Here is a 72,089-nt window from a genome sequence, read left to right on the forward strand (position 1 = left end):
ATACCTCCACAGAGCTCCTGCCACCTGACTCCCGCAGAAATAAAGAAGGGGAAGAAAAAGACTGTTAACATATGAACATATATGATCAAGAGCTACATGTGTGTGAACTCTGATTTTGGAAATCCTAACCTCGACCCGAGACTGACTCACTTGTGGTTTCTGTTTCAAACTACGTCATAGAGCAACAGGAAGGAAGGTGAAACTGAACACCATTCAACTCCGGCTTGTACTTTTTTCTGATAACAGGCCCGTGCTCTAAATGTATGGATGCCTCTCATGTTTCTAAAAGCTCTCTGAGTGACGTGTCCCTGGCAGGCTGACTGTAATTTTCTGAACCATGGGTACAGTGGAGAATTATTAACAGGTAGGGATCTGGTTCCAAGGAAACTAATTATTGTAGACACAAAAGTCTTAAGATAGTAAGTTACATAAACAGCTGAAGTCCCACTACTATATTCAGAGTTTATCTATGCAAGCGTGTGTGTGTGTGTGTGTGTGTGTGTGTGTGTGTGTGTGTGTGTGTGTGTGTGTGTGTGTGTGTGTGTGTGTGTGTGTGTGTGTGTGTGTGTGTGAGTGAAACAAGATCGCCTGTCGCTGGTTTCTTTTTCAGTCTCTCAAAAGGAAAAGTAGTATTCACTAAGGGATATTTATTCGTTTTTTACACATAGGCAGCCTGTAGGTTACAAGCGGATAGAAAGTTCTTCTTTTCATCACAAGCTATGGTGTATCTTAAAGGTTTTTTTACAGCGTCTGTATTATAGGAAAATAAAATACTATTGAAATCTCTACAGGAAGTCACTCTTTATTTCCATTACAAACGCCGGTGCAGCTTAAGAAAGTAAAATTACATCCGCTCTGTCTCTCTATACATCACAGAATCATCTGCTGCATCACCGCTGTGCTTAGGGAACATGACGCAACAGGTCTGAAAATGACTAGACACTTCTGGAGTATTTCCGGTAGGGTCATAAGGTCCGGATCGAGGCCTTCCATAGTAAATATGCTGTATTTGAATATGTCATATTCAAAGCCTTCTTCTTTGGGAGAGCAGATCTCATCGGACACAGGAACGCTGCTGGGCTGCAGAAGGAAATCCATCTTGCGTCTGGGCCTTAGAAATTGTGACGGACTCCACCTCTCTGCTTTTTTATTCCCCTCCAACAGATGGCGCGCTTCCGGAGGTTTCCCCCTCCCTCTAAAAACTTTTTTTCCCAACAACAGATGACGCGCTTCCGGAGGTTTCCCCCCTCCCTCTAAAAACTTTTTTTTTCCCAACAACAGATGACGCGCTTCCGGGGTTCACCCCCCCCCCTTCTCAGGATGCAATTCGACACGGTTAGCAACAGATGGCGCGCTTCCGGGGTTCACCCCCCCTTCTCCGGATGCGATTCGTCACGCTCATTACACGCTTCCGGGGGGGAGGGGCGGGAGGTCAAAAGGTCGTGATTAGGGCCATCAATCACTTCGGATCAAATTTTGTCATAAGCTGTATGGGATTATCTCTCTTATATTGTTTATCATGACTCTGGTTTTACGTGGCCTATCAACACAGTTTATAAACTGGTATATATCACCTTGTTGCTTTGTCTTTAAGTGGTCATGTGATTGGCTTACCATGACTCCTTTATTCTTCCCCAGTCAAACAGCAGCACTCATGCGATTGTTTTGCCCCCTGAGCTCCAGGTGTTGTGCTAGACAGTGATCGTGATCACCGTCCGCGGGAGCGCGCAGCTGCTTAAAGCTGTAGCGTCCAGATTACTCACGTAGTCACAACTTCCGTGCAACTGATATAAGCTGCGGTAAGCTGAACACAGCTTCAACCGTCTGTTTGTTGAAAAATAGTAACCGCATTTTCTTGTTAGTAACTGTAACGGCGTTGTAACGATAGGAATAGTAATTAGTTACATTACTCGTTACTGAAAAAAGTAACGCCGTTATGGTTATGGGTTGTGTCCTTCTCCCATATACTTTTCCAGTATTGCTTTGTCTCCAGCTTTGGTGGGGCTGTTCTTATATTGTTGCCTTGCCACTGAAAGTATACCTTAGATCAGGGGTCCCGGACCAGGGGCCACTTGCAGCCCACGTCACCCCTACTTGCAGCCTTTATATTAACATGTAGAAATATAATGCAATTTGGCCCTTAAGGTTACTTTTTTGTTAGGGAGGATTTCTTTGTTGTTGTATAGTGTGATGTTAAAATAGGTTCTTTAAAAAAAACAAAAAAATATTTAATATGAAGGCAATATGAACAATTTTGCCATTTCTCCGCAACAGTTGCCCATAGTGGACCTCATCACAGCCACAGAATCTGCCATACGGATTAATGAATTAACACAGACAGAAGCAGAGCAAATCAGGATGAGAGTCTCGGCCACCCTCTCCAGTGCCAAAGTCCCTCCGTCTAACCTCACATTACAGAAGGCCGTCGCTTCCCTGAGCAAAGACCACAACATCACTATTTTACCAGCTGATAAGGGAAGGTGCACTGTGGTCCTAAACACAACAGATTACCATACAAAGATCACTACTCTCCTCAGTGACAACAATACCTACGAAGCCTTAAAGCGAGACCCCACAAGCAGCTACAAAAAGTAAGTTATAGCTTTCCTTCAAGACCTTGAAAGGGACAATATCAGAAAGAAAACGCAGCGTCAAAGGTGTGCGCATTTTTTGACGTCACACTGTGCGCCAGGTTATTGTTTCGGTGAAATGAATTTCTACAATGGCAGACTGACACAAAATACCATTACTGTTAATTTTCACACCGGGACACAGAGGAGGACAAGGTAAGAGAGGCAAGAACAGCCAGAGAGGAGGGCTGAGTCAAGCAGCACAGAGCTGAAAAGCTAAACCATAGAAATTGCCAGTCCCAGCCCCAAGGAAGAAGCTTCATGGCACCTCACCACTGTGGCTAACTGCTGCAATAACCCTTTCTTATCCGCTATCTCCGTCAAAGGTCCTAGTGGCTATCAACGCTGAACCCCGCTAACTGGGAGCAGCAAGAACATTGAGAAAGGAGTGCTGGAGCTGTGGGTAGCTGGGACTTGGCCACTTCCATTTCACCAGAGTGCATGTGCGTTATAATAGTTCTAGTGGATTATTCAACACAATATCAACACAAGTAGTGCAGCACAGGTGCTGTTTCAGGTCATTTCCCGAGTCAGCACCCTGAAAGACATACTGACTGACTCAGGCACATAAACCATGTCTTACACTGAACAGCTGCTCTGCATTTTTCAATTAAATGTTAACCTATTACTGAACTTTATTACCAGTAACTCATTAAAAGAGCTCTATGTGGGCTTTGAGAGCACGACCAGTGAAGCGGAGATTGGATTGTTAAACTGCAGAACATTAAAGCAGAGTTTTTCTGTAAGTCTCGTTCGGCAATTTTATCCAGTAATGGCATGAATAATTAAATGCTCTATATAAAAAAGGGAGATTACTGAATTCCATTAATAGATTACATTTTTACTCAAGTTTTGAACTAATAAAAACTTGAACTAATAAAAAAAATGAGAATTCGTCTTGTGATCTTTTCAGAGCTGTGGGTGCATGATAGCGCCTAACAGCTCCCCATTCCCGGGAATGCAAAATAAAGATCATTTTTTGAGTTAGACCACTTTGAGCCCAGTTTTTCCTCGCGGCCGAAAGAATGCAAAGAACCGAATTCAATAGTATATATTCGTATATATTGTTAGTAAATGTTAGTAAAAGTGTTAAATAAAAGGGCTGAAATGAGGTCATTTGCATTCTTTAAACTAATATTTTTGTTTTCCATTGTATCAGCAATAAATCACCACTGTATAACCATCTGCCTAATGTTGTTTAGGTCCCAAAATAGCTTAGTTCTGTGGACTGCGGAGTTTGACATTTATAGACTGGCCTTTTTCCAGCGCATTGCACAAATGTTTGATCAGCTCAGGAACAGATTAGGAGTTTGGAGATGTCATCAATGCCTTTGATTTTTTGTTGCTCATTGTGGTCCTGAGCAGTTTGTCTATAAAAAGTTTATTTGGAGCTTGTGTCAAAGCCAGATCACAAGTTTTCCATGAAAAATGTATTGTAATAGTCGCCCTGACTATTACAATAGTCAGGGACGGACTCAGGAGCAGACTGAGGAATACAGTTCTTTTTTAAACAACACCGGGTGAACTACATACAGGTGGTGGTGGTGGTGTGTGTGTGTGTGTGTGTGGTGGGGGTGGGAATGTGGGGGTGTTAGGGGTCGACAGCTCCTTGCTTGGAATTCCTTCCTTTCACACACACTCCACTTCAAGCTGCCAACACTCACGCTCAGGGGCTTAGCCATCCTAAATCCAAAGTTAACATTAATACCCGAGTAAGCACCAGGAGAAACACACGTTTGCAGAGCCGGGCGTTCACCAACACGAGTTACTCAATACTCCAGCGACGAGTAGTTCTCCTGCATTATGAATCAGCCAGCAGCGACTACACTGAACAAACATAAACTTTTAAACCTCTGCTCTCTGTAGAGAGAAGGTGAGAGACGGCAACATTTATAGATATAGCTGTAATTTCTAAATAGTTAACAAGTAAAGTAACAAATAGTTCCTTTTCTTAAACCCTTTGAATTAAAGCTGAAAGTCCACACATCAATCATATCTCTATCTTAACCTGACTAACACAGATTAATGACTAGAATATGTGTCCTAAAGTATAGACAGTGGATGCTAAAACATATTTAATATCAATATGATTATTGATTGGGTTGCTTAGTTGCACTTCAGCATGTGACAGTAATTAAATTATTACACTTTAGCTGTGGCTCATTGTCAAAGTAGCCGTTCATCTTACCTGAATCTTTAAATCTCTCCCCTCCTAATTATGCCCCTCCATCTATTTTCTTACCACATTAATTTCATCTACTTCATCTTCCTCACTTCTCCACAGCTGGTGCTAGTGGCAGCAGCCTCATGTGACTGCGAGGCCTAGTTACAAGCTGTTATTAGTTGTTGCTGGTACTACTGGTACCACTAATAGCTGATGTTGTCACAGCTACGAAGCGTGTGTGTTTAAGGAAAGGACCCAATACGCACAAATGGTTGAAAAACAAAGTAAGGCTAACAAAAGGCGAGCCATTATTACGGCTGGTAAGAAGAATACAAAAACAAAGCAAACAGGGGCGAAAACTAAAACTAGAACCTAAACTGGGGAAACGAAACTGTGATAACCATGACAACAGACATGGACATGATTCTGAACAGGAACGTGTGACAAACTATGATGAGGAAGAAACATAAACGTAAATCACGAAATACATGGAACATGACGTGGCGTGGTGGGAGGAAACACAGACGGCCAGACAAAGACTGAAAGAACACACAGACTAAATACACACAGGAGAAGAGGAAACACATGGGGAAACAGCTTAGTGAGGAACATAATGATGCCACAGGAGAAAAGTGAGACTAAACACAATCAACATAGAACACGTGACAATATGGAACACACAGACAAGAAATGCATGACAACTAACACAGAGGACGTGGGTCAAACATAACCTAGACTACAACTTGAGGCAATCTAACAATAATCAAAGAACTTAACATTATCTCAAAATATAACACAAGAAATCAAAAACGTAAACTGAAAACGCTGCACCTGTTGTTTCAATTCATTTAAGTTTAATTCGGTCTTAGAATTAGAATAGAATTATTCTATTCTCCATAGGGCACTATGGGCACTACACTATAAAATGAGTATAGAAACAGAGATACTGATAGATAAATATTAAGATAAATAGATAACAGGTATAAATACAAATATCAATATAAATATACAAGTAGCTGTGAAAATATATGTCGTGGAGTACGAAAGTGACAGGGTGCATTGAGATGTGATTAGTTCTGTTCCGCATGTGTGGATCTGACCCAAGTGGATGAATTAAAGAGTCTGATAGCAGCAGAAGGAACAACTTCCTCTAACATTTTCTCAGACAGCGACAGTGAAGGAACCTGTTGCCAAAACTGCTCTTCAGATTGTCCAGTGTGCTATGGAGCGGGTGGCAATCATTGTCAATGATTGCCAGAAGTCTTGCCAGCATTCTGTCCCTGATCACCTCCTCCAGGGTGGCAATGAGTGTGTTCAGTCTGTTTGCTTCCTTGCCTGCCATGCCTGCACCTCAGCATGACACAGCAAAGAAGGTGGTGCTTGCAACAACACACTGATAAAATGTTGTAAATTCTGACCGTTAATTCTTGCCATAGATCAGCGGTCCCCAACCCCCGGGCCTCGGACCGGTACCGGGCCGCGACAGTAGAGGCTCAGGTGTGAAATGTATAGTTTTCAGGGTTTTTACCGGTTTTCAGCGTTATTTTGTTATCGTTTTTATCGTTAACTCGGTTTTCCTGGGTCTTTTCACGTGTGTTATGAATAAATCTTCTTTTTTTTCGGTACCGGTACTAGTTTTATTTTGTTGTATTTATCTGCGACACCTTAAAGGCCGGTCCGTGAAAATATTGTCGGGCATAAACCGGTCCGTGGCGCAAAAAAGGTTGAGACCGCTGCCATAGATCACCAGCTGGATTCAGGTCAGGTGTTTGGCTGAGCCATTCTAACAGCTTTATTTTCTTTCTTTGAAACCACCTGAGAGTTTCCTCAGCTGTGTGTTTGAAATCACTGTCTTGCTAAAACATCTACCCTTGTTGTATCTTTATCAACCTGGTAGAGGACGGCGAATTTCTATCAGAATGTCTTGGTATCTTTTTCCATTCATGTTTCCTTCAGTTATATAACGCATGTCAGTGCCCTGTGCTGAAAAACAGCCCCACATCATGATGTTCTCTAAACTTCACTGTTGGCATGGTGAGGTAATATGCAGTGCCCTTTGACCACCAAATATCATGTTTATGGCATCCAAAAACAGACTATATTCTCCCAGTATTTCACAGGCTGGTCTAAATGTTGCTCAACATTCTTCTTTCATGGAGTCTCGCTGGTGGTGAGAGTGCATGCAGTCCATTGTGGTTGAATGCATGACTCATTGCTTACTTTGACACAATTGTACCTGCTGATTTCAGGTCTCTCTGGCTCTCCACAATTAGCCAGTCTGTATCAAGCATGTACATGTCTCTATCAGTCTGATTTCGTACTACATTTAACCAGCTGTTTTGCCAACGCTTCACCTTCATTTTCCATTCATATTTCAAACCCCCTGTAGGTTATTATCCATGTCACATACAGCTCAATGCTTTTAATTCAGCTGTTTTTTTTTAAATTAATGTGTTTTAATATATTTATGATAGTTCTGCTTCTCAGCTTGTGAACAATTGTCTTTTTGGTTTGTTTGTTTTATCATAGCTACGTGGTCCTCACAGGACAGCCACCGCAAACATATGCTTGGATGCTGGACATTAAACAGAATATAAGTATTTAAAATGAGCTCAAGCAGTATTAATTCATTTTTATTTTTGGTATTTTAAGCAGAATTTTCATTAATACAGTTTTATGTGTTAACTTTTGTGTGTACTGTTGTACTGTACTAAAGGAATGCTTTGAAAAAGTCTTTCACCACTTGTCATTGTCAGCTAATCTTTGGTAATCCAGTAGATATTTATTTAACAAATGAAGTAATAATATGTTACAGTTCTTCAGTCAGGAAGAAACGCAGGAAGGTAAATTTACCATGTAGAGTGCAGATGGGCAGTATAAATAGTATGTTTTAATCTGGTCCTATTTATTTTGAACTGATAAATCATGGAGGAAGCTGTTTTGTTGACGCTGTGTGTGTATGAGTTTATGGGGTGATGGCATCTCTGCTTGTCTTTCTGTAAAAGTCATTTGGACCTGTATTATTTTGGATTTTACAGTCTACTGGTGCTTTTTGATAGTCTCTTTTTAGAACTCTTTTTACAGTGCAACAAGGGGAAGTCTGTGGTGCAGGTAGGCTGTACATTACACCTTAGCACCGAGGGTATTTGATAGAGGTGTGCAGGCAGGTAGGAAAGACACTCCCCCAAGGGGTTTGTCGTCTGTCTTCAAACAAGTGTTGCTCGACATTTAACATGTTTGGATTTGCTTTTCCCCATACATGATTGAAATTACCTTTGGTCAGGCTTGGAGAATCAAACATGAAGCCACACCCTGCTGCCATTGGGAAAGGTCTGTATTAATTCTGTATCTTTCACAAGGCGGAAGTTTGTCATAGTGGAGAACCGTATTCACGCTTTAACTATAAAGGCTATTTGACTGAGGTGCGCATGCAGGTGGCAACAGGACTCCCCTCAGGCTCTGTCTTAAAATAAGTATTAGTGGATATTTGACATATCTGGATTTTGTTTTTTGAAAGACAAACGCTGCTGCTTTTCAGGAAAGCTGTGTATTATAAGCCAACTTTTACTTTACTGGGAAGAAATTGGTGCTAAAGTTTATCTCCGCAATCACATTACCTCATTGTAGTGGCTGAACATGAGGTACTGTTAAGGTTCAAAATTGAGGAGGGAGAGTACAAACCACCCATGGTCCAGAAGGTCTTGGTCAAACAATGATTTTAATGAACACACGTGTGGGAAGATACTCTGTACGCCGACAGCAAGTGATCTCCGACTTAATCAAAGCATAAACAGATATTTTATAGCATCAGGGTTTGATTTACTGACGCCCCTTCATGCGTCACAGATACATTTTATACATAGATCAGATCAACACCACAATAGCTTTTCACCCAGAAGATCATCTTCTATTTTCATGGCTGGTACTTTCCGTTCTTGTCTTAAAGTGAATTGTTCCTCTTTCTTGCCGAGACATGACTAATCTCTCCTCTAAATAAATCTAACTCATGTGTGTATGTGTTGACCTCACATGCTCTTTGTGTCACCTCTTCACCTACTGTCTGTGTCTCGTCCTCAAATGCTCTTTCTCAATTCACCTGTTGCACTTCTGACCTTTTACCAGACCAGAGGCTCACTGAGACTATATGTATGTCTTCTACTAAATAAATGTTTTAATCAAGAACCCCTACTAAAAGCTTAATATAAAATGATCTGATATATAAGTGTTTTGTAAGCATGTATTGCAATTCCTTCTATGTTCTAGTTTTCCCTCAGCATGGATCATCTAGACACTCTCACTAGATGAAGCTTAAGACCATTAATGAACCTGAACATCAACTCAAATAAGCACAGATATGCATTGTGTATAAAATAGTCATAACTGCTTAAGGCCTTCTTAAAGCTATCTGTTACATTGTTAAAGCCTCGTCTTAGCCTGCTGCTCAAAATAACTTCCACTTCTGCAAAACTCTCCAAGCCTGTTTCCTGTCCTGTTACTTTTAGCCTTTCTGAAAGACACACTGTTCAACCCCTGAATGCAATATAAACTCCAGATTATATTATTAATGCAATGGTAATGATGACAATTATTTAACAATAGCAGTAAAATAATTTCCCTGCTCCACACTCCCTCTCTCGACCTCTGGAACACCAGAGGTCGCAATACATTGTGTCCTCGCTCAGACCCTCTCTAGCCGTCCTCTGGCTCAACCAGCTCCCATTCGAGAACACTCCATGTGTAAGCTTTGGTTTTCTTGGTCCCTCTCTGGTGGTTCAGCAGGCCTCGAGATCTCCAGGATCCTCGCCCCTCCTGTGGTCGCCGAAATCGATCTTCTGCAAAGGAAACAAAACACCTTTTCCTGCCTCTCCCTAACTTATCCTTTTTGGGACTCTGTAATCAAAAGCATGATCCTAATTATGTTCTTAACTTATTGACTTGTATTTATATATATTCTTCAACGTCCTATGTGTTAACTTCATTTTAACCTCACATTTCCTATGTTATAACCCGTTTTGGTATAGCCTTTTTATTTCATTTTGCTCCTTTTAATGTAACAATACCTTCTAATTCTAGTTTATCAGACTTCACCAAAATATATGCTTTCCTTCCTCTTTGGTCCTTCTTTAAGTTCAGTTAAAAAGCTAAATGAATTTGAGGCCTTTTGCCTGGAATCAATACTGTCATGTGTGTTTCTTAACTCTGTGTCTGTAAGCGTGTGCAATCCTTCAATAACTTCAATAACTCATATCAAAAAATGCAATATGTATAAAAATCATTTCTATTTATAAGCTCTCCCCTTTATCCTAAACATACCACCTATGTAATATCTGTATGTGTAAGCCTACATTATAACCACTACTTCTAGAAATCAAAAAGAAATCAAAGCTGTTCTACTCCTTCAACCCTCACTAATTTTCCCTCTAAGAATTATTCACAGCTTTGAAAAACCGGCATTGTATCTTCTAAACAGGATTCAGTTCTGTCATGGTCCTGGGCCATGTTGGCCCAGTATTCTTGGTTCCTTGTATTTTCGCTCCTTATTTAGGCCAGGTTTTCTGAGGTGTCCTGTTGTGGTGTTCCCTAAGTGTTTTTCCCTTTGTGACTCTTACCCCCTTGTGCCCCTCTGTGTATTTATGAGCTCTCGTCTCTCTTTGTGTTTATTCCATGTTTCCCCCAGCCTGTTATGTCTGTGTTCTCCCCGTGCTTTCTCTCCTCCTGTCTGAACCTCTGTGTACTTCCTGTTTTACTTTGACAGTCTCTCGTCAGTATGCGTAATGTTGTGTTCACTCCTGCCCTGTCTCGTTATGTTTATCAGTGTCACCTGTGTTCCCCACCTGTGTGTAATCTCCCTGTGTTCTCTGGGTGTATTTAAGTTGTGTCTTCTGTTATGGTAGTTGCTGGTTCGTCTGTGTTGTTTCCCCTCGGTCTCCCTGCGTCTCTTGTGTATTTCCCCGGACCTCCCTGCATCCTCGTTTCTGGTTTGTGTTATTAGCTTACCCAGTTTAGGTTTCCGGTTTCTTGTTTTTCCACCAGTGCTATTTTGTGCCCACCGTTGTAAATAAATATTCACCTGCACCAGAGCTGCCGCCTTTTGGGTCCTTTTCTACAACTCCACACGGCTTGCCCCGCAAACCGTGACAAGTTCACTTTAATCCTTTAACCTTAACTTAAAAATAACAGTTTCAGTTTTACCATATCCAAATGATCAAAAACCCCAAAAGTCCTAAAATGATCCTAAATTATTAAACAATTAAATTAATACACCCTAAACCCCCCTTTATCTTGATACATTTCATGTGTCAAGATACTATACAAAACTTAAAAATGCTCAGTATTGCCCACTCATGTTCCAATCTATATCTTACAAATAAACTTAAAACAGAACAATTATCAGTCATGTGTTTCTACAATTAATGGTAACTGAGTTACATCAAAATGTTTCCCCTTTAACATTTGGCATTCTCCCAACAATATACTATAATCCCATAATCTAACCCCAGTCAACAAAACAAAACAGAAATTTTCTCTGGTAAAAGCAAATTTGTCTGTCCACATGTATTCATCCACACCTTCATCCAGTCACACATTCACATGCAGTCACACCATATATTTGCTAATAGTGGAGCGTCCCGCGCCAGATTCTCCACCCTCAGCAAAATGAGCTCAGTCATTTTTTATTTTCCATAGGAAAATATTTCTTTATGCTTTTGGACTGGATTGACTCGCATAAAATCCTTTTTACAGGGACTTACGACCTGAATAGTCCCCAGGTAGCTTTCTCCTCAGCCAATTGTAATCTGGAAAGCCCACCTTATATTTGCTCCTCCCGAGAATTTTCAGCGCCGTTATTCACTGTTGCAGGCCTCCTTAAAACAGAAATGAAAAAAAAATAGAGCTGATTGTTAGCTCATAAAAACAAAACAAAATCACCTGGCAGGTTTTCTTTAAGTGCACTGTTACAAAATAATGGGCCCAATTTTTAGACATGTCCATGTTTCCTAAAACTCCCTCTATTAAAAACAAAAACAACAACAACCCGAACCTTAAACACACAAAAGTTTTGCCACCACATAATTTCACCTCCTCAATACACCGAAAGTCTCATTAAAACCACACAATTTGCACACAAAAATCACCCCCTTTAACATACTTACATTCAGCATAAGACCCCCTTACAACAACATATCACTAAACTATAAATTTCCTACCCAACTCTGTACTTCTCTTGTCTGCCATGCTTCCTCTTCTGAAAGTCACTTCCTCAGTCACACACATACAGGAAGCTCCTACGTCACCACTCACTCCAGCTAATGTGCATACTGAGTCATCTCTCAAAAAGCTGTAACAACAGAAACATATGTTTAAACATTCCCAACTCATTAAATCATTTTATTTCTTTCTACAGTGATCACTGGTTTTGATCACTCAGTACGAGAGAGCACTCCTAAGTCACTCTTTTTAAAACTACTTTAATCACTTTTTGTTTACATAACTCATTCCCTTTGTCATATGGCTTCTTCTATTCCTCAATTACAAACTCAAATGCATTTAATTAAACATTCACACCATTGTATCATTCATACAAAATAGCAAGCTGTTCTTCATTGCATATGTTTGTGTTCTTAGCCAGGTTTAATCAGTGTCTATGCATTAAACTCCATGAGCTTGTCTTGTCTTTATAAGGTTAATGCATTTTCTGTTTGTGTGTGTAAATTTGCATATGTTGCTTTTGCAGTGTGTCAGACTCCTTCATAATTTTGCCTTTAAACAGTCAATTTTCTCCTCCCCAAATTTACTAACCCAAATTCTGATTTCCTACCTTAAATAGCAGCATTCCTTGTCCTCAGCCAGAAGGTAGGGCTCCACTTGCCACTTACCCCCTCTGCCTCAGCCCAGCGGCTTTACCCGTCAGGTCCCGTCTTCTTACTGAAGCCGAGTAATCGTGACTGTGCCTGCCTTAGGTTGTCCCAGGGTTTCGAGGTGGGATCTTACCCGTCATGGGCTATCCAGCCTTCCATACTCGCCTGATACGGGGCCCAAGTGGGCAGGGGAGGGAACACACTGGCTCTGGAAATTAAAGGAGTGTAAGCTGCTTCCTTCATTGCATCTTATATTAAACTATCTCACTTCTGACTCCTTCCTAGAATAATTTCACATATGGCACTTTGTGTATGTGTGTTTTCTATTCATTAATGTAATTGTCAGTTATTTTCTCTCTTCATTTTACTTTTTATCTGTTTGTTTGTAACGTTCTACTTTAATTCTACTAAATCTTGACGTAAAAACAATACTCCCTTATTTCGCGCACACACTCTGCATTTTGCCTACGCACACACTTCTCTCTCAGACTTCCTCTGTTCACACACCACCTTGCACTCACTCTACTATCAACTTTCATAGTGTTATTATTATTTAGTATTTTGTACACCTCACACAGAATCATTCAAATCGAGTACTCACAGCATTCACATCACAACCTTCAACTTTCACTTTCAATCCTGCAAGACGCAGAGATGGACATCTCCTTCACCTAACATAAAACTAAATTACCATATCAACATACAATTACTGAAATTCAAACTCAAATACACCGTCTGTTTTAATAAAGTCAAAGAGTAAACAGGTGTACCAAGTGTATGTACTTATGTGTTTTTAAACTGAAAGAAAAAGAAACTCAAACTCTTATAACATCACTCATGCCTCTCTCAAATTAAAAACACTTTCAAACTTTAAAACATCCTACTTTACATCACCAAAGAAATACCTCTCACACCTTTATTCATCATTTAAAACCTTCTAGTCACCGCATTCACACTTAAAGTGTGACCAGAGTTGAGGAATATAACTCAAAACACACTTTCCTAAGAGTATTTTAGACATGCTTGTCATAATCAAAAAGAGCAAGTAAAAAACAAACAAACAAAAAATTGAAACCTCCATTAATTCTCACCGCACACACAAGAAATTAAAAATAAAACACACCAGCAACTAATGCTGGAGAAAAGTTACTACTGAAAGTGATGTGTTAGTCTTAAGTATATACAGTGCACTCAATATATTTATATATCTACATCCAAACTCAGTCAATTACTATACATCCACTACGGCAACTCAAAACTTTATTTATAGTCCTCTAATAAACATAAATGGCATTTTAAACACACACTCTACAATGTTTGCAGCAGTATTTGTAAAACCAACTGTGGTTTAAACAGTTCACTGCTTACTCATTTGCATTTTCACACTCACACACACACCGTCTAAAAATAGCTCCAGCATTGCCTCAGCCTCCTTTCACACAGAGATCTCTTATTTTATATTACAAAGACATCTTATATTTACAACCACTGTCAGATCTGTCAGCTTTAGCGCCTACACAATTTAGACAAATTTAAAATAACCGCCCAGCGGATAAACTCCCTGAGTTTTTTGCGACCAATTAACCAGTATCAAGACTTTAACTGTTTCTGGCCTCATCTCTAAAATCCCTAACTCAATTTAAAAGCGTCAACCAACCCAAACTTTGCCTGAAGCTCTAATTTTGGCGTTTCACAGCCAAGGCTTACCCCAAAGTGTTAAGTTAAAGTTACACGCCCGAAGTCCAACTTCTCCTGTCCAAAAAAGCGCAGACTACCGTTCCAAACGGTAAGGAGACTCTAACTCCTAGTGATTCTGGAGTGCCCCAAACTCCACAGTGACCAACTGACTATCCCTCTTCGAGGACAATGCCTAAGCGTCCTTGGCATTGGCAAGCGTTACCTCTGAGCACTGCGCTTCCTAGAACCCCCACGGTTCCGTTCTAAAATAATTTATAATACTTTGAAACAACAATCAACACCCAAAACAAGTGTATAACTGAGGCAGATGCAACCTAGTGGTCAATGGAGACTCCAACTCACAAAATGACCGCTCAGGTCCACTCTTATGACCAAATTTGGACTCTAACCTACAAAATAACCAATTCCCTACCAAACTACTTGAGACTCTAACTCAATTTCTTTGGGACTTCAACCCAGTATTTAAACTTTTCTTATCAGACTCTTAACTGCTTTCATTTCTTCTTAGCAGAACTCTAACTGCTTCAACTCATGAGATTTTTCATCAAAATCAAAACAGACATCCACCAGTAACTTCAGTGAGTAGACTTAAATTTTATCATGTCCAATTTGGCACACTTTGGAAATAATTCAACAGGTAGTGCCTTACCTTTTGGATAAGCCGGCTTATGCCCACTCACTTCGACCACTGGAATTCATGTCTGCCCGTCAGACCACCTCAGAGACCACCAAATTTCTCCATCTAAACCTCCAATCCTCCCTCCTCAACCACCGGACGAAGCCCCCAAATGTTAAGGTTCAAAATTGAGGAGGGAGAGTACAAACCACCCATGGTCCAGAAGGTCTTGGTCAAACAATGATTTTAATGAACACACGTGTGGGAAGATACTCTGTACGCCGACAGCAAGTGATCTCCGACTTAATCAAAGCATAAACAGATATTTTATAGCATCAGGGTTTGATTTACTGACGCCCCTTCATGCGTCACAGATACATTTTATACATAGATCAGATCAACACCACAATAGCTTTTCACCCAGAAGATCATCTTCTATTTTCATGGCTGGTACTTTCCGTTCTTGTCTTAAAGTGAATTGTTCCTCTTTCTTGCCGAGACATGACTAATCTCTCCTCTAAATAAATCTAACTCATGTGTGTATGTGTTGACCTCACATGCTCTTTGTGTCACCTCTTCACCTACTGTCTGTGTCTCGTCCTCAAATGCTCTTTCTCAATTCACCTGTTGCACTTCTGACCTTTTACCAGACCAGAGGCTCACTGAGACTATATGTATGTCTTCTACTAAATAAATGTTTTAATCAAGAACCCCTACTAAAAGCTTAATATAAAATGATCTGATATATAAGTGTTTTGTAAGCATGTATTGCAATTCCTTCTATGTTCTAGTTTTCCCTCAGCATGGATCATCTAGACACTCTCACTAGATGAAGCTTAAGACCATTAATGAACCTGAACATCAACTCAAATAAGCACAGATATGCATTGTGTATAAAATAGTCATAACTGCTTAAGGCCTTCTTAAAGCTATCTGTTACATTGTTAAAGCCTCGTCTTAGCCTGCTGCTCAAAATAACTTCCACTTCTGCAAAACTCTCCAAGCCTGTTTCCTGTCCTGTTACTTTTAGCCTTTCTGAAAGACACACTGTTCAACCCCTGAATGCAATATAAACTCCAGATTATATTATTAATGCAATGGTAATGATGACAATTATTTAACAATAGCAGTAAAATAATTTCCCTGCTCCACAGTACTCTCGTAAGTCTTGTTGTGACAAGCACAAACACATTGTTTTCAATGTTTCTCAGGTTTCTGTTCCTCCATAACAGGCATTTTGTGAGTGAGAGAAGAGGCAGCTGCTAGTATGCATATTCTGATTTCGTGAAAAACATTCCTAATCTGTATATGATGAAACAAGAATAGTTTTATGTGTATTGACCTTGTAGTCAGAAATGGAAATAGTATTTGTTGACTGCTATTTTTTAGACAGTACCTCAACATGAGGCTTTGAGATTACGTTACATTGTCCATCCCCAGTGGAGAGGAATATGTTTGTTTGTCAATGTCTCATCATTGTTTTTAAATGAATTGTGTTGAATTCAATATTATATGATTTTTATATATCAGATTTTACATCCACACAATTAGCAGAATTTGAAAATTCTTATGTTCACGTGTTCTTCACCCTTATTTTGGGTTTCTCTGAGGAGCCAGGCAGAGGAGCTTTCTCTGTCTTTCTCACTGATTGTCCTTCCTGTTTATAAAAGGAGGGGATGCCTTACACTATAGACAAAAGCAGTCACATCTTAAACCAGTTTTTCTGGCTTTAACTGGAACCCATTACAATCGCTTCTGTTCCTGATATTGTTGCAAGTTGACAGAATTTTTAGTGTAGTTTATTTACACTCATGGCTAAGTAATGTAATAAGTACTTATTCTAAGTCAGATGTACCCTTTACTTAGAAAAGACTCATTTGAATTAGAGGTAGAGGATTCTGCCAAGGAGCAATCAAATACTGCACTAAAAGAAAGCTACTGCACTGAAAGCATGTGCTTTGAGTCCAATATAATAATAATAATAATAATAATAATAATAATAATAATAATAATAATAATAATACATTTTATTTATTTTTTATAGGCACTTTTCAAAACATTCAAGGAAAACTTACAACTAAATAGTAAAATAGTAAAATATTACTAAAATAACAAGTATGCATAACTTGACAGTTGAAGGCATCATATTATTAAAATCAAGCAGAATAGGCAAGCTTCAGTTCACTTCAGTTTTATTCATACAGCGCCAAATCACAACAAAAATCGCCTCAAGGTGCTTTACCTTGTAAGGTAGACCCTACAATAATACATACAGAGAAAAACCCAACAATCATATGACCCCCTATGAGCAAGCACTTTGGCGACAGTGGGAAGGAAAAACTCCCTTTTAACAGGAAGAAATCTGCAACAGAACCAGGCTCAGGGCTCTGTTAACTTTCTATAACATTAGTGCTTTTGCGTATGTCTGTCTCCACAGATGTTTTTCAACAGATTTCAGCTGCTTTTTGCTGTTTGCCTGATGATCCTGATGGCGTTCTATTTCATAGATTTTAGTAAATATCGTGGAGAGCCACCCAACATCACTCCCACTACACCAGAACGAAGGTATAACAAACTCTCTGTCTTGATGCATGCTCAATCATCCAGGTAACTAAACTGCAGGTTTCCCCAACCTGCAGTCAGCTGAGACTGAAGAAGTCACTTGGATGAGTGACAAAATGTTTCTCCCACAAAACGCTACGTCCAGATGAACAGAATCAACTTTTGGAAACCAACTCTCTGTGTGTGGATATGAATTCTGCCTGCTTCTAATTTATTCTATGTAACATTTGATATTTTTTAGCAGTATTTCTAAAATAAATTGTTTAGAATGATCAAAGAAATACCATCCTTTTTCATATTCATATTAGTAGTTTCAACAATAATGAAAGCAATGACAGGCAGGCACAGGTAGTCAATATCAATACCATGAAACACACTTTTTATAACCTGCTTTGTCTTGCATGTCCATTCAAATATACCTGCAAACTATATCAAGTGCCTCAAAAAGTATTTGGATGGTTGATGATGGAGAATTATATAGGAGGTCAATCTGTCAAAGAGTTGCACTGTGTCTTTTATGATGTGAAAGAAAACATGATAGGATGCTGAGAGAGAAAGTTTTGTATTTAATGAGGACAGAGAAGCATGTGTATGAAGACAGTGGGACACCTGTGAGGTGTGCGGTTGGAGTGACTGAAGCGTTCAATGTGGGGATAGGAATATATCAGGGATGAGCTCTGAGCTCCTTCCACTGTTTGCAATGGTGATGGATAGTCTGATGGATGAGGCCTGCCAGGAGTTTACATGGATTTGGATGATTGCAGATGACATTATGATTTGGAGTTAGAGAAGAGATCAAGTTGAACTTCCCTAGGTTGGGTCTTTAGAAACTGAACAGCAAACTAATCAAACACTGAATGTATTAAAGAATGGAGTGCTAACCATACAGGACTTCTATATAACAGCCATTCTTCAGCATCTTTATCCTACAGCCATGTTTCCAGGTCATCTGTGACCAGACCTCTACCTGGTTCCTGCACCTGTCCTCAAGACTCATATATCCTAAAAGATCACCTCCCTAAGGAGCAAAGTGAGGAGCTAAAGCAGCGACGAGCTAGGGAGTTTCAGCTGAACAAAAACAGGTACCAGCTCCATGGATAGAATGCTGGAAAATTTTATTTTCCAAAGCATCAGCATGTCATGAATTGAACAGCAGTATAAAACTTGTGGGTTTTGACCATTTAATCGTCTACTGTGTGTGTGTGTGTGTGTGTGTGTGTGTGTGTGTGTGTGTGTGTGTGTGTGTGTGTGTGTGTGTGTGTGTGTGTCAAATATAAATGACAGAAATTGAGCAATTGTATTTCATGTTATAAGTCAAGAAGGTAATCTGTCTTTTCCTCTGCTCACACCTCGTCTCTTCAACAGGACAACTTCAGTACTGTCCAGACTGTTGTTTGCCTTGCCTAACTCTCCTCTGCAGTATCCTATCCAGGGTTACACAGTGCAGCCTTTGACCTCCACTGTCATACCAGGTATACTGGGCTTAACCCTTCGCTGACCCTTAAAAATGCATCCCTTTAGAGCCCTGGGGACCAAAAATGGTCCCGCCCCAAAAGTGCAATAAAAAGATTATATATTCATATTTTTTTCCACTTTAAATTGGTCAGTCTTTTAAAACTACTTCTCCCTGAAATATTCATATAAAGTTTTAATTATATTTTCATTGTTTTAACCCTTTAAATCCCAGTTTTATTACATGAGCGCCCTGTTTTTTTAGCCCCAAAAAACAAAAAACTAAATATTTTCCAAAAAAAACATTTGAAGTAATATTTGTTTGTTATTATAATTAGGCCTTTAGATGGAGCAAAGATTGGCACCAACAGTCATTTCGATCGCCTTTTATTTTTTTTGCAGGAGCGCATTTCATAAAATGCACACACTATCGGTCCTAATCGACCACGCCCAAAAAAGTGCTATAAAAAATTTATATATTAATATTTTATTCCACTTTAAATTAGCCAATCTTTTAGACCTACTTCTCCTTGAAATATTCATGTCAAGTTTTAATTACATTTCGCGGATTTTAACCCTTTATATCCCGGTTTCGTCACATGAGCGCACTGCTTTTTTTGCCCCAAAAAACATAAAACTTGAATATTTTCCAAAAAAAACATTTGAGGTAATATTCAATTGTTATTATAATTAGGCCTTTAGATGGACTAAAGATTGGCACCAACAGTCATTTCAATCGCCTTTTATTTATTTTTTTCAGGACCAGAAAATGGTCTCCAGGCAGCAAATGCTCCTCCTCTAGGCCGAAATAAGTGCATGTTGCCGGGGTAAGTCGCGACGATCACCGGGGCACGATCACCGGGGACTGCTTTTTCCAGCCCACACGTCCGATACCACGTGACAACAAATACGTCATTTCCTGTTGACTAAAAAAAAAAAAAGCACCCTCTAACGGTCCTAGGGACCGAAAAATGGTCCCGCCCGATCAGCGGGCGAAGCCGCTGCTGCACGCCGGAAATGAGGCTTCGTTTCCCGCAGGTCTATCCAAGCAGCCCGCTGTTTTCCAGCAGGGATCAAATGTGGAGCAAGGGCGCCACCCGGTGGACAAATAAAAAAATTACAACTCTAAGGCTCATAGACCAAAACGAGACGGAGACATAAGTAATCACCAAGACATTAACGGTAATAATTCTGCAGTGAAAAATAGCGTTTATAATGGAAGTCAATGGGCCAAAAATGGTCCCTAGGGCTCTAAGAGGATGTGTATTGTTAGCTTAGCCACTGAAGCTAATTTAAGGAAGTCAGACTTGAATTTTGAAATGAAATTATGCCAAACTTTTTTTTAGAGAATTTGGCTATATTCCATTCAACACAGTGCAAATGGCTTGTAACTGAAAAACTAAAATGTACAAAAATGGTCCCAGGGCCTCAGAAGGCACTTTGTTACTGTTTACTGTTATTAAATTGAATGAAATGATCGTGGACAAAATAATCCCTGTGTGCACGATCAAACATGGGAAGCTCATGTTTATTGTGCTCCCCCACATATTTATTGCATTTGTGTGGCTGTACTCTGCACACCTCTTCTTCGCCCTGGCAGCTACTGAAATAGCTAGGGAAGGTGTGGTTAGCATGGCTACAACGTCACACCGCCAAATTAATCTCACTTTGATCTGTGGCTTAAGTGATTTCTATATAGAGGATCGTGGGGTTTTCCATGTTCTCCTAGAATGTTCACTGTACCCTGGGCCTGTGTAGGTTTTCTCATGATTTTTTTGGCTCCTTCCCACTGCCCAAAAAAATGCTTATTAGATTACCAGGTGGTTCTTAAGTGAACATGCATGCGAGGTAAAGTGTTTAAACTATAGAGTCTAAAGCACTGTATGAATGTGTGAAACACTTTTTAGAAAACATAAATCTGGATACCCCAAACCATTTGCCTTACCTAATCTACTTGCTTTGCAAAGTTTAGTCTTGTTGTAAACTCTAAATTTGAGTTAATTATGTGTCTTCTCATGAAAGAACTGATTTCATTTCCAGCTTTAGGGCTGCATGCAGAAAAAAGAAAGAGCTACAAGGTTGGTGTGACATCACAGATGAGTTGGGGATTTCTGACACTGATGCCACTATGGAAGCTTATTTCCACCACAAAAAAACAAAAAACGATCATCTATGAGTAAGAATGATGGTCTTAAAGTCAAATTGGTCATCTTAAAATTTTGTGTTATTATCTCAAAATTTCAAGTTAGGCATTTTCATCGTATTAACTTCTGAGAAAAAGTCACAATTCTGAGATAACTCAAAATTGTATCATTTTTGCCAATCAGTTGCCAAAAAGTATCAATTCATTAATACTTTTTTCAGTGGTGGAAACAAGCTTTCATATCTAACTGATGGTAAAGCATAGTAGATGTTGCCTGGTCTAATCAAGATGGCTGCTGAAAGTGTAAAGTTCACACTTCAAGGGGGATTCTGATGTATTTAACTTTCAAATCCCTAAATGTCATTAAATGCAACGATTGTGATCCTACAGCTGATGCTAGCTTGGATCCTTCTCTTTGTGAAACAAGGACAGAAAAAAATTACATTGATAATTTTGCAAAACTGATTATGGACAAGACACGTGTTTTTTTTTTTATATCATTATTATTTTACAGCAGCCATCTTGGTGTTAATCTTGCTAATCTAATATATTAATCTCAGTTTGCCAAGATTGATTTTATGGCATGGACTACATAAAATATTGCATACTATTATTCAAATAACTTGGTAACTTTGTAGCAAATAGATTGGTATACATAATCAGCAAAATCAGAAACAGCTTTCTAAAAAGGCCTGCCCACACCAGGTCTTAAACATGTCATGTGATTTTAGTTCAATCTCAGTGATCATAAAGGATATTTAGCAGTAGTGTCATTTAAAAAAAAAACTAGCATCAGTTTCCATGCTATTTTCCTCATTTTCCTCATATATCAAATTAGTAGATATTCCCATAGGCATTTGTAGTGTTTCTTATATAGCGCCTTCTACTCTTCTAGAGCACTCAAAGTTCTTTATAAAACATGCCTAATCTGCCCATTCACACAAGAACGCTATGCTTTAACGTTCACACTCTGAGAGAGTTGGAGAGCACCTTGGGGTCAGTCTTTTGCCCAAGGATATTTGGCATGCAAACAGGAACAGCCATGGATCAACCGACCAACCTTCCAATTAGCAGATGACCTTCTGTACCTCCATAGCCAAAGGCATTCCATTGTTATCAAATATTTCATAACAAACATGATTTTCATTGAAATGCTTTCTGATTGTGAAACCTGATTGTGAAACCTGTGTTCTGCACTATCTGCACACTGTACCAGTAAGGGTATATAGTTAAGACATAGTTCAATCTGCAATACCTAAGAAAATCAGAGTAACTTAAGCCTGTTTCATATACAGCTTAGTGTAGCTATTATTGTTTAGATGATTGTATAGGTATCAATATTCTGCTTCACATTATTGAGGTCTTTTTGTTGTAGGTGGTCTTAAGTGTGTCTAAAGGCATCCTCACAACTGAAATACAACATCAAGACGTGACAGTTAAAGGTGAGAATTGACTGTCAGGACTAAAGTTTATTTATAAACTGGTGAAAAAATTAAATAGTTTAAATTCTAAGGTGTATGGGGCATTTGATGATGTGTTCTTTTTAGCCCAACTCTCCTGTTTCATGGAAGGGTCAGTAAAAATGTTTCCTTTTCCTAGTGGTCGTCAAGCAAATATGGGTAAAGCTGATCTGGCTAAGCAAACTTTCACACTGCTTTAGACACGTAAAAATTGAGTATCATGTATGATAGTCATACTATGTTATACGATCATTACAACACAAAACGAAGTTGCTTGGCTCTTACACATTAACATATTAACCAAGTTATTGTAAGACTGTTGTGAAATTCTTGATTTTTTTATTAATTCACAGGTTCTGGTGAGAACAAACTGATAATTGAATCCAATAACCTGGTAATCCTCAACAACCTGCTGGCCAAAGTGTCGTATACCAGCACTATCTACCATATAAACACTGGAGACCTTGGTAAGAAATGATAAATGACCTACAATTTCAAATTTTGATATCTGTATGTTCTTTTGTTTATGAGCGTTAATGGCTTTCTCTTTGCTCTGAATGTAAACTTCTAACATCTTTAACATTAAATGCAGGCGGATTCAGGTAACAGTGAAAAGTGTTTTCTTAATTTACTTTTGTTTTCTCCATTTTTTCTATAGCCACATTCCAGTTTGAAAACCATGAAGCGGTGTTCCCCATTGCCATCAAACAGCCTCATATACCAGTCCTGTACGACATAGGGACAGGTAGGAGTGCGCTTTTTACCAAGATTCAGTCATGAAATGCTTATTATTTGTAAGTGCTGTTACGGATTCAAATATTGGGGATGGATACAAGAGGAAAAACCACAATAACAACACTGGTCCGGCCGGGTTGAGTCAAACGATGATTTTAATGATCACACACGTGGGAGATGGACACCGTACGCAGACAGCATCAGATCTCAAAATAGTGGAGCATTGATCAAACTCTTATAGCCTCTAGTGGCCCCCATCTAATCATAAAAGCCTAAACATTCACATTCTTTTCTCTCACACGGCGCCTAAGCTACGACCTTGGCTCGCCGTTTATCTGCTCCTGCTGAGATGGGGCAGAAAACTCCAGCATATTCTGTTCTCTTCTAATCAGACAAATAAGGCGATGACTTTCTGCGAACAGTATTTCTTATAACTCAGCAGTATAATGCATCATATAACAATATCATTCATTCCCAATAAATCAGCAGTCTAATGTAATGCAAATCAGTTTAACAAATGCAATAGTTACCACCTTCTTCTAATTCAGGAGAATAATGCAAACTAAAACTACATAATAATTCACAATCTTTAATTAGGGGTCTAACATGGCATAAAATAATATTATAATCTCACACTCCCCCTGATGAGCTCTTTAGAATAAAGAGCTCACCTACACCCTGTAATCCAGTGTTGCCGGGTCATTTCTTCTTACCCCTTAGGTCCTTTGTCCCCCTGTTGGGCGAACCATATGTGAGATGACCTCTGTGTTTGCGCAGTTCAGATGAAAGAAAAACTATTATTCCAACAATAGCAGGTACAGATGACACTCCCCAGTTCTCCCACAGCTTTATTTGGTGCTACCTTATACCCTTCAGACGTACTCAGACTAGAACCTCTGTCCAAGGAGCTTTTAGCCTTTATTTTATTGCTGCAGCCACCAGTGTCGTCCAGTTGGGTGATCCTCTGCTCTTCTTTCTTCAACCTCAGGGGTTAGACAACCCTTCAGTCGTTGCACAGATCAGGGGATTATTCTGCCCCGATTTCAAACAACGATCTGTGTATCCTCGGGTCCTGTGTGTCCTGTGTATCCCCCAGAAAAAGGAACAGGAACGTGTCCCCCTTTTTACCAAGAGCCTCTCGAACCTCGTTGGTCTGGTGTTCCTGGATTTCCGCCAACCCCTTCATGGTTATTGCTGTGTTTATGGGATCCATCCTTTTGAGGTGACTAGCTGGAGCCCAAAACGCCATGACACTTGAACCCATTTGGTGTCTCGGCAGTCACTGTGTCTGTCTCTGCTGCGAAGGATCCTCGTATATCTGTGACCTCGTCTGGTGTCTGTTCCTTTCTCTGTAAGAGACAGAAAACCAAAACACCTCTCTGCCTAGCTCTAATAATCTAATGTTGTTATCTACTGATCTTCTGGCGATTCAGAATTGGTTTAGAATATTCAGAATGTCCCAGGGACTTATTCTAATCATATCCTATGTGTGTGTATGCGTGTATGCATTATGCCCTCTGCACTCAAGGCATTTCCTACACTTTATCAGTCCGGACGAAGCTTATGACCTTCAAAAGACCGAGTGCCAACTCATTATAAGCACATTTGCAAGGTGTGTCTGAAAATTATTAAAACCACTCATTTTAACAAAAGACATCAAAAACAAATTAGCCATTTTTAATTCTAACATTTGACCCCCGTTTTCACAAAAATCATGTGTTTGCTTCCGCCTCCTGTCCCACGGTTTCCTCTCCAGTGTGGTACTCAGCTTCTCGTGAACACAGGCATTTTATCTTCTAAACGCTATTCAGTTCATTTTAATGATTAATGCTTAAACATGGAAATAATGATTTATGCTTCTCCCTGATTCTCTAAAAAAGTCCGGAAACCTCTTGGGTCACTATTAGCTTAAGCTTTACCACACCTAAATTATTAAAACACAAATGAAGTCATAAAAATGTTCATATAACCCTTGTTTGATGTTAAAACTCGACTTCCCCCCCTTTTTTGACACATTCCCATGTGTCAAACCAACGGAGCTAGAAAATTAAAAGAAAAGGTTAGTGACTTTATATCTTAGAAAGTATCAGACTTTCTCCTACCCAGTGTCGTTGCTCCAGTCCCGTCATCCTGTGTTAGGGAATGAAATCAATTTAATTGTCATGTTAGATCTGTTCAACTCCTGGCTCCGCCCAGAGCCTGCGTCCGCAGAATTGCCAAGAAACATAACCTGTAATAATATGAACTTCACTTCAATATGAACCTGTTGACTACTTTAGACACAGCAAAGAAACATTCTCTCCTCCTCGAGGACAGGCACTGACTCCCACCTATCTCCTGGAGCCAACTGTCCCTTATTGAGACCCAATATTGCGGCTACAAGGTTTTGCAGATTGTTAAATTGATCTGTGTGTAATGCTCTGAATCAGGTATGTAATATTAAATAAATGTCGTTTAATTAACTGCCACTACTTAAAACTTAGCAAAAGATATAACTGAATAAAAGATCACAAAGAAAAACACGATATCAGTGTTATGTAAGCGCGTGCGGCCTTCCACGCCCAAAGTCACTCCAGTCCATAGATCAGCCAAACATCGCGCTGACTGTAGTTTTTAACCCTTATTAACTTGAGCACAACTCTATAATGAGCAACAAACTGCAATATGTATAAAAATGATCATGGTTACACCTGCAATGAAAGATCATATGATTATCCCGACACCTGTAAATAGAAGATTAACCTGAGGTTATAACAATCACTGGGACACAAATGTTAATGTAATGTCAATAGCTTCAAGAAATGTTTAATGCAATGCTTGTTATATGATTCTGATGTAACAATAATGCTGATGCTGAAATAACAGTAAAACACCCCCTTTTATCCCGTTTATAAACTTCACACATAAACGTTTATAATTGCCTCTTTTAAATTTTATTTCCCCCTGTTTTCTCCTCACTGACCACAGCAGGGGAATCTTAGTTTTGAATCAGCCATGAATCCAGCTCACCTGATTCATCACTGAGCCCCACCGTCACTGGCGTCTGACGGGGTGACGCTGCATACTCTTCCTTTAATGTCACTATTTTCAATCTGTTAATTAGAGTGCTTAAACATGAAGTAGACTGCGTCCACAACAAGTCAATACAGCTGTAAATGTGGCCAATTATCAATCTATTACCAATCAATAATGAAAAATAGCTTTTATTTTATGCATGCTTTTAGTCAACCACTCACCCAGAGGATCTTCAATCCCAGAAAATTCCTTCTCCTCATTTAATGAGTCCACCCTCCTTCCATGCCCTGGTAACTGGTCCATCCAGAGCCACATGATCTCAAAATATACATACAACAAGCCAAACCACACCTCGGTCACACCAACCCTTTTCCGCCCTGAAGATGTCCAACGCCATCTCAGTCTGGACCAGGGTTTTAATAGTTTTGCAATTTTCATTAGTTTTTATTTTTATTTAGTTTCGACTTCAGACTTTCAATTTTATGTCCGTTGTAATTAGTTTTTACCAATTGTTTGCTAGTTTAGTTTAGTTTCTATTTTTTATTTTTTTTTGAAAATCCTTAGTTTCAGTTTAGTTTTGGTTGTGTTTGCAGTAATTAAGTGTAACAAAATCCCAGTTTCATCATATCAGTCATGCTCTTGTGCTTATCCTTGGGTACTGAGACTATTAACTTCGTAATTTTGGTTCAAGTGAATTGATAAACTTTTTGAAGGCAACTGACTCACACAGTTATGTAGATATCCCCGTCCTGTTGTCTTGGGATGCATCACGCTGCCTTGCATGGGGTTAGCTTCTGTTTTCTGGGGATGAGGGTTGAGTGTGCTCCCTTACCTTCTCAAGGTAAGCTAGGTTAGCCTTCTTGTGTGAGCTTTTCAAGTGCACTTTAAGGTTTGTGGGATTTTTCCCTTTAGAAATGTCCCTCATTTGCCCCTCAATTTGTCTCTTTCCACTACAAGACACTTGCTTTAACCAAAGCACAGTCATACTCAAAGTAATCCCAAATTGGACTCTGGCGCTTTCTCCCGACTTTTCCTGACATGATTCTGCGCGTGGACGGAGCAGCGACACAGACGACTCGACTAACGTGCTGCCACCTGCTGGCATAATGAGACAGCAAGAAAAAAATCTGGAAACTAAACTTTATCTTCACCCTTGACTATTGTATGACACGCACACATCAATGAAAACTAAACACATTTTTGCTATAAATTCAGTTAATTTTAGTTAGTTTTGTGAGCACTCATTACAGTTTTAGTTAGTTTTCCTTTTTTGTTTTTCTTTTTATTTCCGTTAATGTTTTTTCACTTCTAGTTTTCGTTATTTCGTTAGTTTTTGTTAACGATAATAACCTTGGTCTGGACTGTCAAAGGTGACTTTAACGCTGACTGTTCCGACAATCCATTTTATAACATTTCCTGGTCAGATTAGCCAATCTCTGCACACAGGAATAAACATAATCAACATGGTCAATATTTTTCCTGCGTGTTATTTCACCATCTTATCGATTCAAATGCTCCATCCTTATGTGGTTTGCGACATTATGTTTATCCACTCTGTCTCTAAATGTTTGAAGAATTTTTCAAGTTTGGGGTCAAATTTTGAGAATTTGACCATAAGTGAAATTTATGGTGTCATCACCCCCTTCGGGGCTTACCTTTCCCAGTTTTGATGATATTCCTCCCTATTCTTTGCAAGTACCCCCTGCTGGTGGCGAGAAACTGTTGGTGTGGTCAAGCGGGTGCTGTAAAAACAAAAGCTCAGGACAGAACAGCTATCAGTCATGTGCTCACACACAAAATTAGCATATATTGAATTTCATATTGATCCTCTGAGTGTAATGGTACATTTTAATTTGAATTTATCAAAGCTAAACACAATAATTTTTCTTCATTTTGCTCTTGTTCTTGTGCAGCACCACCTCCTATCACATGCCCCTGTCGATTATATCTCTACTTTTCTAAATTATTAACTATTTCAATGAAAGGACCTAAAAGACGGGGACCAGTGTTTATCATTACATATCTCCATTTTGAATGTGACAAGCCTAACATTTCCTTGTTATCAGTAGATATTAATAGAGTTTTTTGGCTTTTTTTTTTCCTCTATAAAAGTTAATTGACTCTTAACAGTGGCCCGCTATGGTTAATAATAACATGTTCAGTCATGAGTGAAATCAAACCTTTTCTTCACTTTAGCATTTAACCTTCCCAACAATATAATGTGATATATTAATCGAAACACAGCTACTAAAACACACTTTTCTTAATGCAAACATCAGAAACTCAAAATTAGCAACCAAAGGGTTAAGTCTGCAGTTCACACTCCTGTGAAGCTACAGCCTCCCCCTTTAGTCTCTGTCATCCTTCTGTTCTTGCAAAAACTAAACAAAGCAAGACAAAACCTCCACCCTTCTTTTACAGGCTGGGTGACTTGTTTGTGGACATTTACTAATCCTAAAGTCGGCACTGTTTTTGTCTCAGTATCAAGTCAGTTAAAACTTTTAGTCGTCAGTCCTTCACAGTCCAGTCACATGCATACACACACATTCATACCAGATATTGCTGATAGTGGAGTCTCACGCGCAACCTATTCGAGCCTCCCTCACCAGCAAGATGACGTCATCATTTTAAAAGGAAAACAGTTACTTGTTTTTTGGACTGGATTGACTCGCTGCAATCCTTTTAGGCTCAGGACTTCTCATGTGATCAATGTCCCATATAAGGGAATTTCTCCCAAGCCCATTATAATCATGGAAAAAAATACTTTGCGACTGTTTTCAGTAAGAATATTTTATAGCGCTTTAAAGTTCAGTCTCTCAGGCCTGGATTAAAGAGCTGATTTGTTAAATCAGGAGCTCACAAAATACCAAAATATCACCACCGGTGGATCACACCTCTCAGATGTTCTTATTTCAGTGCACTGTAACAAAGGCAAAAACAAACGTAACCAATAAAATACTCATATAATAACAAATACTGGGGCCTATTGCAAACATGTCCAAGCATAAAACCATCTTTCTATTTCTTAGAGAAAGAAAACAATCCAAACCTCACTGATAGAATCAACCTAGTGTCAAGCAAAACCCAAAAATCAACCAAAACTTCACCAGAAAGTTTTTCTCCCTCCCGGGACAATGTTGTGTAGGAATACAGGTACCGTAACTCCTTTTTGCACTGACAAACACATGTTGAATTGACTTAATTCAATAGTGGACACTGGTTGCACACAAATGCTTTGCTTTGGCAGAAACTTAAACAACTGAGTTAAATCAACACAACCTTTTCATATTCAGTAAACCTGTGCATTTTGTGTTCATAAAACACGATTGAAACATGTTCAGATGGAGTAAGTTGAGCTCTTGTAATATTCTAATTCTTCACAATTGTGTCATTTTATTTCAACACTATTCAGTAACTTTTATGCAAATACTACGTGGTCACTTAAATACTACATGTTGTCTTCATATTGCCTACGGTTCAACAAAGTCTAGATCCTGGTTGCCATAAAAATTGAATGGGTCTTCAACAACTACCATCCTCCTATCTTTATCCTGGTTGCACCAGGGCTGAGAAATAACCCTGAAGTGATAGGTTGCCAGGCAGGGTACACCCCGGACAGCTGACCAGTCTATCAGATAGAAACAAACAGCCGTTTACACATTCATGGATAATTTAGAATCATCAAGTAACTTAGCTCTAATAACTGCATGACTTTTCACTGTGGCAGAAAACCAGAATACCCAGAGAGAAACCACTGCAAACTAGCGAGACTGTGGACTTGCACCCAGGAGCTTCTTACTGTCAAGCAACAGCACTAACCAGCATGCCAACAATGTAGGAAATACAGGAAAGCTATGATTTCCTGTATTTGATGCAGAATTCTTTTGTTCTTGCCCTTGACAGGTTAATCCACAATAAATAGCAACAGCATGCATGTGGGGTGTGTGTCATTGTCTGCCTCTTATAACTCCAGTGATTTTCCTGTAGTTTGAAATCTTATGCGGTGTTGTGAATTCCATGAGTTCAGCAACTAACCACTCTTATTAGATTGTATCGTGTCATCTCAATGAGAACAAATTGAGTTGTTGGATTTGGTACAGATCTTTAAAGCCTGAGGCAATTGTGTTAAACACACGCGAGATGCTTACGTAAATCCAAGGGCTGGCCCCTTTTTTTTTTCTTTTTTTTTTCAGTGTGTTCCTCCTTCAATTAAATCTCACTCACAACAATGTGGTGCTCCGAAATAAAACTCACACCGTTAATTCATCATTTTCACTCTGTACCACTGCTCCTTATCAGGCTGTGTGAAGCACAGTAAACAATTCAGTGGAGGCCTTAAGCCATAAACAGACGTCAGGCACAGACATTGTTTTCATAACCAAACTGCCTTGGACCTTGTCCCCTAAATCTACACAAATGCCTTCTGGGTGACATGAACTGCATTTAACCAATAAACAATCAATGGCTTCTTGTTGTTGTAACAGATTCTGTATTTGGGGATGTTTGTGTGCAGCATTTGTTAGTAAAGCATTCTTCATTGCATCAGCGTGTGTGTCACTCTTCATTGCACAAGCGTGTGCATGTGTGTGTGTGTGTGGATCACTTCTCAGTGAATTGAATCAGCATTTCGATTTGTGTGCGTGTGTGTGTCATTTCTCACTCAATCAACGAGTGCAGATGTGTTCATATGTGTGTTTCTCTTCATTCTGAGTCAGTGCATGTAGATGTGTGTGTTTGTGTGTTTGTGTTCATCACTTTCCTGTTCTGGTGTTCTGGGTAAACCACGGCCTGAGGTGTGCCCTGGGGTCCTGCCCTCCTCCTTTTCAGTCCGTTTGCATCCGTTGGTGCTGCTGCTCAAAGTTCTATCCATACTGGTTCTGGCCCCAATTGAGGCAGTCCTTTTCTCCAGTGTCCTGCATCTTCTCCTTGTTCCGCTCCTCCTTAACTTGACCCTTTTGCTTCTGTAGCTCCTTCAGGGTTTGCTCCTGCTGTTGGAGCTTCTCGTCAGGTTTGGCGACCTCCTGCTCCAGCAAGCTCCGGCCTGATTTCAAGTCCTGCGTCTGGGACTCCAAGCCTGACTGATGGGTTCGATTAGCAGCCAGCTCCTCCTGAGCCATGCTCAGTTTCTGCTCTGATGCCTTGAGCTCTTACTGAGGGCAGAAACCTCAGAGTCTTTTCCATACACGTCAGATTGAAGTTTATTGATGTTTTCCTTGCTTTGCTCCACGGCCTTCTACAGCTCTGCTGTTCGGCTCTTCTCAGAGGTCAGCTCCTGGCCGAGCCCCGACACCTGTGCCTTCAGCTTATTTTCTTCTGGTGCTTTTGTCCATTCTGAGGTGCCTCCTGACCTCAGTTACTCCTCCTGTCTCTGGCACGCCCTTTTTGCTGCCCGATCATCCGTGTTGGTTCGTCACTGTCCTGCACAGTTTTAATGCAGAGTTGTTAAGGTCAGCATTGTCTTGCTCGGCCTCACTTTTCCTCCGGGCTTAATGGGCGTCTCGTCACAGCTCTGTCAGCTGAAGCTGTCCGGAAATCTCCCCCGTGTAGTGAAACGGGCCTTGGATTTAACGCTCTCCGTCTCCGCTGCATGAGATCGTTTTCCTGCAGCACTGTTGACGTTTTCAGGTTGTTGTTGTGGGTCCAGCTGCTGTAGCATTTGGTCAGGGTCACATCAAAGATGGTAGAGGAGAGAGCAAAGATGGTAGAGGGGGAGAGCAGGAGTCCAGGTCAGCCTCGGCTTTCCGGGCCGACAAAGCAGCCTGTAATCAAGCATAAAGAGAAAAAACAAAACAAAAACAAAACATTTTGTTTCCCAAATTTTGATTTCCCACCTTAAATAACAGCACTCCATGTCTTCAGCCAGGAGTCAGAGCCTGCTTGTGAGATTCAGGGACACATGGTGCCAATAACAATTCAGCCAAAAACTTGCCTGAAAATTTCCAGTGATGGTAACCGATAACTGGAGGAGAAGATGTCCTTTAAGCTTCTTTTACGGGTGGGGACAAAGTGAGGTCAAGCTGTAATTTTGAGCCAAAGCTTGGTCTGTCTGTCGTCCCAATTCTGTTTATGCTTTTGCCGCTGTACTCAGTCAAAGTCAAAGTCAAAGTCAACTTTATTTGTCAATTCTACCACATGTACAGGACATACAGAGAATAGAAATTTCGTTACTCTCAAACCCTAGATGAAATAGCAAAAGAACATTTAAATATAAGAGAGTGATTAAGAAATGCAAGTAAAATAATTAAAAAGTAAAAATTTAAATAAATACAATGCGATTATACCAAGAAAGCTATACAATATACAATATTCAAGTAAGGGTAAATGACATTGAGTGTAAACCGAGTAGTGCAAATAGGCAAATAGTGCAAAAGGAGATTTAGTAATGTACGGTAAGAGATAGTGTAACAACAAAGTCTTATGAGGTAATGGCAGTCCAATGCTCCACAAGGTGACTGGTAACTGGTGCAGGCCAGTGAGGGAGTCAGAGTGTGTGTGTGTGTGTGTGTGTGTGTGTGTGTGTGTGTGTGTGTGTGTGTGTGTGTGTGTGTGTGTGTGTGTGTATGTGACAGAGTTCAGTGAGACCATGGAGGAGAAGAGGGGAGAGGGGGCAGAATCGGGAGGGAGTTAAGCTTCCTGACAGCCTGATGGATGAAGCTGTCCTTCAGTCTGCTGGTCCTGGCCTGGAGACTCCGCAGTCTCCTCCCTGACGGCAGCAGCTTGAAGAAGCTTTGCATTGGGTGCGTGGGATCAGCCGCTATGCAAAGGGCTCTTTTAGTGAGACGGGTCCTGTAAATGTCCTGGAGGGAGGGGAGAGAGACACCAATGATCCTCTCTGCAGCCCTCACTATGCATTGGAGGGTTCTATGACAGGACGCATTGCAGGTTCCAAACCACACAGTGATGCAGCTCGACAGGATGCTCTCAATGGTGCCTCTGTAGAAAGTGTGCATGATGGGGGCTGGTGCTTCTGCTCTTCTTAGTTTGCGGAGAAAGAAGAGACGCTGCTGTGATTTCTTGGCCAGTGCTGTGGTGTTGTACGACCAGGAGAGATCCTCTGTGATGTGCACACCCAAGAACTTGGTGCTGCTCACTCTCTCCACAGACGCTCCGTCAATGGTCAGAGGAGCATGTTGGGTGTGCATTCTCCTGAAGTCCACAACAATCTCCTTCGTCTTCTCCACATTCAGAGAGAGATTGTTGTCAGCACACCACGTGGCCAGGCGTCTCACCTCACTTCTGTAGTCGGTCTCATCCCTGTTGCTAATGAGACCCACCACCGTTGTGTCGTCCGCAAACTTGATGAAGAGGTTGGAGCTGTATGATGGAGTGCAGTCATGGGTCAGCAGAGTGAAGAGGAGGGGGCTCAGCACGCATCCCTGCGGGGCCCCCGTGTTTAAAATGATGGTGCTGGATGTATTACTGCCGACCCGTACTGCTTGAGGTCTTCCGGTGGGGAAATCCAACAGCCAGTTGCACAGTGAGGTGTTGAGCCCCAGCTGGACCAGTTTTTGAGTGAGCTGTTGGGGGATTATAGTGTTGAATGCTGAACTGAAATCTACGAACAGCATTCGAACATATGAGTCTTTTTTGTCCAGGTGTGTGAGTGCTGAGTGGAGTGCAGTGGAGATGGCATCATCGGTTGAGCGGTTGGGCCGATACGCAAACTGGAAGGGATCCAGGGAGGGGGGCAGGACAGTCTTGATGTGTTGCATGACTAGTCGTTCGAAGCACTTCATCAGGATGGGAGTAAGTGCAACAGGACGGTAGTCATTAAAGCAGGAGGGAGATGACTTTTTTGGAACCGGAATGATTGTGGTGGCTTTAAAACATGTGGGGACGACAGCCTGGATGAGTGATATGTTGAAGATGTCTGTGAAGACATCAGTGAGTTCCACTGCACAGTCTCTCAGTACACGACCAGGAATGTTGTCAGGACCCAGAGCTTTACGTGCATTGATCCTGCTGAGGGATCTCCTCACGCTGTCTGGGGACAGAGTCATCACCTAATCACCAGGAGGGGGTGGGGTCTTCTGTGCAGTGGTGCTGTTTTGGACTTCAAAGCGAGCAAAGAAAGTGTTCAGCTCGTTCAGCAGGGGGATAGTGCTATCACAGGTCTGTGGTGGGGGCTTGTAGTCTGTGATGGTCTGAATGCCCCGCCACAGGCTCCATGAGTCTCTGCTGTCTTTGAAGTGATGAGATATTTTCCTGGAGTACTGTCTCTTAGCCCCTCTGATGCCACGGGAAAGGTTGGCCCTAGCTGTCCTCAGGCTCGCCTCGTCTCCATCTCTGAAGGCAACATTCCGAGCTTTCAGCAGCCTGTAGACCTCTCCTGTCATCCATGGTTTTTGATTGGCCCGGACAGTTATGGTTTTCGTGACTGTTACATCCTCAATACACTTGTTGATGTAGGCAGTAACAGTCTCTGCGTACTCCTGGAGGTCAGTGGTGTTGTTATAGGTGGCAGCCTGCTTAAACATGTTCCAGTCTGTGGTGTTGAAGCAGTCCTGTAAAGCCTCTGAAGACCCTTCTGGCCACACTTGTATCCGCTTACGAACCGGTTTGGTGACTTTAACGAGCGGTCTGTAAGCAGGCATTAGCATGACAGTGATATGGTCTGAGGCGCCGAGGTGGGGGAGGGGAAAAGCTTTGTAAGCTCCTCTCTGGGTGGTGTAAACAAAGTCCAGTGTGTTATTTCCCCTTGTTGGAAAGTCTATGTGTTGTTGTATTTTTGGAAACACGCACTTTAAGTCTGCATGATTGAAATCCCCAGCCAGGATGAGAAAAGCATCAGGATGGGCTGTCTGCTGCTCACTGATGTGCTGGTACAGTTCATTCAGTGCCTCACTCCTGTTGTTGACATTGGAGGAGGGAGGGATATACACAGCGCACAGTAGTATGGCTGTATATTCCCTCGGTAGATAGAATGGCCGGCACTTAATAACCATGAACTCCAGCACTGGTGAGCAGTGTTTGCAGACCGCAACAGCATCGCGGCACCAGGCATCATTGATGCAAACACAAAGTCCTCCCCCGCGGGTCTTACCTCCCGCGACGATGACTCTGTCAGCACGGTAGCATGTTAGCTGGTCGAGCTGAATGGCGCGGTCCGGGACACTGTCGCTGAGCCATGTTTCCGTGAACACAAAAGCACAGCAGTCCTTTACATTCCTTTGAGATGAACGTAGCAGTCGGATGTCGTCCAGTTTATTTTCTAGCGAGCGTACGTTGGCCAGAACGATAGAGGGGATGGCGGGTTTGTGTGGGCTAGCCGCTAGCCTAGCTCGGATGCCACCGCGCTTACCCCTCTTCTGCTTCCTCTCACACCGCTTGAGGCGCATCCATTGTGGGCGAAGTGCAGGAGTGGAGGTCGGTGATTGAGTAGGCCTTCGGAGCAGACCCAGATCTTTCAGCTTCTCGATGTCCACAGAATTTAACTTAAAAAGTTTGTTTCTGCCGATGTCGAGAAGAAGTGTTCGGGCATATCCTTGCTTGCACACAGATAGACGTGACAATGACTTACAAAAACACTGCAACTTACAGGACGAAAAACACGAAAAAGTAGTTTGTTTGGGAGAGAGAGAAGCCGCTGCGTGTGCACGCACCGCCATCGTTTCCAGGTTGAGAGAAATCCACCTGTATTAACACACTAAAACATTCACTTAGTATTTCTTTTCTGAAAACATCCATTCGCTTCATCTGCCTAGATTTTACTATCTCTCTCTCTTGGTGCATACTTCACACAGTCAGGCAGTTGCCTTTTATGGGCATGCAAAGTTCCTGTCACACACACTGCTTCATATGACACACACAGCTACTCCACCCAGCAGCTGCAAAGCCGTCTTCATGTCCTCTCTCCACACTCTCAGCCACAATCCTCCGTCCTCAATATGAATGTATAAAACCAGTCATAATTATCCCTAGAAACACACCCTCAAGAAAATTCGTTGTATTTACTCATCTATTCGTACTCACTGTGACCAATGCAATTCATGTAAAGAAGATCCTCTATAGGTGAAATTTCAATTCAGCACGACCCTGAAATAAGCATGCCTTTTATCTAAGTAAAATGAAATTACTACACCACCACCAGTGCTGAAATTCGTGCTTGATCACACCCTATATTATGATAAAACTAAAAGTAAATCAAATGTAACTGCATATATTATTGAGCTGAACCAAGAGTCACTTAAAAATCTTATAAATCCTGCTTCACACCACAAAACTGAAACAAATCACAGCTGTATTTATCACTCAATCTTACTCTGCCGACTGAAGTGCCGGTCTAGATCATGCACGATTTGTCTCTTCTATATCAAAACCCAGCCAAACATCAAACATTCAGCGTAGTCATTCAAAACTTTATTTGTAATATTATAATCAGCAAAATCAGCGTTTTAATTACAGGCATGTATCATTGTTTGCAAATCATAATTATAAAACTCAAAAACACGCTAAACAGGAAGCAAAAGTCCTCTGTGCGCTTCACAGCAGCCACCTCATTTGCATGTTCACACACCGTCTAAAAATAGCTCGCAGCGCTGCAGCTGCACGTCACACACAGTCTCACACACAGTCTCACACACAGCTCTGTTATTTTATATTACAAAGACGTCTTATATTTACAATCACTCTCAGGCCTGACAGCTTTAGCGCCTACACAATTTCGACAAATTTAAGTTAACGGTCCAACCGAAAAAGTCCAACTTTTTTGTGATCAATTAACCAGTATCTGTCCAACAGTCTCTGGCCTTGTCTCTAAAGTCCCTTACTCAATTTAAAAGTGTCCAGCACCCAAGGTCCAACCTTTGCTGCCCAAAAAAGCGCACATACTCATAACAAACGGTAAAGAGACTCTAACTCCTAGCTTATTCCAGGATGCCCTGTACCCCACAGTCAAGCCAAACTGAACTAACCCTGTTCGCCGACAGGTCAAGGTCGCGCGTTCCTCGGCCAGGAGGGAGCGTAACCTCCGGGCTATGCGCTTCTCAGCAGTCCAACTGCCGTTCTTGAAAAATGTATAATACTTTGAAACAACAGTCAACACCCTAAAACAAGACTATGACTGACGCAGGTCCAACCTTAAAACCAACGGGGACTCTAACCCACAAAATGACCAATTCCCTATCAAACTAAATTCACTCAGCAGTCCAACTGCTTTAACTTCAATCAGCAGTCCAACTGCTTTAAATACTCAGTACTGTCACTTTCCAGTAATTTCAGTGAGTAGACTTTAATTTTATCATGTCCAATTTGGCACACTTTGGAAATAGATTCAACAGGTAGTGCCTTACCTTTGTATAAGCCGGCTTATGCCCACTCACGTCAGACCACTGGCTCGTGCCTGTCCGTTCGACAACCTCGGACCATCCAAACCTCCAACTTCCACCCCAATACCACCGGACGAGCCCCCAAACTGTTACGGATTCAAATATTGGGGATGGATACAAGAGGAAAAACCACAATAACAACACTGGTCCGGCCGGGTTGAGTCAAACGATGATTTTAATGATCACACGCGTGGGAGATGGTCACCGTACGCAGACAGCATCAGATCTCAAAATAGTGGAGCATTGATCAAACTCTTATAGCCTCTAGTGGCCCCCACCTAATCATAAAAGCCTAAACATTCACATGCCTTCTCTCACACAGCGCCTAAGCTACGACCTTGGCTCCCTGTTTATCTGCTCCTGCTGAGATGGGGCAGAAAACTCCAGCATGTTCTGTTCTGTTCTAATCAGACAAATAAGGCGATGACTTTCTGCGAACAGTATTTCTTATAACTCAGCAGTATAATGCATCATAAAACAATATCATTCATTCACAATAAATCAGCAGTCTAATGTAATGCAAATCAGTTTAACAAACGCAATAGTTATCACCTTCTTCTAATTCAGGAGAATAATGCAAACTAAAACTACATAATAATTCACAATCTTTAATTAGGGGTCTAACATGGCATAAAATAATATTATAATCCCACAGTACCAGATACAGCCTGCTCTAGGTGTGTAGGCAGGTAAAACTTATGACTGAAATCTTACAGAGAGAAGAGGAAAGATCAGTGTGTATCCTTTTCTTCTGACCTTTTTCTGTTCTGCTGTTTAATTTTTCTATTGACTGAAGAAAAGTGAAAATAATTTGCTTTCTTTTGCCTTTTAGACATTAGTTCTCAAGTCACCATCACCACAAAGACTTTCCTGCGCTACAGAGAACTGAAGGTGTTGTTGGACAGCATCCGAAAATTCTACAACAACATAAAAGTGATTATTGCAGATGACAGCTTAGAACCAGAGCCAATTCACAGAGAAAACATCTTACATTACATCATGCCTCCAGCACAGGTATGTGTGGTAGATCCAAGAATTGGAACCACAGTTGTGTTTACTAAATATGCAATGTTGGTACAAACTGTCAGTTTGAATTTTCTACAAAACCAGATAAATCTCAGATATAATTCAGATTCTTGTATGTATGAATTTAAAATAAGTCTGACCTATGGTGGAACGGTTCACAGCCGAGAGTGAAGCGGTGGGAATGAGCACCTCCAAATCTGAGACCATGATCCTCAGCAGGAAAAGGGCGGAGTGCCACTCCGCTTACGCTGTACTGGTCTGTTGTGGTGAAGGGTGAGCTGAGTGTAGAAGCGAAGCTTTCAATTTACCAGTCGATCTAAATCCCTACCCTCACCTATGGTCGCGAGCAGTGGGTAGTGAGTAAAAGAATGAGAAATAGGCTTCCTCCGAAGGGTGGCTTGCCTCTCCCTGAGATAGAGTAAGGAGTTCAGCCATCCGGGAGGGGCTCAGAGTAGAGTAGGGCTCCTTCACATGGAGGAGGTGGCTGGGGAGAGGGAGGCTTGGGCTGCTTCTTTCGTGACACAGCCCCGGATAAGCAGAAGAAGGTGGATGGATGAAATTTGTTTTTTGCTAATAAAACAAAAAACAGTGTTGCTTTACAATGACTTTTATTGTATTGATCACTTGAGAGCACCATTACACCACAGTGTAAAAGATTAAAATGTTAAGATTAAGATGTGAAAGATGTTTCCTTCCTCAGGGCTGGTTTGCAGGCAGAAATCTGGCTGTTTCCCAGGTAACCACCAAGTACTTCCTGTGGGTGGATGATGATTTTGTGTTTACAGAGAAGACAAAGATAGAGAAGCTTGTGGAGGTCATGGAGGCGAACCCTGAACTGGATGTGGTGAGAATGAAATAGCTCACATAAAGCATTTGCAGTTTATTTAAAATAATTTGAAGAGAACATTAAAATGTAAATATAATACACCCATAAAATACACATGTTAGACTGATGTAATCCTTTTTTCCTTTATTACATCTGATCTAGTTAGGCCTTTTGGACCATGTAGCATGCCAACGTTTGGGGTCTTAACTTCACAATAACTTGCATGGAGCAGATCCTTTATAATCAATGAAGACAAAGGTTATTCTAGATTTTTGGGTTTACTGTAACATCTATTATTAACAAAGATCAGATGAGCAGTTATGACCACGCACAATAAAGTAAAGTTGGTGGAACCAGCTTCTGGACAGATGCATAGGTTACCTGAAAGACTAGTCTCATTTCTAGATTTGATTTTCAAAAACAAGCATGACAAGTAGTGTCTACCTGAACATCGACTGAACAATATTGGAGCTTGCAGTGAAACACTAGCCATTTTGTAACAAGATGTTGTGTTTCTTTATTCGTATTAGGTTGGTGGGGCTGTAGAAGAGAACCGGTTTTATTTTACTCTTATATATGAGGAAGGAAAGGAAAATGAAGGTGGTTGCCTATACAGAAAGTCTCAGGGGAAATTCCACTCACTTCCTGGCTACCCACAATGCTTTTTGACTAATGGAGTAGTCAACTTCTTCCTGGCTCGTACAGATGCTGTACAGAAAGTTGGTTTTGACCCTAAGCTACAGCGAGTAGCACATTCAGGTAGGTCCAGATCTCAAAGAAGTTTATATTACAAATGACAGCAAGAGCATTTTGTGTTAAATATTAAATTCCAATTTCTAACTCTAGAGTTTTTTATGGATGGTCTGGGCTCTTTGCTGGTTGCATCATGTAGTCACGTATCCATTGGTCATCAACCCAAAACAGCCAACAGCCAAAGTTCTATATACGACGAATATAGACACCCGGGAGAAAATGATGAAGAATTCAAACTGCAGCTTCACTTTTACAAAAACAACCTTAAGTGCATTACATATGGATAGAAGATTCATTCAAAGAACATCAGTGTCACTTGTAATGTCATATTGTTTTGTCATGGTCCCAGGGTTATCTGAGTTTAGGATTCTCAGTGAATATAGCCGAGTTTGGCTCTCTGTTTGGATTTTATTCATCAAGATTTTTTTTCTTTATTATTCCTATAGAGATTAATATCTTGTGATGTTGGTGACACTGAATTCTGTTTTTACTTATTTTCTTTTGCTGTTTTGTCATCCTGTGTTTTCACTCATGTTTTCATTGTAAATCTAATACACTGAACTTTAAAACGTTATATATCTTCACAGAAGTACAAAACACGCTAAAATCTAATAGATGTTGTGAGTCATTTATCTATGCCACCTATGTTTATATTTAATAAAACCAAAGAAATAAATATACATACTGTACAAGAATGAACAGTGTCGTAACAGTAATAGTTCCTTAAAATTTATACTTATGATAGTTTACACAGATGTAATCAGATGCCATAATTTCCCTTCTAACCACATGTTTGAATCCTGGTGTAAATGGGCTAAAGAGTTCACTTTTATAGAAGCAATGTTTACTGAGAGGGGGGTGGTTGTCAGTGAGCTTTAGATGCTGGTTTGTTGAATGAGTTCAGTTGGTTTTTTGTTCAGTCTTTTACAGACAACCCACTAGTCTGAGATGCATAGGTCAAAGATTTATCCAAACAGGTGTGTATCTTGACCTCACACAGACATCTGAGTGCCCTATAAAAAGCTTTTGGACCCATCTATTATTTGTTAAGCAGAAAGAAAAACCCTAACTCACATGTCATGTATTGTTATGAGTTATGTAATATGTTTTTTTTAATAACAATTTAAAGATATGTGGTACAAAAGGCTCAAACAGGTTAAGTTCATTTCAGTGCACGTTTCAGAAACATATTTGAACTGCTTCCCTCTGTTGGCTCTTGTGCTTTGTGTTTATTTTTACTTCATTTAGCTTGTTTCCATTGATTTGTTGCACCTGTTTGGGTTTTTTTACGCATGTGTTCCCCACTACCCAAATAAACGTGTGTGTATTTACTGCCTCGGTTTTCTCTTTGCCTTTCTGTCTCAGCACCTGTTATTCTTACTCAACACCTGTTTCTATTCATGGACTTTGTCTTCTGCAGCCTTTGTGGACATCCTCAAAGCTGAAGTACAGGTTTTTCTTTGGGTCCACATTATCCCCACCCCGTGACAGTTATCACATACAGTGGGGCAAAAAAGTATTTAGTCAGCCAGCGATTGTGCAAGTTCCCCCACTTAAAATGATGACAGAGGTCAGTAATTTGCACCAGAGGTACACTTCAACTGTGAGAGACAGAATGTGAAAAAAAAAATCCATGAATTCACATGGTAGGATTTGTAAAGAATTTATTCGTAAATCAGGGTGGAAAATAAGTATTTGGTCAATAACAAAAATACAACTCAATACTTTGTAACATAACCTTTGTTGGCAATAACAGAGGTCAAACGTTTACTATAGGTCTTTACCAGGTTTGCACACACAGTAGCTGGTATTTCGGCCCATTCCTCCATGCAGATCTTCTCGAGAGCAGTGATGTTTTGGGGCTGTCGCCGAGCAACACGGACTTTCAACTCCCGCCACAGATTTTCTATGGGGTTGAGGTCTGGAGACTGGCTAGGCCACTCCAGGACTTTCAAATGCTTCTTACGGAGCCACTCCTTTGTTGCCCGGGCGGTGTGTTTTGGATCATTGTCATGTTGGAAGACCCAGCCTCGTTTCATCTTCAAAGTTCTCACTGATGGAAGGAGGTTTTGGCTCAAAATCTCACGATACATGGCCCCATTCATTCTGTCCTTAACACGGATCAGTCGTCCTGTCCCCTTGGCAGAAAAACAGCCCCATAGCATGATGTTTCCACCCCCATGCTTCACAGTAGGTATTATTCTTCTTCCTCCAAACACGACGAGTTGAGTTTATACCAAAAAGTTCTACTTTGGTTTCATCTGACCACATGACATTCTCCCAATCCTCTGCTGTATCATCCATGTGCTCTCTGGCAAACTTCAGACGGGCCTGGACATGCACTGGCTTCAGCAGCGGAACACGTCTGGCACTGCGGGATTTGATTCCCTGCCGTTGTAGTGTGTTACTGATGGTGACCTTTGTTACTTTGGTCCCAGCTCTCTGCAGGTCATTCACCAGGTCCCCCCGTGTGGTTCTGGGATCTTTGCTCACCGTTCTCATGATCATTTTGACCCCACGGGATGAGATCTTGCGTGGAGCCCCAGATCGAGGGAGATTATCAGTGGTCTTGTATGTCTTCCATTTTCTGATGATTGCTCCCACAGTTGATTTTTTCACACCAAGCTGCTTGCCTATTGTAGATTCACTCTTCCCAGTCTGGTGCAGGTCTACAATACTTTTCCTGGTGTCCTTCGAAAGCTCTTTGGTCTTGGCCATGGCGGAGTTTGGAGTCTGACTGTTTGAGGCTGTGGACAGGTGTCTTTTATACAGATGATGAGTTCAAACAGGTGCCATTCATACAGGTAACGAGTGGGGGACAGAAAAGCTTCTTACAGAAGACGTTACAGGTCTGTGAGAGCCAGAGATTTTCCTTGTTTGAGGTGACCAAATACTTATTTTCCACCCTGATTTACGAATAAATTCTTTACAAATCCTACCATGTGGATTCATGGATTTTTTTTTCACATTCTGTCTCTCACAGTTGAAGTGTACCTCTGGTGCAAATTACTGACCTCTGTCATCATTTTAAGTGGGGGAACTTGCACAATCGGTGGCTGACTAAATACTTTTTTGCCCCACTGTAACTCTGCAGCTTTGCTCTGATTACCAGAGTTTCATATTGTGATTGTCACCTGTTCCCAACTGTGGTTGACTCACCATGTTGATGATTTTGGCTACAACAGGAAGCTGCTTCCAGTTCTAAAGCATGGCCTGCTCACCAAACACGATGCCATGTATAAATCCAGATACTCCCCTCAGGAGTTGGGAGAGAACAAAATCACAGCTAAAAGAGCCAATACATTCAGATGGCCAGAAAAACAGCTCTGTTTAAAGATATGGTGATTTAAGTCTACTTTGCACTGGTTTCATAAAATGAAGTTGTAGTGCTCATTCTGAAGAAGGTTCTAAGAAAACCATTATTTGAGCTCAAAATATTACCTCTTTCAATTATGAATCATGATTAGTTGACATTTATAAAAACTATATATAAGTAACTGCATTGGGGGGAAAACTGTGACATTACGGTGACACTGAATGGAGTTATCATTTAAATCTGTAATTCTGCTCAGTTTAACAGTCACATATCGAGTTTCAGTTCATTCGCTATTCTGTCCCCAACTGTGGTTCACCCGTCATGTTCACAACAGGATTTTGGCTACAGCACGAAGCTGTTTTGTGTTCTAAAACATGGCCTGTTCAGCACCAAACACACTAAATCTTGTAAGAGGTAAAGAACATAACTTCTTTCTGTATGGTTAAATATTTGCTTGTTGTAAATAGGGACAAATGTGTAACTACATGCAGTACTGTATGAATAAAGAACTAACTTTAAATGAGGAACTCTTAAGTTTAATCAGATTCTTCCTCTTTTTCTGTGTTAACCCCACACAGATTCAAGACCTGAACCAAGAGGAGCTGCAGTATGGAAGGGAAAGGTACAGTCTATGATTGTATATGACCTAAATTTCTACAAATACCTGTTATACGCTAAGTTAAAAGCAAAGATGCACTCTGGGTAGTGACGTCATACAGTTGCATCGTTGCAAATAGTCAACCAGCACTTAGTTTAGTTGAAGATGAAAACAATCTGTCACACGAGGACGAGAGAGTGACGGAAAACTACTGGTGTCTATGCGGCTAATGCTTGACAATGGCAACAGCGACTGAGAGCGTTTGTTGTAAAGCACCAAAACTTTGAAGCCATATGGCTTAATCCAGATGTTCTTTGGGCAGCACTTGTTAGCCTCCATGACCGGTGTCCGGTCTTTAAGTGATAAGATTATGAATCCTGCTTCCGGGCCCAGTCTGCATTTAATAAGACTGTTGTGTTTTTAACATGTTTTAATGCTTGGTATCTTGTTCCATTTAATCTCAACAAGCCCCTAAAAACAGTCAGTGATCACTGTCGGCTTCTCTCGGCTTTTATTACTGCTAATCACTTTAAAGCTCAGTTTTTAAACCCTTACGATGTACCTACAGCCCAGCCCATGCCGCAGTGTGACTAACCTTGTATCGTGGATGGATTATCTCGGTGGTTCTCCTGACTAGGGTTGCCAACCGTCCCTTAAAATACGGAATCGTCCCGTATTTCGAAACAAAAGAACACGTCCCGTATTGAGCTAATAAGGGACGCACTTTGTCCCGTAATACAGTGAGAATCAAAAGTAGTCTATAACTTTTAATGGAATTAACACTTTGTTTGAAAACATAATTCCCAGCCCCTCTCCTGCTTTGTGACCAATGAGCTGACAGCACACTTATGACAATTCGAGTATGACAATTCAGATTACCGCTCATCTCATTGGTCGAGGAAAGGTCGCTTGCGGAGAAAATACCGGAAGACAACAGATGACCTGTCACGGCTGCCGAGGCGAGCCGTGTGGATATAGAAGGAGGACCCAAGATGCAGGCAGTGGATGAGATACCGGTGGTTTTATTTACAGAGGTGTAGTGGCAAACAAACAGTGGGGCATAACAAACAACTAAAGACACCTAAACTGGGAGAACTAAAATAACAGACCTGGGAGCATATGACAACGGATGATGAATAGCAGAGAGACGCAGACGAGGAACAGGACTCCGTGGAACACAGGGTAACAGACTGACACAGAGTTACACAGACTGACACGGAGGAACACAGACGAACCGGCAACAGGCAGGAGAACACACAGGGCTTAAATACACACACCAGTAATCAGGGGATGAGAGACAGGAGGGCAACACAGCTGGGAGGAATCTGGGCTGACGGGACAGGGGAAACGTAAACTGATCACACTCACGTACGACGCGGACCTTCACAATAAAACAGGAAACTCAGATACATGGAACCAGACAAGACATTGAACTAACCAGACAGATTCACAAACAGATGGGGTGACACCATAGACAGAGACAGACTCAAAGGCAGACCAAATATAACACACAGAACTCAAACAATAATAATCATCATCATCATCATAACTAGAAAATGATAACTAAAAGCGCTGGGTCACCGACCCAGGACCATGACATGACCACAACAAGAAGCATGGCCAACAGGGAAACAAACGCCGACACTGCGGTGCAAGTCTCGGACGACAGTACACCTAAAGCTGGGCAAACACTGTGCGATTTTTTCAGTCACGTTATTCAGCTCCTGCTCAAACTGCACGATTGACTCGCAGGGGTTAGAAGTTGGTAGGTCACGATGCAGGGTCTCACACTCTCACCGATGCTCTGATGCGACCTGAGTGCTCACACTGTGCCTCCATAAAATGAAGTTTATAACAGAAAATCTGTCGCTCGCGCTCTCTCTCTGTCTTTCACTCACACAGACACACCACCACCATCAACTTTGCTAAATTGCTAATGAAAAACATTGATCAGGCAGCTGTGATTGAGCAGCAATGTAGATCCAACTATTTTCACGGTTGTTGTGGTCGTGATAATTTTGTGATGCCACATCGAAAAGGCTCGGATGAGCTTGCCAAAGTTCTACAAGTTGTGCCTCCATCGCTTGTGTCCAGATCACACGCTGCACAGCCGTGCTGCTCCGTCTTTTTCACCGACGTTTACGTGTTTGCGCGTGAGCAGTGTGAGCGCCTGTGGTGAGACCCTCACGAGCGATTGATGATCGGGAGCTGGTCGTGAGGTGTTAATCACTTCTCTTTACCCCACGTATACTACACGACGCACGATGAAGGCCAAAATCGGTCCGATCACTCAAAAATCGGCTCAAAATGGGCCAAAAACCGCACAGTGTAAGCCCAGCATTAGAGCAGCAATGTTTGTTCCCCTCAGAGAAAGGGAAGAATGGGAAAAGGAAAACACCTGGCTGGAAAAAGTTAATATGGGCATGTGCAGTGAATATCGGCGCTATGTGGCCAGAAGTGTGATAATATAATTTATTTTGTGTAATAAACAACTGCAAGGATAGATGATTACAACAAATAGATGACTAATACATAAAAGTAATACATAGATGAATAATGATGATGAGTTATGATGCGTAATCATGGGAACAAGCGGGTTTACAAACAGGAGCAGCTGATTAGAAAAGCTGAAATAATACCTCAACTGAAGCCAATTGTACTAAATGCACTAAATGTGCACTGTTACAAGAATATTTTTTCTTTCTATTGTTTTCTATTATTTTAAGTTAAGCAGGACAGAGTTCTTTTAAAGAAAGATTTACTTATATTCTCAAAAGTTAAGCATGACAGGCTTCTGTTTAAGAAAGAGACCTGTTTTACTGTGTTAATGTTGTCATTTTGAGCTAAAAATAAATGGCTAAATGATCATTTGTTTCCCATGTGTTCATATCACAAAGAATAGAATATGCATCTACTTAAATCAACTTCAAGTCAAATGGTTAAAAAAATAATTTCACACACAAAAAAAGAGCTAGAAAATTCACCAAACTGGGAAGGGTGAAGACAACTGGGTCGCCCGACCCTGGCCATGAGGTGTCCCTTATTTATTTTTCAGGGAGTTGGCAACCCTACTCCTGACTGATGTTTGGTCTGTTTACAGCATCCTGCCATGCGATTACATTTGCCCCTAACCATTGGGAACCCTCATATTAACTTTTATAGAATTGAAAAAAGTCCTCCGTTCATTAGCGTTCGTCCTCCAGCTTTACTGTTTATGTTATGCTAACATGGCTTTGTCGCGCTAGCGGTCACATAGCACATCATTATATACCAGCTAGTCCAACTTCAGTAACCCTACAAACGTCACTGCTGTTTACTTTCCTGTCTTCATTTATGTTGGAAGTGATAGCAGAGCTGTACGTTTGAATTTGTTTCATAAATCCCTTTAGCTGGAAGCTAGCGAGCTAACTCCCTGCTAACTTCTAACTCAGTTAACCCTGTCATGCATGAATTATGACAACCTTAATTTTCTTCTTAAGCATTTTTAGTCATCTTTAGGCATGAAAAGATGAATAAAAATGCTTAATAGACGTTGTCATGGGACATGGCGAGGGATCTACTGTATTCAGTCTTTCAACCACTTATGCAAGTTCACTGGCTTGACAGAAATGGTCAGGCCTTGTGTTTAAAAATAATAACACAACATAAAAATTAAAACGTTCTTCATTTAAAACAGTACTGAAGTTAACATGTGTAATCAGCATAAGGTAGCAAAATTTAAAAAAAAAAACAATAACAAAAAAGTTGCTTTAAGTATGTTAAATATTTTGGGGGATTCATAGCACATCAGGGTCAAGAATTCACAATATTAAAAAATATGAATAAATATGCTATACTGTAGTAATGCTTTCTGATCTGTCAACAGGCATTTTGATGGCAACCGCAAGTTAATTAGTGGTTAATTAGCAAGTGTTTTCTTCATTTTTACACCTTCTACATTGAATCCAATATTTTGTAAATAATAATAATAATAATAAATAAATAATAATAATAAATTAGATAATTTAAGGAAACATATCTGATCAAAACTAACAACATATTCAAAGCATTTTCCTTAAAATGACAGTTCTGTTAGCAAGCAGAAACTGAGACAGGCAGAAGAATAAACAGACACAATGTCACGGTCTCGCTGGCAGACCGTGGGGATGTGGGGAAAGGAGGACCCAAAACGCAGACTCTGCGATGCAAACAGTGCTCTTTATTTACAGTGGAAAGCTGTAAACACAATAACTCCCCGTTGCTCCCTCGAACCCCGTGTGCGTGCTTCCCTCCGACGTCTGTGCTCGTGCTCGTGCTCGTGCTCCCCGCTGTTGTGTTATTGCACACCCTGTGCGTGCTGCCCTTCTGGTCCCTCGTTTCACCTGCAGGACAATACAGAAGCAGCCGTTAACACTGAACCCGCGCGCACACACACACGATCCGCACTTCCTAATGCTACACACTGACTTGGAGTCTTAGCTTAATGATCCCGCGCCGGTGGGAGCTCCAACTCTCTCCTAAGTAGCTCCCCCGACGAGCCCTGATCACCAACAGGTGTGGCATGAACTTCAGGTGTGGCCAGTCCTTCCACAGGGCCACACCCCTCAGGCCTGCAGGTGGCTGAGCTCCATCCTCCAGCCACACCCGCAGACATACACACCCATACCCTGCCTATACATATGAGTGGGACACAGACTAACACAGCACAGTGCAGAAAAACACACACATCACCAAAATAATAATAACAACAATATCAACAGTCAAAACTGCTCACGGACCCCGAGTCCTCCAGAGCTGGGTCCGTGACAGTACCCCCCCTCTAAGGGTCGGCTCCCGACGACCCGAAAACAAAAACACAAACCAAAAACCACAGCACAACCAACCCAGGGCGGGCGGCGGGGGTCCAGGACGGAGGGCCAGAACCAAAACAAGCAAAAACCACAAAAGAAACAACCCCCCCAAGGTCACAGTTCCAAAATCCGACCGCCCTGCAGCAGAGCAAAAAAGGAAAAACGCCACAAAACAGTCTCAGGCGGCCCATCATTACAAAAAGAGTTCAGGGGGCCTACCTCGAGTCCAATGGCGGCAACGTTGCAGCTCCGGCGGACGGCCACGGGTCCGGCAGCAGCAGCAAAACAGTTCTGGGGGCCTGCCACTGCTCCAGTGGCGGCGGCACTGCTGTCCCTCCGGTGGCGGGCCCCGGGTCAAGTAGCGGCGGCGCTGGTGCAGCTCCGGCAGACGGCCACGGGTCCGGCAGCAGCAGCAAAACAGTTCTGGGGGCCTGCCACTGCTCCAGTGGCGGCGGCACTGCTGTCCCTCCGGTGGCGGGCCCCGGGTCAAGTAGCGGCGGCGCTGGTGCAGCTCCGGCAGACGGCCACGGGTCCGGCAGCAGCAGCAAAACAGTTCTGGGGGCCTGCCACTGCTCCAGTGGCGGCGGCACTGCTGCCCCTCTGGTGGCGAGCCCCGGGCCCAGTAGCGGCGGCGCTGCTCCCCAGGCGGCCTGCCCGGGATCCAGTGGCGGTAGCGGCGCTGCTGCTCCTCAAGCGGCCTGCCCGGGATCCAGTGGCGGTGGCGGCGCTGCTGCACCTCCAGGCGGCCTGCCCGGGATCCAGTGGCGGCGCTGCTGCTCCCCAGGCGGCCTGCCCGGGATCCGGTGGCGGCGCTGCTGCTCCCCAGGCGGCCTGCCCTGGATCCAGTGGCGGCAGCGCAGCTCCGGTGAACAACAGCGAGGTGTGGTACATGGCCAATGACATGCCGGTCGATGACGCGCCGGTCGATGACGCGCCGGTCGCTGACGCAGACGCGCTGGGCGTAGCTGGCGTGGAGGGCGCGCTAGACGTGATGGTCCATCTGACTCGCTGACCTCCAGTTCCGGCTGAGCGGGTCTCTCCGGACCTCCGAGCTCCTCCGGTGGCAGCGCGGGCTCCACAGGCTCGCTGAGCTGCTCCAGCTCCGGCTCGCAGCGCTCCGCAGCTGGCGGTGCGGGCTCCTCCGGCTCGCCTAGCTCCTCCGGCACGCTGAGCTGCTCCTCCTCCGGCTCACTGGGCTCCGCAGCTGGCGGTGCGGGCTCCTCCGGCTCGCTGAGCTCCTCAGCTGGCGGTGCGGGCTCCGCTGGCGGTGCGGGCTCCTCCAGCTCGCCGGGCTCCTCCGGCTCGTAGGGCTCCACGGCTGGTCGTGCGGGCACCTCCCGCTCTCTGAGCTCCTGCTCCGCCTCGCTGAGCAGCTCCTCCCGCTCTCCGGGCTCCTGCTCCGGCTCGCAGGGCTCCACGGCTGGCCGTGCGGGCTCCTCCCGCTCTCTGAGCTCCTGCTCCGCTGAGCTGAGCTGCTCCTCCCGCTCTCCGGGCTCCTGCGCCGGCTCGCAGGGCTCCACAGCTGGCCGTGCGGGTGTGGCAGCTACTCCCGGTAGACTGGACAGCGATGCAGGGACAGATGGGTGAAATGATGGCAGAGGTGGTCCAGCCGGCATATCGACCTCCAACTGAGGATGAAGGTGAGAGGCTGACTGGACTGAAGACTGAGCTACCAGCTGGGCAGCAGGCTGAGGTGAGGGTGAGATGGCTATTATGAAGGGTGGAGAGGATGAAAATGTTACAGCTGGCTCAACAAATTCCAGGGGTCCAGAGGCAACTGAGACCTCCAGTTTGGCCTCTGGGGAAGCCCTGGGGAGAACCTCCGTCTCCATACGGTCAGACTGAGCCAAAAAGTCATTTGGGTCTGTATGCTCGGAACTCCCCAGCTCCCAGCTTACAGTCTCAGCGGGAACATTTTCTGAGTCTTTGGAGGTACAGCAAACAGTTTCTATTTTCGTGTTTACAGGAAGGGAATTTATAACACCGGCAGAGTCCATTTTACTCACTGTGGCGTCCAGAGCCGCTGGTCCTGAGTCTTCGACCAGCACAGGAGTGAGTGTGGATGTGGTTGAACGCTGCTTGCGAGGACGCCTTCTCCTCCGTGAAGGCGGGGCCATGTGCATGGAAATCCGCTGTTCATCTGTGTTTTGATTGTCAATGACAGGGTTTATTATTGAAACAATTGAGTCTGGTTTACTCACTGCGGTAATGAGCGCTGTCGGTCCGTTGCCAGCTGACCGGGCTGAAACCGCAGGAGTGGGTTGCGGCGTAATGGAATGGTGGTGGAGAGTGCGGCATGCCTTCTGTAATGGCGGATCAAACAATTGTGCCGCGAGCATCGACGGGAAAGCCCTCCGCCGACGCGTGAAAAACCAAGCGGCTAGAGTCTCTAGGAGAGCAGCCGAACTGTCCGTGCTCGGACCACCCAAGCCAAATAATTCAAAACTCGAGCTCTCCCTTAAACTAGTGACCAATTGCCTAAGTTTGTTAATGTCCAAAATGTTCATGGTGAGGGTAGTGGATGTGAGGTAATTGTCAAGGAACACTACCTGTAGGTGTCTCTTGTGTGGGTCTACAGCCTGGATTACGCTCCGGCAGTAATCCCATAACTGCGCGAGCGATCTCTCCTCCGTGGCAACTCCTGAGTTTGCTGGGTCCATGGTGGTTGGCGGGATCATTCTGTCACGGTCTCGCTGGCAGACCGTGGGGATGTGGGGAAAGGAGGACCCAAAACGCAGACTCTGCGATGCAAACAGTGCTCTTTATTTACAGTGGAAAGCTGTAAACACAATAACTCCCCGTTGCTCCCTCGAACCCCGTGTGCGTGCTTCCCTCCGACGTCTGTGCTCGTGCTCGTGCTCGTGCTCCCCGCTGTTGTGTTATTGCACACCCTGTGCGTGCTGCCCTTCTGGTCCCTCGTTTCACCTGCAGGACAATACAGAAGCAGCCGTTAACACTGAACCCGCGCGCACACACACGATCCGCACTTCCTAATGCTACACACTGACTTGGAGTCTTAGCTTAATGATCCCGCGCCGGTGGGAGCTCCAACTCTCTCCTAAGTAGCTCCCCCGACGAGCCCTGATCACCAACAGGTGTGGCATGAACTTCAGGTGTGGCCAGTCCTTCCACAGGGCCACACCCCTCAGGCCTGCAGGTGGCTGAGCTCCATCCTCCAGCCACACCCGCAGACATACACACCCATACCCTGCCTATACATATGAGTGGGACACAGACTAACACAGCACAGTGCAGAAAAACACACACATCACCAAAATAATAATAACAACAATATCAACAGTCAAAACTGCTCACGGACCCCGAGTCCTCCAGAGCTGGGTCCGTGACACACAAAGACAACATATCAAATTCATTGACATAGAAAAGACATTTTGTTGGCAAGCCAGTTAAGATAAGTACCTCCTAAATATTGTACAGGTCTTAAAACAGCGCTGGCCCTTGTGGAGAATGCTTCCAAGTGTTAGAGCCTGTGGTAGAAGATATTTTTTGCCATCTTTTATGCTCCTGAGCTCTTCAGCAGTCACATGGATATGTTGTACTTAGTCAAGATTAAATTTAGTTGAGTGATGATATGAGTTGCTACCTTATAAGGTATTCATTCATCCAACATTCATTCAAGTTGGATGTCCTAAAAACTCCCTGAAAAGCCTTCAGCTAATCCAAAATGCTGCAGCAAGGGTCCTGACAGGGACTAGAAAGAGAGAGCAGATTTCTCATGTTTTGGCTTCCTGTTAAATCCAGAATTCAAAATCCTGCTCCTCACATACAAGGTCTTAAATAATCAGGCCCCATCTTATCTTAATGACCTTGTAGTACCATATCACCCTATTAGAGAGAGTGGACAGCTTCAAATACCTCGGAGTTCACATCACGCAGGACCTGTCATGGTCCTGTCACATCAACACTGTGGTGAAAAAGGCCCGACAGCGTCTCTACCACCTCAGACGCTTGAGAGACTTCCAACTGCCCTCCAAGGTGCTCAGGAACTTTTACTCGTGCACCATAGAGAGCATCCTGGCGGGAAACATCTTAACCTGGTTCGGGAACAGCACCATGCAGGACAGACGAGCTCTACAGAGGGTTGTGCGGTCAGCTGAGCGCACCATCCGCTCCGAGCTCCCTGACCTGCACTCAATCTACAGCAGGCGGTGCTGGACCAAGGCCAGGAAGATGGTGAAGGACCTCAGCCATCCCAACAACAGACTGTTCTCTCTGTTGAGGTCAGGAAAGCGATTCCGCTCCCTGAAGACCAACACAGAGAGACTGAGGAGGAGCTTCTTCCCGCAGGCGATACGGTCTCTCAATCACACCACCACACAGTACTGACCCACACATATGGTTCTTACACACACACTGGACTTTCTGGACATTGTTTTTGCACAACACTGGTCACTATATTCTTCATTTCCGGTTAATACTTGTACAGCTGCTGTTATTGTGTATATATTTATTTATATTTAGATTTCTTCATACATTCTTATATAGTTCTATATTGTGTATTGTGTATTTTGTTGTACAGTTATTTTATTTTCAACTTTAATTTATATATTTATCTTATTCTTCCCAGTTAAATTTACCCTTCATTCTAATTTGTGTTGTACAGTTATTTCATTTTTAACCTTAATTTATATTTTATTCCTTCCTAGTTAAATTTACCCTTTTTAATTTTTCATATTTATTTCCTATCTTATTCATAGCCTTTCCTTTTTTGTTTTCTTTAGGTCACGAGCAGTTGTCCAAGCATTTCACTACATATCGTACTGTGTATGACTGTGTACGTGACAAATAAAATTTGAATTTGAATTTGAATTTGAATTTAGAGCACTTCGCTCTCGCTCTGCAGGCCTACTTGTTGTTCCTAGAGTATTTAAAAGTAGAATGGGAGGCAGAGCCTTCAGTTTTCAGGCCCCTCTTCTGTGGAACCAGCTTCCAGTTTGGATTCAGGAGACAGACACTATCTCTACTTTTAAGATTAGGCTTCAAACTTTAGCTTAAAGCTTTTTTTCTAAAGCATATAGTTAGGGCTGGACCAGGTGACTCTGAATCCTCCCTTAGTTATGCTGCAATAGGTGTAGACTGCTGGGGGTTTCCCATGATGCACTGAGTTTTTCCTTTCCAGTCACCTTTCTCACTCACTCTGTGTTCATAGACCTCTCTGCATTGAATCATACTTGTTATTAATCTCTGGCTCTCTTACACAGCATGTCTTTATCCTGTCTTCCTTATCTCACCCCAAACAGTGTTATGAAACAACTCAGGTGGACCCAGATAGCAGACCACACGGGCACATTAGATGACAGTGCAGATGGTTTATTTACAGTGAAGGAGAAACATTAACATAGTTCAGGGATCGTGTGGGAACTGGAGGAGAACTCAAACGGTCTACGGGAAGGAAAAAGAGTGGCAAATGTGGATTACGTGAGGTAGGAGAGTTGGAGAGCTTACTGGTCACAAATCTTGGTAATAAGCTTGACTGAGCAATGTGAGGAACTGGTGACAGCGCAGGCATTCCAGGAAAAGACAAACTCTGAGGAACAAGCTGGTGACTGTCTGCCAGACCTCTTCCTGTCTGAGTTTCTGAGTGTTTTTGGTGAAAGAAACTGTATTCACTGACACCTTGACTTTCTTTGGAATTTCTTTGTGACTTACATTTTTAAGTCTTATGATGGTCTGTCTCTCTTCCATTGTTAATTGCTTTTTTCTCACCATTTTTGTAGCAACACACTACTTTCTGCAATACAATACTGTCCAACTGATGCTCACAACGGCATGGTACCACAGTGTATTCCAACACTGCTTTTATGCAGACAGAGGGGTTGTTTGTAAGTAATCCAGAGAAGTCAGAACATGCTGGCATTTATTTTTATCCTTAAGGCTAATATCTCATAATTAGCATGTTACACTTGGAGCATATTCGTCTTCTCTCTCTCAAATATTAACCCAACAACAACAACAAAAGTAACCCAACAAAGACCTGTACGAATCGTTGGGATTTATTTTTATCTGTAAGTATAATATCTCATAAATAGCATTGCATATTTGTGTTTTGTCTTTTACTGCACACAGTGTAGAATAGTCTTCACTCACTCTGATATCAACACACTGAGATCCCTACACAAGAATGTGGATGGGAGTTTTAGTACCTACAAGACAACGAGGCCATAAATCAGGTGCTGCTGGTGTGCACTCTCCCTTATTCTGACCAGAGGGCAAAAGATGGTTGCCATAGTAATGGGGCGTTGCTGGCAGAAGGCTTATCTCCAAATAAGGAGATGCTCAGAAAGCTGCAGAGAAAGAAATGTGAGCTGAAGCGCTGGATCTTAGCCAAATAAGGAGATCTGTGGCTTTCCTCCAACTCTTGACCAACTCTTGACCTTAGTATCCTGTTTATCACACGTAACTAAAAGCATTTACTGTCTGCGTGTGGTGCTCTTTTAGATCATCCTGGGATCAAAGAGACTGCCGTTTTTAACTCCAACCTTTGACTGCTTGAATAAAACAAAGATAAAGTCATATGTTAAGTTTGCATTGCCTTCTCTCATAAAAGAACTCAGCAGAATTAGTAGCACCAGCTTTCAATGCTTTCAACCTCCATTGCTGCAGTTTTAAATTTTTAACCCATTTTGTGTTTCCTGAAAAAGGCAATTTTTACATAGGCATCAGTCAACAGATCTTAGCATAATCTGATAAAATTCATATCGATCTCTGCTGCACTTGATGTAACCGACCACCACAGCCACTGTGTACCAGTCAATCACTGTTCTTTACTTTGAATCTATCACAGTACAGCAAACTTGTTTATCCTGCACTAAACTGCAGAATATTTTCATGCAGTGTTTAAATAGCAGTTAATCCACTTGAGTTTGATTTGCAGCACATTTCATAATATAATAAAAAAGATAATGTCACATTTTCCGGCACAATATCTGGTTTAAAAACACTCCTTATCTTTAAATCTAACATCTCTTCTTTCTCTCCTGTCCTCTTTCTTATCTTTCTCCATCTCTGACAGAAGTTAGTTCTTTTTCTTGTCTCTCCCTGTGAAATACAGAAGCTCCAAAAGTTGATTCTGTTCATCTGGACGTAGCGTTTTGTGGGAGAAACGTTTCGTCACTCATCCAAGTGACTTCTTCAGTCTCAGCTGACCCAGGGGAATCTACACCAAGCCTGTATGGTTTACCAAAAATACATAAACAGGGTGCACCTCTAAGTCCGATTGTCTGCATGATCAACTCGGTCACCATCTCCAAGTTTCTGGCTTCGATCCTCAACCCGCTGGTGGGCAGCTCTGAACACCACATCCAGGACACCCTGGATTTTGTTGTAATGTCCTGATGACACCTATTTTGTGATCCAGTGGATTATGGCTATGTTCACACTGCAGACGAAAGCGCATCAAATCTGACACCTTCGCACAAGAGAGAGCACAAGAGGCTAACACTGATGAGGTTGGGTAGTTTTCTGTACCCTGTTCATATTTTTGAGAACTCATACTAGTTTATAAGTTTTTATATGTATCTGTCTGATAGGTGTGGACAGTCCTACATTACCTGGCGGGTGAGTGGCTGTGGGTGGGTGGAGAAGAGATGCAATATGTGGATATCCCACGCTGCCTAATTGAAAGCTTCTGTGGTGTCCTTGAGAAGAACGGTGCTGCATCCTTTGGTATAAGAAATTGCCAGCTCAAAAGGAAGTTCTTATGTTACAAGAAGCCTTAAACACATTACATTCAATGAAGTACTGTAGTGTAACAAATACATGTACTTGATACTTTGTCCACTTTCATACACTGTGCTCAAAACATGAATTACAGTCATGATATTTTAATTATCAAGTCATGATATTTACTCGAAGTAATCATTTTATCATCTTTTAGAATTCACATTCAGTAAATTATCTGTACATAATAATTCTACCAGTCTCCTTAACGTATGGTCAGCCAGCTTTTTAATAAGAAGCAAAGATGAAATCCTGAGGCCACCCAAGTGGAAGCCCCACACCATCTAGCTACACCTTAAAAAAAACAACAACAACAAAAAGAAAAAACTATGACTATGCCCAAACAACAAACAAAGGCAGCTCTGACCGTGGACATCCAACAGAAACAAGTCCGAATACTGCTGGCAATACAGACCAAGCTCTTGCCACAGTTGTACAAGGACTGAATGGACAAACAACAATGAAAATAATAATAATGACAATGTGCAGTAAAAAACACACACTCATTCTTTTTCTTTATTAAGTAAAGTTACAGTGCTGTGTTATGTTGTGTTGTGTGTAGTGCCGACATAGGTCAGTTTCCATATTCGTTGTGCTATTGTACTAGTTATGACTGTGCAATGACAATAGGGTTATCTCTATCTCTCTACTACGGTGTATGAATAATAAACAAGAAAGAAGATGCTGAGCATGTGGTCCATTATCAAACTGTAAAGAAACATCCACCAAACGTCTTTGTTGAAAGGTAATACCTAAAATATGACTGATTCAAACAGCCGTCATAAATGAATCAGGGATCTGTAGAGTGTGTTAAGTTGTAGTATAACAGCAGACATTGAAATCTACCACATAAAAGCAAGGGTGGGAGGGTGTTTAGATGACCTCTGCAAGTGTGAGGCTGTTCCTCCAGCACAGAGAGCTTCAAAAACCCTCAACAAAAATCAGATTCTCCAGTTACAGACAAACAAAAAACTCCAGCATGGAGAAGGAAACGTGGTCCGGACCTTGCTAGATGCTGCTGGTCTGAATCACACATTAGCAGAGCATTTGTTGTTCCCACTGACCCATGTGGACAGTGACTGTGAAGAGCTTCTCTGGCAAACTGTAAAAGGGACAGAAAATGTAAAAAACCAAACAGGATTTCTAAAAAAGACCATCTTAGAATCAGTAATGACAGAATGTACCCTGCCTCTGTCCCAGTGTTAGGTGGGACACACATAACACTGGGAAGATGGCTTATAGTAGGGATTCTGTAGAAAGATTGCTGGCTCTAATATTAATGCCACAAAATCCAAGAACACAATAACAGTTAATACCTCAGATTTCTAGAGCCATTTAAAAAAAGTCAGTCTATGCATCTACTGTCTTCTGCCTATTTAATCCAGGGTCACAGCGGGAGGGTGGGGGGGGCTACAGCCTGTCCCAGTCGTCATAGGTACAGTCAGCCTGGACAGGTCACGTCTTTCGCAGGGCTAACAGAGAGACAGACATTAGTTAGAGTTGCAAATCTGTTTAAAATTACAGCAAGTTTTCAACAACTGTATGACTGACCACGTGTTTCTGTGTGTATAGTCCACTTCTCAGGAAGCTGCACTTAATTTTTGTATTCCCTTTCAGACTGACCTCACAAAAGGCTGATGTGGCTGGTCCAGTGGTCCAAATTAAGTATAGTACCTTTGATCAGCCATTATTCCAGTACAACCCCTGCACCGCCTTCATTTTAGCAGTCCTGGAGTGTGTACTCTTACGTATTTTTCCTACACCTGAATAAAAAATATGTTTACAAATAACAGATTCAGCTAATTGTAAAAATAGTGCTGTTGACACAGGGACACAACAAAGAGAGGAGGGCAAAGTCTAATTTAAGCATACACAGGTTTTGTTGTTCTGCTCTAAGGACAGAAAATGTTTAGTGTTAACCTAATTCACTGATCATTTACATTATTCCCAAGAGTCTGTCAGCCTTTGCATGATGTACGAGCTGTAAGCAGACTCTCAGGTGTGGGAGGTGTGCCAGTAGGAAAGCAGGTCTAATAAACCTGCATCCTGAGGTTTCTCATGCAGGATTAAAGGAGCCAGACTTTGTTTAGACATCTAGAATTTTATTTTACACTGACCCTGGGTCAGTGTGTGTATGATACAGTTTAAATGAAGCACTGGAGCTAGAAGAACTATAGCCAATCAGCAAATTTATTGGGAATATGTGGTTGGCAATAATTATTTTAGTTAACTAGTAACTTAATTACCAATTAGCAGTGACACAAGCTAAAAATTTACTTCCCTAACATAATTTAAATAATAACTGTCCATCCATCCATCCAGCCTAAGCAGAGAAGCCCAGACCTCCCTCTCCCCAGCCACCTCCTCCAGCTTGTCTGGGGGAACACAAAGGCGTTCCCAGCCCAGCTGAGAGATATAATGTCTCCAGCATGTCTTGGGTTGACCCCAGGGGTGGGCCATGCCCGGAACACCTCACCCAGGAGGCACCAAGGAGGCAACCTGATTACCGCTAATAAAGTATATTTAATGGACTGGTAACGTACAATATCTCTTTCTTATTGTTAAACCATTGACCACAACGCAAGCATGTGAGGTCTGTAGTTCTTTAGGTGCTGTTCTGGGTTCTTTTATGACCTCATGGATGAGTCATCAAAGCACTCTAGGATTCATTTAAATACTAATTTGAATAACAATTTAAATAGCAAAAATATAATTAAAAAAAAATGGTCAGGTTCATCGACGTTACAAGTTTCCTCCCTCCCACCATGGTTAGCTGGAGTTCCATAGCTTTAAAAATGGGTTTTAATCATTTCCAGCATGATGATGCCAAATACTTTGTTTCCCAGATGTTTTGTTTTCGCGTGACATGAGGTGTTACTTTAAAACTGAAGTGGCCTTTTCCATAAAACTCGGGTAATCATAGTTAATCCATGATTTGGGGTTGAGGTTGCATTTTCACAGCTTTTTTTCCACATTCAAAACTACCTCATATACATGGAAATCACATGATGCTTGTAAAGAAAGCAGCAAAGCGAGTTATTAATTAATGAGACAACTAAAGGTTGTAAGCTTTGAGTTAAATAGCAAAACAAACAAACAAAAATAATAAAAACATCCCACATGATGATTTCTTCTTTGATTGAGAGCCAAAACAGAAGCAGAAAGATCGCTAAACTACAGCTGAATGTTGCTGCTTTGCATCTTTCTGGGGAATGACACAAAGATGCAAATGCTTCTAACATAGGTGGAGTCACCTATGCTAAAGAAAAGCTTTGACAGGTCTTTCACAGTACATGAGTGTCTCACATCATCAGTAGACGTTGAGGTTCCCCCTTATCTGTTGCCAAGGTGAGTTCTGCTGTAGAAACTGATATACAGTGTAATGAATGGTTTAACCTGCTGATAGTATTTCACTTATGTGTGGCTCACTTCACTAGGAATGATTATTCAGGTGTTAGTTATTTAAAAAAGTTAATTTAGCTTTTTAGTTATTTGTTCCATACATGATTTAGGCGTGTGAAATTCTTGTAGGATGACATTGAGCAAATGCATTAGGTAAAATATTAATTTGATAAAGTAACATTACTTTGACTAAAGATCAGTAACATTTACACAGTACTTGTTCTAACCAAACCTCACCCAAATATCATTTTATTATTTTATATATTAGTATGTGTGCACAGATCTTCATGCAATGTCATTTTTCCCTGTTTAAATTTATAGTTGATGTATATTTAAAAATACAGATGTTAGAGGAATTGATTTGCTTTAAAAAAATTATGATATTTATTTATTATATTTATATTGAAAGGTCATTTTTATTCATTATATAAACTTCTCCTTACATTTCCTAACACTATATTGTGTCCTACATTGTCATTGCTCAGAAAGATATATAGACTCATTATCAGTGAAATGTTGTGGCAGCGCAACGGACTCCAGTCTTCCCCTCTGTGATTCTTTTCCTGTCTCTGGCTGTGCATACCTTCTCATTACAGTGTCAAGGCATCCTAAGGAAGATGTTCATTCTCATCCCTCTGCTGCTTTTTCTTTCTCCTGTGTGTGGAGATCTGTCAAATTTTACATTTTACACTGATACTTACATGACAAGTTGGACAAAGGCACAGACCTTCTGCAGAAAGTACCACACTGACCTGATCACAATCAGAAATGAACAAGAGAACACATTCTTTAATGGCCGAGGGTGGATCGGGTTATATCGAGCTAATACAAATACATGGAAATGGTCCAGAGGAGATGAGATAACTAGCTTCACCAAATGGAATAGTTCTCGTAAGTAACATGTTTTAAAGCTCAAATATTTATCTTATACTTTTTTAGGTGTAAGTGCAAATTATTGAGCTAGTTATTGAGTTATTATAGAGATTGCAAGATCAAATTCTTTGGTATTAACACAAGAGTACTTTGTATTGTAAAGTACTATATTTATTTATTTATTTGTCTGTTTGTTTGTTATTTAATTGAAGCACTTTTCATAGGCCACTTTTTGCCAACGTCGGTGGCCAGATTTGACGCTTCTCAGCATGTTTTGCAATTTTGTTAGATGTGCCGAGGTTGAAACTGCACTGAAAAAAGTATTCAGTGTTAAGGACAGAAAACTTTCACACATATACATGATCAACACAAAAAGACACAAAAAGGCTTTTCTAGTAATTAATATTTCTTCTCTGCTTCTTCTTTCAGAGCCAAGTCAAAATGGAGACTGTGTATATAAGAAATATGGTGTATGGTTGACTGACGGTTGCGATGTCAATCATTCTTTCATGTGTTATGATGAGAAACTGGTTTTGGTGAAGGAGAATAAGACGTGGGAGGAGGCATTAAACCACTGCAGGTCTCTGGGTGCAGTGGACACAAATGATCCCAACTCTCCCTACAGGAACCATCGCTACGACCTGGCCACACTGATCACTACTGATGACCACACCTATGCACGGGAGAGAGCACAACAAGCTAGCACTGAAGAGGTTGGACAGTTTCCTACAGCTTATTCGTGTTGCTGAGAAACTCATACACCATGTTTACAATTGTCTCTCTGTTCAATGTTGTCAGGTGTGGATGGGCCTGTGTAACCTGGCTGGTGAGTGGCTGTGGGTGGGTGGAGGACAGATGCAATATGAAAATATTCCAAACTGCCCGACTAATGGCTTCTGTGGCGTCCTCGAGAAGAGTGGGACTGCATCCTATGGCATAAGAAACTGTCAGCAGAGAAAGAACTTCTTCTGTTACATAAAGCCTTGAATCTGACCACATTTACTCAAGAACTACTTTAGTTTAATTTTGATTTCCTTATTAATGACTCTTAGTTTTGACTGCTCAAAAGTTTGTACCCCAACCGCATTAACATTTTCCCTGAAAACTCATACTTTCATTGTTCATATGTGATAATAGAAAACAATCATGGCACTGCCAAAGTTAGAAACAAGTATCTTTACATACAATTACAATTTTGTGTGTTAAACATTACTTTGTCAGAGAATCATTGGCATTGGCATGCAATTCCTTCTTACTTCCTGGAGTGCCCTCTACAAATTCTACATTTCAGCAGCAGTGGAGGAGTTATCAGGTGGTGTAGGTTTAATTCCTTTTCTTAATTTGTCAAATAATTTGCACAAAAAATGACCAAAAACACTTGATGTAAATTTTTTCATTGTTTTTTCTTCTGCTTGTGGCAGTTTTTATCATGAATATCCACTGCTCTGCTGTCACACAACATGCTGCATGACAGGTGTAGCCAGTGATTGACAATGGCCAATTAATAAAGTACGTAGTTCAAATCACTGGGCAAAACAGCATCTGTATCTGTATGCAGTATCTCTGTGTTCCATGTGAGTCGATGTCCATGTCCATGGTCGGTTTCATGTTTCATGTCTTAGGTTCCCAAGTCATCACATGTGTTCAGGTTTTAGTTGTTTTTCCCAGTTTAGGATTTGTTCGGTTTGGGTGTTTCCAAATTCAGGGGTAGCATGCTTCAAAGTCCGCATCTGTAAGCAATGACATCACAGTGATGTGACGAAGGCTGTCCAAATTTGAAGAGTCCTCCAAATGCGACGACAAATGCGTCTTCCTTTTCCCCAGATTTGAAGGATGGGTCAGGTACATCCTTCGTAGTCCACCATATCCTAGGAGTCATTGCGGGTCATACGGGAGAATGTTTTGCATAAATTTAGAAGAAGAAGATGAATTTTGCGCATAACAATGGCGGACGAAGCGGGAGTGAAAGCAGGAGAGGAATACACTTAGCAGTTGTAGGAGACCCTATTGGCCCATTTCTATGGTGCTGATTACCACTAATAAGGTATATTTAATGGACTGGTAACGTACAATATCTCTTTCTTATTGTTAAATCATTGACCACTGGGGCTCGGTCACTCTGGCACAGCTGGCTGCCGGCGGAGCTCCTGGGCACATCACTGCAATGTGCCCGGGAGGGCTGTGGCCCCCCCACACCCTCTAGCAGATCATTACATGAAGGAACCTTTTAAAAACAAACCTTTTAAATACAAGCGCGTCCATGCTCACAGGTGTACACACGGGTGCTCACACACACAAACGACACCCTTTTTGGCTCCTACCTCAAAGCACACTGTGCGCCGTCGATCTTACGTGCTGCACAATAATGTTTAATATTTAGTATTTACTGTTATATTCACATAGATCATCGTGATGTTGTTTATTCTATTGCTCTTAACAGGTGATCCAGGTGATTGATATATGTATTTTTTGTCTGCTTGTTTTGTTGGTTTTTGTTTTTTGCCCTTTCTCCCTCTTTCTTTCTCCTTTTTCTTTTCCTCATTCAAGTCTGTCCCGTATCTAGCAAGGGAAAAAAAAAAAAAAAAAACAATAAAAGGTGAATCAAATAGACCATTACGGCAAGGCTGGGATGGTTCATTTGGTAAAGTAAATCCGTTGGGCATCTTTCTTTGCCTTTAGACAATAATTCTGATGGCAAAAGAGCCAAACGGGACAGGCACAAAAAAAAAAAATCATTGACCACAACGCAAGCATGTGAGGCCTGTACTTCTTTAGGTGCTGTTCTGGGTTCTTTTATGACCTCATGGATGAGTCATCAAAGCACTCTAGGATTCATTTAAATACTAATTTGAATAACAATTTAAATAGCAAAAATATAATTTAAAAAAAAAATGGTCAGGTTCATCGACGTTACAAGTTTCCTCCCTCCCACCATGGTTAGCTGGAGTTCCATAGCTTTAAAAATGGGTTTTAATCATTTCCAGCATGATGATGCCAAATACTTTGTTTCCCAGATGTTTTGTTTTCGCGTGACATGAGGTGTTACTTTAAAACTGAAGTGGCCTTTTCCATAAAACTCGGGTAATCATAGTTAATCCATGATTTGGGGTTGAGGTTGCATTTTCACAGCTTTTTTTCCACATTCAAAACTACCTCATATACATGGAAATCACATGATGCTTGTAAAGAAAGCAGCAAAGCGAGTTATTAATTAATGAGACAACTAAAGGTTGTAAGCTTTGAGTTAAATAGCAAAACAAACAAACAAAAATAATAAAAACATCCCACATGATGATTTCTTCTTTGATTGAGAGCCAAAACAGAAGCAGAAAGATCGCTAAACTACAGCTGAATGTTGCTGCTTTGTATCTGAAATGACAGAGATTTAAATTAATTTGTGGATGGAAAGCCAGAGCAATTCAAATGCTTCTAACATAGGTGGAGTCACCTTTTGCATAAATTTAGTAGAAGAAGAAGAATTTTGCGTATAACAATGGCGGACGTAGTGGGAGTGAAAGCGGGAGAGGAATACACTTTCAAATGTACATATATGAAAATCTGGTGGTACAAAATCTCCAAAAGTTGATTCTGTTCATCTGGACGTAGCGTTTTGTGGGAGAAACGTTTCGTCACTCGTCCAGGTGACTTCTTCAGTCTCAGCTGACTGCAGGTTTCCAATCTTATAAACAGGACATTTGCATAATGACTGAAACCAGCCCACTGAAGGAACAATGGGCTGGGAGGTCAGATCCTTAATTTTAATTATGCAAATTCTCATGACCCTTGATCAGCAACCACTGACCAATGGCCATGAGTACCATTCACAGAAAGTTCGGGAATGGCTGCAATCACAGCATTTTGTACTGGTGGTAAAAAAGTTAAATTTTTGTAGTGGTTGTGGTTTTAGACTTTGTGCTTTTGCTTATGGTTATTTTTAATAAAAATAATCTTTGTAAAAATTGCCAGTAAAATAGCTTGTATGGTGGGTCCTGCAGTTTTTCATGTAGTGGAAATTTCATCTGAATTTCAGGCGTGTGACCACGCCTCCTTCACGCCCCTCCGGCCTCAGGCTATAAAAGCCCCCCTTCTCAAATACCTGCTGTTCTCATTTTCATCCCCCCATTTTTCCCTCTCTTCTCCTCTTTTCCTTTCCTTCATTCATTTCTCATTAGTGTGGAGATCAGGGAAATTATTTTGCTGCTATTGTTAATAATCATCATCATTATTGTTGCATTAATAATATAATCTACAGCATTGATATTGCATTCAGATGTTTAAACAGTGTGTGTCTTTCAGAAAGACTAAGTTGCAGGCTGACAGGAAATTGCAGGTTTGCAGAGCATGCCTTTTGCAGAAGTGAAATCGAAAGCAGAGTCTAAGTGCAGGTTATTCTGAGGATTACATGTAAGGATGAGCCTCTGTTCTGGTGAAAGGTCAGAAGTGCAACGGGTGAGATGAGAGAGCATTTAAGGACGAGACACACATACAGTTAGTGGGTTCATTTATAGGTGAGAGGTTAATCATGTTTGCTTGTAACTGTGGGTTTTGGAGAAGCGGCAGTCAAAAGGTTGACAGGAAACATCTGCCATGAAGATAGAGACAATGTTCCTTTTTAAACTGTGTTAAAAGTCATTGTGGTTTTGATGTGACCTATGTATGAAGTGTATCTGATGACGCATGAGGGGGCGTCATTAAATTCAAACCCTGATGGTATAAAATATCTGCCTATGCTTTGATTAGTCGGAGATCAGCGCTGTCTGCGAACGGAGCTGGTCCCCCCACGCGTGTATTTCATTAAAATCAATTGTTTGACCAAGCTCTTGTTGGACCATGGTTGTTTGTACTCTCCTTCCTCAATATTTGAACCTTAACATTAGTACATGGGGATCTGCCGTCGGCAGTCCCAAACTGCAGCATCAGTTCACACTTCCTCATCCCTCATCGCCCAACGTTACTGAGGATGTGGTCCCAGCTAGTGAATTGCCGCTTAACACAACTAATTTCGATTTTTTTTTCAAGTTAACCTTTGTGATATGTTTTAGGGAACAAAGACAAAATGGCTCAATTTATTAAAATGAAAGGAGAAATTGATCACCTCCTCTCTGGGGTGAAGAATTCGGCCACTGTGGCATGGACGTACAAGAATAAATCAATAAATCAAAGCACACATCATATTCATCATATAAGCAGGGGTGCACATAAGTGGTCCGCAGGTGCACATTCGCTGTCAAAATAAAAGACGCGCACCAGATAAGAAGTTGCAACGCGTGTTTGTGTACATATAAAAGGCACTGTTTTTGTCCTAGAGTGGGATTTTCACGGCATATTCTGCACCACATCTCTGTGCGTTCATCATTTGTTTGAAGCCAGCTCACCTGCTGCAACCACTTTTCTGAGACTACGTGCTTCTTTTGCGGTTCGGACTCCTTCTGACATTTCTTTGGAGGTGGAGGAACACCAAAGTAATTGCTTAAAGGAGCTTACTTCTTTGACGTCTTTAAGAGGTCTAAACAACTGTCCTCCTCCGGAAAGTCTTATGTACGCAAACGTGCGTTGCAACTTCTTATATGGTGCGGGTCTTTTATTTTGACAGCGAATGCGCACCTGCGGACCACTTATGTGCACCCCTGCTTATAAGCACGGTTTTATTAACCCTTATGCTGTACAGAACCTGTGATGTCCAGACGGTATTCCTCTTGTGTCCTGCTGTGAAAACCTTTGGATTTAGGGATTAACGTAGTTGCCATGGTTTTCTCTCTTCTCCTTTTTTTTGTGTGTGATCAGGACAATTCTGGAGAAGGTGACCCTGCAGGGGAAATTCACCTCCTTGCAGGTCGGGGAAAAAATGGGGTAATTTAAAGAAAAAATACAAAGTATGTTGCTATCAAGAAGATAATTTGTAAGAACACACGTTAATAAATGTGCATTTACTAAGAGTTGTTGTGTTGTTATCATTTGTCAACTGTCATTTCTGATTTCCTCTGCCTTTAGGATTGCAAGTATCCAGGGTCAGGAGAGGGAGTCAGCCACAGAGGCCTCCCATTAGGCCCCCTGTCCAAATTTCCTCTATCCCTGAGGACACTCCAGGACCAAGCACAGCAGTGTGTGAACAAAATAAGAGGGAAGAGGACACTGATGAGGAAGGGCGGGAGCCACCCACAACATGGAGAAGAGGAGAAAGTGTCACAGCTGCCAAGGCGAGCCGTGTGGAGTTGGAAGAAGGACCCAAGATGCAGGCAGTGGATGAAATGCTGGTGAGGTTTATTAACAAAGGTGTAGTGGCAAACAAGCAGTGGGGCATGACAAATAACTGAAGACACCTAAACTGGGAGAACTAAAAATAACAGACCTGGGAGCATACGACAAAGGGGATGAGAAGCAGAGAGACGCAGACGAGGAACAGGACACCGTGGGACACCGTGGAACACCGTGGAACACAGTGGAACGCAGGGGAACGCAGGGGAACGCAGGGGAACGCAGGGGAACGCAGGGGAACGCAGACTGACACAAAGTAACACAGACAAACCAGCAACAGGCAGGAGAACACACAGGGCTTAAATACACACACCAGTAATCAGAGGAATGGGCCACAGGAGGGAGACACAGCTGGGAGCAATTAGGCTAACGAGACAGGGGAGAGGTAAAACTGAACACACTGACATAAGACATGAACTTTCAGAATAAAACAGGAAACTAACAGACACAGAAAACCAGACAGGACACTGAACTTGACAGGCAGACTCATGAGCAGGCACAATAACACCATGGACAGACAGAGGGAACACAGAGAAGTGGGAGCAGGCAGGCAAAGAACAGAAACCTAACAAATGGCAAAGTCACAACAGAATACACACTCGGAATGAACAAAAGCATAAGGAAACACAAAACACTGAGTCCTCAGACTCAGGACCATGACAGAAAGGATGAGGACGATAAGCTGCTTGACCTCATCAGAGAGATTATGATGCATCAAACAGAGGCTGAGGAGAGGAGAGAGGAGGGAAAAGATGGACAGACTTTTTCCATTCTTGAATGATTAGTCCCAAAATGAGACCATATTGGAATGTTTTTATTACATTGTTATATTTGTTTTGTAAGTTTAAAAGTTTTATGTTATCAATAAATTGATTAAAACAAACATTAAACTCATTTTATTATAGGTATTTTCAACATGCATAAACAGAAACATAAACACTAACTTTAATTTTAAATGGATATTTATTCAATGACAAAGTAAATAACAATAAAACAAGAATATTTGCAATACACCAACAATATTTGAAGACAGGGGGGAAAATATTTACTGCTATTTACAATTGTTCACACAGTTTAACCTGAGCTACCTGCTCCTTTACCGTTTCTTTAGCTACTTTAATAGATTCAAGGAAGTCTCTGGCAGTGTTGCTGGATCTGCCAAAGCAAGATCAGACATGGATAGGGTGCTGCAACTGAGACCTGCGGTTTGTCTTTTCTGGTCAGTAGAGAATCACACAGCTTGGATGTTTCTTCCCACTGTCCACTGCATCATCCATCCACAGGGTTTGCAGGGCTGGCTCAAGAGATGGCTGCCATACCACTAAGATATTTTCAGAAATATGAAAGCAGGACATGGGAGATGCTATATTGCTACTAGTATAGTACTAGTAACTCTTTAGCAGACAACAGTTTGACAAAGTGCTATATTAAAAAAAACACACGACTCCTAGATAAATTTTCACTTGCCTGTTAACAGTAGTCGTGGTCTGGTGGTGGTACCTCCTCCTGGGCAGACACCTCTGCCCTGGAGTGGCGCCAAATAGTGGCGCCAAAGAGCACCACTAACTGCCTCTGAACCAGCCTCCCCCTCCTCAGCCTCTGCTCCATCTTCCTCAGGCTCATCCTCTCGGGCTGCAATGTCACCAGCACCGAGGCAGATGTTGTGGAGGACGGCACATGCTGTTACAACCTGTAGCGGTTAGAACAAAAAACTCAACTATAACTCAAATGTATAGCTTCATCTTGCACCAGTTTATTCAGTCAGTTTCAATCAACTGATACATTAAGGGTTTGTTCTGTTCAGCTGTCTGCATTTGGGTCCAAACTCTCTGCAGTCCACACATCTGCCAACACAGACATAACAATAATGTACATTAAGACTTTTTCTTCCACTGCTAACAAAACTGCTTGAGGTTGCATATCAAGCAGTTGAAGATGCACATCTTTACCAAATATAGTCTTTTTTCTGTCAGTGAGGGATGTTTGCATTTAAATAGAAGAGCATAGTGAAACTTATCATTCAAAACTTATTTGGATGCAGAAAGAAAGTGGTACTAAGTAGACCACAGGGTGGAGTTTTAAGTCATCAGCTAATACTTCTAAACTTTGTTGTACAGTAGCCTCAATAAATTGAATGGTTCCAATGCAGAGAGACAAATAAAGTCCTAATTGTGCTAAATAATAGACCAGTACGATACCAGATTTTCATGCATTATTACTGGTTGAGGTTTTTCCATAAAATATCTTTCAAAAGATATTAATATTACAAACATGTTCATGTTCAGCAATTCTAATAAGAGGTAGTTAGGTTAACAGCTACCGGTGCCAGGTGTATGTGATGACATACCTGTCAAAGCAGACATGTCCCTAAATTTAAGTCCAGTTTGGTGGACTATCAAAAAATGTGTTTCTGTGCACAAGGAGGAAATCATATCAGACTACGTACATAGTTTTTAATGTTAATAAGCTGTTTTAAAGAGTGTTTGGGGATTAATTTGCATTTTGAGCTGGTTTCAAGTGGCCACTGTAGGTACTGCAGTTTCTGGCACTTTCACATTAGTGTATTTTAGTGGTGATTGAGCAAATCGCACTGCATTCCAAGGTTAGAAAATCTGTCATTCAGGCAGCACATTATCATCTTGCAGGACCCATATGTGTGAGAAAAACTTTCCTTCATGTGCTCCATCTCTTTTCCTGGACATGTTTAAAATGTGATGTCTCTAAATCAGTAAAGACTGCCCATGTTTGTTACATTCAATGCAAACCTAAATGTTTGATTATCACAGTGCAACAGTGTTAGGAAGCGAAGTTCAGCTTCAAGTTAAGATCCAAAACCATTCTGAACGTCACCTGCTTTAGTAACGACTAACGTAACAACAGGAGAGGCAACAACAAGAAAAATCCCAAATACAATATTGACTAAGTAATTAGTAATTAGTAATTAATTACTTTTTAAAAGTAACTTACCCAACACTGAAGATGACATGCTCAATCCGTTTGTTCAGATATTCACCAATGAAAGAAACGTCAGCTCCATCTGGACTCTGCGTTGACAGTGGGGTAAGACCCATTGGGATCAGAGGTTAAAACTTATAGCTGAGCCAGATTTCAGATGAGAGAGAGAGATGTGGCATATAGGCAGACTGATATGCATATCTGATTTGATTTCTCCTTTCTGAAGTGCCAGCTTGTGGACTCTGAGATTGATTTTGTCTCTGCACACTTATACTTTTATATGTTGATCTGGTATGATGAAAAGTTACTCGAATGTGTGTGTGTGCATGTTTATGTGTGTTTGTGCATGTACTTGTTGTTACTTGTTATTGTATAGTAAATAAAGAGGAATTTTGATCAACCAGTGTTTGATCTGTAAACCAGAGGGACCTCATGTAAACAGTTAAATTACATATAGTAAGTGTAATTATTTTACTATTTTTTTGTGTGAGCCTAACACATGTAGTGTAATGTGCATAAAATCCAATAATATACATATATATAATCTAATCAGTAGTTTAAAGACAATTACAAAAAGTAAAATGAAGGTTGATATGATTTTTTTATGCATCTGTGCTGCAACTGTAATCTTCCAACATGATCACCAGGGGGTGGTATGAGGTTGCAAAAAATGGTGGATCAATAAGAAACCATTTTTGAGATTTTTTTTTTTTTTACACATTTTTTAATGTTTATTCTTTACTTGCTTATAGACTCAGAATGCATGTCAAAAACCCACCAAAATAATTTAAACTGCCCCACTGACATTTTAAAACATGTACAAAAGCAGACATCTTACAGCTTTAACTCCTGGTACAAACCATGAACCAGGAGTTCATGCCTTCTTGTGAAAAATGGAGGAGCCCAGTATCTCATTTGTGTACATAGACAGCATGCTAACGCAAAGCTAACCAGGAACCCTGAATAATCTCATACTGACTTTTTAAAAAACTATGTGTAGTGTGCCGTTTTCGCGTAGATTTCATGTCTAAATACATAGGAAAATTGTATCTTCAAATATATTTTTTCCTCCCTCAGCTAATGAAAGGAAAAACTTGTGCTGTGATGTGCGATTTTGATTTTGGTATTGATCTGATATCAAGTAAATACAGGTCCAGTATTGCGAATAGCAATATCGATAACCTTTTAACCCAAAAAGGAAGATTATGTAGGCAGTGTGTCATGACTTATCAGAGGACTTATCATTAATTTGCACATTCCAAACACATTTTAATGATCACTAAATCAGTGTGATTTTTACTTTCTACAATAATTAGTTAACACAACATACTTTTCATGCTTTTCATGTTTTCATTCGTTTTTTGGAGACTGGGAGTGTAAATGTGCCTCTCTCTACAGCACTTTGGCAGAATTTATGCTGTTTAAATCACACCAGACATGCTAGCAGGCAGGGCATACATGGAACGCCATAACCAAGTGGCCGGCATTGTATAGAGAAACATCTGTGCCAAGTGTGGCCTGGAAGTCCCGAAATCAAAATGGGGCACACCCTCTGGCATGGTCGAGAATGACCAGAAGAGCACAGTCCTAGGAACAGCAAAGATACTGCGCAATAAATATGTGTGTGTGTGTGTTTTAATCGAATACATTCATAAATGCCAAGAAGACACAAGCAAAGGGAGACCACACCAGACCCCAGCTTGAAGGATAGACTGCCCGCAGGGGCGAGAGGGGATTTTTATTTATATATATACTCCACCTAGGCTGCACTGTCGAGTGCAGATCCACTGAGCGCAGCGCAAGCTAGCAAGACAGAAGCTAAGCTCGTTGCAACATGGCAATTGCCTCAACGCTG

General features: G+C 41.6%; 3 protein-coding genes across 6 annotated transcripts; 2 read left to right on the forward strand and 1 right to left on the reverse strand.

Annotated features, from left to right (window-relative positions):
• The first annotated feature begins 2,467 nt into the window (after positions 1–2,467).
• LOC146670872 (beta-1,4 N-acetylgalactosaminyltransferase 2-like) lies at positions 2,468–41,596 on the forward strand. Of its 4 annotated transcripts, none has more exons than XM_085405076.1 (12): positions 2,468–2,591; positions 17,405–17,532; positions 18,462–18,611; positions 18,895–19,001; positions 21,022–21,059; positions 22,500–22,566; positions 22,938–23,051; positions 23,243–23,329; positions 38,494–38,675; positions 39,388–39,531; positions 40,044–40,272; positions 40,360–41,596. In XM_085405076.1, exons 2-12 carry the CDS (start codon positions 17,405–17,407, stop codon positions 40,551–40,553), a joined length of 1,440 nt encoding a protein of 479 aa, XP_085261202.1. In that variant the 5' UTR covers positions 2,468–2,591; the 3' UTR covers positions 40,554–41,596. The 4 variants fall into 4 exon arrangements, with proteins under 4 accessions (XP_085261202.1, XP_085261204.1, XP_085261200.1 ...); XM_085405078.1 differs by having other exon boundaries at positions 18,474–18,611; XM_085405074.1 differs by lacking the exon at positions 2,468–2,591 and adding an exon at positions 7,978–8,124.
• Positions 41,597–49,202: 7,606 nt separating this feature from the next.
• On the reverse strand, positions 49,203–51,687 carry LOC146670873 (uncharacterized). Its single transcript, XM_085405033.1, has 3 exons — positions 49,799–51,687; positions 49,615–49,707; positions 49,203–49,395 (listed from the first exon to the last, which is right to left on the reverse strand). Exons 1-3 carry the CDS (start codon positions 51,685–51,687, stop codon positions 49,203–49,205), a joined length of 2,175 nt encoding a protein of 724 aa, XP_085261159.1.
• A 9,081-nt stretch (positions 51,688–60,768) lies between these two features.
• LOC146670874 (C-type mannose receptor 2-like) lies at positions 60,769–62,087 on the forward strand. The gene is made up of 3 exons (XM_085405079.1): positions 60,769–61,042; positions 61,454–61,737; positions 61,823–62,087. Exons 1-3 carry the CDS (start codon positions 60,769–60,771, stop codon positions 62,009–62,011), a joined length of 747 nt encoding a protein of 248 aa, XP_085261205.1. The 3' UTR covers positions 62,012–62,087.
• Positions 62,088–72,089: the final 10,002 nt, after the last annotated feature.

The sequence above is a fragment of the Rhamphochromis longiceps genome, linkage group LG4 (assembly GCF_057381845.1).
Source record: "Rhamphochromis longiceps isolate RC_006_pf linkage group LG4, R_longiceps_female_GT1.1, whole genome shotgun sequence".
In the NCBI taxonomy this organism is placed as follows: domain Eukaryota; kingdom Metazoa; phylum Chordata; class Actinopteri; order Cichliformes; family Cichlidae; genus Rhamphochromis; species Rhamphochromis longiceps.

What these genes read in the sequence shown, in the direction of transcription:
- LOC146670872 (XM_085405076.1), top strand. Translation starts at nt 17,405, where the DNA reads ATGTTTTTCAACAGATTTCAGCTGCTTTTTGCTGTTTGCCTGATGATC. An exon ending in CCCACTACACCAGAACGAAG is followed by an intron (nt 17,533 to 18,461) that starts GTATAACAAACT and finishes TTTATCCTACAG; the next exon opens with CCATGTTTCCAGGTCATCTG. An exon ending in AAAAAAGAAAGAGCTACAAG is followed by an intron (nt 21,060 to 22,499) that starts GTTGGTGTGACA and finishes TTTTTGTTGTAG; the next exon opens with GTGGTCTTAAGTGTGTCTAA.
- LOC146670873 (XM_085405033.1), bottom strand. Translation starts at nt 51,687, where the DNA reads ATGATCCCGCCAACCACCATGGACCCAGCAAACTCAGGAGTTGCCACG. An exon ending in CGCCACCGGATCCCGGGCAG is followed by an intron (nt 49,708 to 49,798) that starts GCCGCCTGGGGA and finishes GATCCCGGGCAG; the next exon opens with GCCGCTTGAGGAGCAGCAGC. An exon ending in TACTGGGCCCGGGGCTCGCC is followed by an intron (nt 49,396 to 49,614) that starts ACCAGAGGGGCA and finishes CCGTGGCCGTCT; the next exon opens with GCCGGAGCTGCACCAGCGCC.
- LOC146670874 (XM_085405079.1), top strand. Translation starts at nt 60,769, where the DNA reads ATGTTCATTCTCATCCCTCTGCTGCTTTTTCTTTCTCCTGTGTGTGGA. An exon ending in CACCAAATGGAATAGTTCTC is followed by an intron (nt 61,043 to 61,453) that starts GTAAGTAACATG and finishes TTCTTCTTTCAG; the next exon opens with AGCCAAGTCAAAATGGAGAC. An exon ending in AACAAGCTAGCACTGAAGAG is followed by an intron (nt 61,738 to 61,822) that starts GTTGGACAGTTT and finishes CAATGTTGTCAG; the next exon opens with GTGTGGATGGGCCTGTGTAA.